Source organism: Anabrus simplex, chromosome 12 (assembly GCF_040414725.1).
Source record: "Anabrus simplex isolate iqAnaSimp1 chromosome 12, ASM4041472v1, whole genome shotgun sequence".
NCBI classification, from domain to species: Eukaryota; Metazoa; Arthropoda; class Insecta; order Orthoptera; family Tettigoniidae; genus Anabrus; species Anabrus simplex.
In genome coordinates, this window is record NC_090276.1 from 8,160,011 (window position 1) to 8,232,099 (window position 72,089).

Below are 72,089 nucleotides of genomic sequence, written 5' to 3' on the forward strand. Positions count from 1 at the left end.
AGAATTGCCGAGTTTACTTGGAAGACAGATTGTCTCGTGGCTTCTGATTTATCTTATCAAGTAATTTTAGGGACGGATTTTATGGGCAAGGTTGGAATGATTTTGAATTTACAAGATAGGAACTTTAGTTTCAAATTTTGTCCTAATAGAATTTTCAAATTTCATGAAGATGTAGTGTTACAAAGGTATTCTGCTTGTGCATTGGATGAGGATGTTGAGGAAGGCGAAGGTAATAAATTAGATCTTGATCACCTGCCTCTCGATCAAGCTCGTAAAATTCGTGATCTTTGTGCTAGGTATCCTGAAGTTTTCACTGATAAATTGGGATTGACTAATGTGCTTAAATACCACATTGATATTACGGACAAGATTCCTGTTAGATCTCCGCCCTATAGGTTATCACCACCTAAGATGGTTGAATTAAAGAAAATCATCGATAAGATGCTTCAGGATGGTGTTATTCGACCTTCTATCTCTCCGTACTCGTCTCCGATGTTTCTGGTGCCCAAGTCATCTGGAGGTTTCAGGCCAGTGACGGATTATAGAGAGTTAAACCGTAAGATCGTCATGCAGTCTGTGCCCCTACCGGATTTGCATACTTGCTTCTCTTGGTTCCATGGTGCTAATTATTTTTCGACCTTTGATTTGAATCAGGCATACAACCAAATACCTCTTGATGAGGAATCTATTCCTCTCACTGCTTTTGCCACTGACTGGAATCTGTATGAATACACGGTTATACCTTTTGGGCTGTCGACGGGAGCGGCTGTGTTAACTCGATTACTGGATTCTGTGTTTGGGGATGTGAAATTTAAGTACGTTATTCATTATCTTGACGATCTTGTTGTATATTCTGCAAATTTCGAAGATCATCTCAAGCATGTACAGAAGGTAGTTGAAAGATTGAAGAAAGCAGGTTTAACTGTCAAGCTTTCCAAGACCAATTTTGCCAAATCTCAAATCTCCTTCTTGGGACATATAGTATCGTCACAGGGTATTTCAATTGATCATGCCCGTACTCAAGCTATTCACGATTTTAAACCACCTAAAGATGTAAAAGGGATTGCCAGATTCATTGGCATGACTAATTTCTTTAGAAAATTCGTTCCGAATTATGCTGAAATTGCTGCCCCTTTGAATTCCTTACGTAGAAAGAATGTCAAATTTGTGTGGGAAGACCCTCAACAAAGAGCCTTTGAAACCTTGAAGAGAGCTCTCAGTAATGCCCCTATACTTGCTATTCCTGATTTTAATAAAAGATTCATTATCCAGACTGATGCCTCAGGGAAGGCTATTGCAGGCGTCTTATTGCAAGAGTCGGAAATGGGTAGACGTCCTATCGCTTACGCATCTAGAGCTCTCTCCCCGCTGGAAAGGAAATATTCTGTCTATGAATTAGAGTGTTTAGCGGTACTATTTTCGTTGGAGAAATTCCGTGTTTATGTGGAGCATGTTAATTTTGATTTAGAGACAGACAATGAAGCTCTTTCCTGGGTTCTGAAAAGACCCAAAAGAACTGGAAGACTAACTAGGTGGGCGCTGAGAATTTCTGCTTTTAAATTTAATGTTCGGCACATTCGTGGAACGGAAAATGTAATCGCCGATGGGCTTAGTCGTATGTTTGATGAGGAGGATGGTTTTGAAAACTTGGAAGCGAAGAGTGTACCTCAAATTGGTTCGGTAAATGTGAATTCTATCTTGACTAATCTTCCAGTGTTGTATCAAGATATTGCTCTGCATCAAAACGATGATCCTCAGTTAAAGGAAATTCTGGAAAAGATTAATTCTGGTAAAATTATCAAACCCTATTCCTTGCTGAAAGGGGTACTCTGTTGTCAATCTCGTTATGATAAAAGGATAAAGATCGTTGTCCCCAAGGTTTTAATTCCTGTCATATTTCAGTATTACCATGATAGTCCTGTTGGTGGACACTTGGGAAACTTCAAAACTAGGTCAAAAATAAGGGAGTTCTTTATTTGGAAAAACATGGATAGGGATATCATATCCATGGTTAAGTCTTGTAAAAGTTGCGCTATTAGTAAACCTAATCTAAACAAACGTGCGGGGTTGTTGTCATCATCTCAAGCTTCCAGAGCTATGGAGCGATTGTTTATCGATCATGTTGGACCCTTTCCACGTTCCAGTCGAGGAAATACTCATGCATTGGTGTGCATTGATGGGTTTACCAGGTTTTGCTGGATCTTCCCGACTAGATCGACCAATTCGCAGTCCACTATTTCTTGTTTAAATTCTATTTTTGCCTCCTTTGGAACTCCTAAGTTTCTTGTATCTGACAATGCTGCTGGGTTTACTAGCCATTTATTCAGGAAGTACTTGTTTGATTTGTGCATCTCCCATGTAACCACTACTCCATATTATCCCAATCCCTCATATTCCGAGAGAATGAATAGAAATTTAAAATCTGCTCTCATAGCTTACCACCACTCGAATCATACCAAGTGGGACACCTGTCTTCATTGGTTGTCATATGCATTTAATACTGCTGTTCATGAGTCTCATGGCAAAACTCCTATGGAATTAATGTTGAGTTTTGTTCCATTTTCTCCTCTATCTAATCTCCTTCGAATTGAGGAACTGCTTCCTGAAGTCTCTACTCCTCGCGATGTGCGAAAGGTGTGGGATGAGGCCAAAACGAGGTTGGCTGTGTCGTATGAAAAGGTACGAAAGAACTATGACAAAGGCCGAAAACCCACCAAGCTAAGTGTTGGAGACCAAGTCTTCGTAAAATGTTATCCTGTCAGCAAGGCTATAAATAAATTTACTTCAAAATTAGCTCCTAGATTTCAGGGACCTTGTACGATATTGCAGTTTTTGAGCCCTGTATCTATGCTTGTCAGTGATCCTGTGGCAAAAAGGATTCGGAGAGTTCATTTATCCCAAGTGAAAGCGACTTGATATATTGTGGGGGGTTGGTTGTGTTCTAAATCTTATTGGTGGTTGGTAATAATGAATCGGGTTATTGTTTGATTAAAATGGGTAATGGAAGTGCGGAAATTGTGCTGTCCATATAAAGGTTGGGAAGTTATGTATTGGGGCGTGTGTATCTTGATAATTTTCATCCTTGGTAAGTATGAATCTTGTTGAAGTGGACAAATGTAAGAAAGACTGTATTTGATGTTTCATCATGTTTAAGTAGGGAATATCTGTGAAATTAATACTCAGTGATCAATAGATGGAAGTTTAAAATAATGTTATTATCATCGTTAAGTATGATCGGTGTGAATTTAATTGGGACCTGTTGTGGTGGGAGATTGAAAATTGAGAATTGAGGTGGTTCCCAGTTTTGGTAATGTGGCCTTGGTAGTATGATTCAGCAGGGTGCAGGATGGATGTCTATAAGAGAACCTTCTGTGTTAAAAAAATTTCTTTTTGGTGATATTGGTATTGATATAGTGTCTATTAGAAAAATTCTATGATTTTAATTACCTATGTTGAGTGTTTGCGTTCCATAACGTAGTACAGTAAAATTTCTGATGTATCTTGTAATCTCGAGATATTTCCTTGTCTGGGTTCTTACTTGCGGTGATAATAAGAAAAGTGTGTTTCTCTGAGCTATGGGTCTTAAAGGTTTTGTTATGAAAACTTGAGGAAAGGTGTTGAGGGTATTGGATACTCTGCCTTTATCCGAGTGAAGTTAATTGGGTGAAATCCTGTCGCCCGGAGCTGGAGAAGAGTTACTGGTTGCTGTGTGCATGAGCCTTGTGCTCTTACTGTATCTTAATTCTTGGTTTCTGGGGAAAAATGGATTTCTTTTTTTTGGGGTAAATGAACTTTACGTTTTTCTTTGAAGTAATTTGGTTCTCTGTATACATCGCGTTTATTTAATGAACCCCTTGTTGCTGTTCTTTAATTTGGTTAGGCATGTGAACTACTAAGGTAGGTGGTCCGTTATATCTTGTAGCGTTATTTCTGAGCCTATGCAAGTTGTAATCGGGTGGCCTTATTTTGAATTGCAGTCGAGTATCTTGCCTGTACATCTGTTTTCTTTCTGCTGTGGGTTTTAGGGAAATTTAAACCTATTTTGCTGTACTGATTTGGTGTAGAGTTGTAGAGTCATGTTAGAGAACTGGCATTCGTCGGCTTCATGGGTTATTGTGAGATTTTGGTTTGGGTAATATAGGATTCATGACCTAAGGAGTGTACATCCTTTTGACCTTATGGTATGGTTTCTGATCCTTGTGTATCGGTGAAGTTTGGAATTATGGGTTTGATTTTGGGAATTATGTTGGGGTGGCATTATGGTTTCGTTGAGAGGTAACTGTGTTCCTCTGAAGTCATGATGGTGGTTATTGCGGTTGTTGTAATGATATTGGGTGGGCACTCTGTGATTTGTGGGATGCTGACGAGGATTTGTATGTCCTTTACCATTGTGGCTGACACATCGGCACTGGTAATCATTAGAGTGGTGTTGGATTGTTGTTGTGGTAATCTAGTTTGGGGGAGTTTTCGATGGACATCAAGAGAAGGTTGGACTTGACCTTTGATGTGATTTCTTGGTGTCGAGTGGGATTTAAATTGAACTAATCTATGCACCTACAACTCTTTTGGAAATGATTATTAGCTAATTGGTATCTTGGTGACTGTCGTCTTGTTTTTGGTTCAACTTCTTATATTCTCTGCCATAATCCGTTCTTCTGAAGTCATCTTGTTAATCCTACGATCTTAATTTTCATTTCGATTAACCTGCCTGTCTAGCGCATTTAAAAAAAAATTGGAGCCTTCCTGGATTAGTGTCATTGGTATCGTAACTTATCGTTCTGTGATGTAGAAGAATAAGTATGGGATTATTCTCCTTGTACAGTCGGTATTGCAGTCACCGATCCTCTACCTGCATATGGGAGCTTGTAGTAGGACTATGTGATTTCAGGCTAGTTAGTCTCCGGTGTTTCTCCTGATCATTTTCTATCCCGGTGTAAGTGTTGATATTGTGTGTTGATTGCCTGGTAATTGCTGATAGTTCGGTTGTTGATGACCCACCTTACGCGTACCCTACATCTGAATTGTACATATGTCTCCAACTGTAATTAACCTTTTACCATTGCTCTAAACATTCATATCTTCTACTCTTGCTTAGCTTTCTGTTCTAAACGTGTTTTTCAGTATCTTTCTATTTATTATTGTTTCTTGTTTTCACCTTCTGCTTGGAATGAGTATATGTGTAGTAGGCCTATGGAAGTTGAAGCTGTGCGAAAGGAATATTAATTTAAGCCAAGAAATGATTTGAAAATTAAAAAAAAAGGGTTAGCATCTATTGATTGGGGAGTTTTGATTTCACAGATATGTCTGTTAAAATTTTAGCTTTATTGATATATTGATTATTTGCTACACTTAACCTTGATGTGATAATTATCGTGAATGATCTGATATTCTGGTTTCGGCTCTTGCTGTGGTATTCTGATCGGATTGGAGGAAACTGATGATAAAGTGATTAGTGTGATAAGTTACTTGAAGAATTATCTAATGTTCGTTGCACTGACTTACTTCTTGTAGAGGCTTATGTTTTCCTATTTATTTTGGTCCTTTTCTTATTCTTCTTCTTCTTCTTCTTCTTGTGTTTTCCTTTTGGGGTATTTATGTGGTAATATGGTTATCACTCTTGAAGTCTTGTCATTCCCTATAATTGAAGCCCTGAATTATGTTCGAATGAGAATTATGCTATGTTTTAAACCTTGTAAGACCTGTTTTCTTGTGTAGGTTATGTGTCTGAAAATTTATTGTGATTAAGCAAACTCCGATTACCTTAGTAATCTTAGTATTATCTGAACATGTTAAAGAAAATTGGCGTGCTGATGATATTGCGCGTGAAAACATGGACTTAATTGAACACTAAACAACTGTGAGTGGTCTGATCACTGTTATATATCACCCTAGTATATCTCTGTTCATATTGAGAAGTGTTTATGTTAAATTATCGAAGATGGAACCTTTATTACACATATTCTTGAGACAACAGATGGTTTTCAACTATGACTGCTTGTGATACGCCACCCCAGGTTGATGGTTTCGGGGGGGAGGCTGTAATGGAGTTGAATAACTACTCGTCATGGTACTATGTTGTCTCTATTACATTCATGCCTTCACATCATTTGTCTGCATCTCCGAGTGTTGAATATCGTAACTGTATGGGCTTTTCATTAAATTGCTGATGGTGAGCCATCTAGTGGTGGATTTAGTACTTACCATTCGAAGTGAGTAGTGGTGCTGCTATCTGGGCGCCAAGAAGATAAGCTTGCTTGGCCATGAACCGTGCTCTAACAATCAGCGTGTGCAGTTGTTCTACTTCTAGCCCTTTAAACTGGAAGACGCGTTGAGCTAATCTCTGCTGGTTGTGTCTTAAAGATACAAATTATCTTACAAGAAGGGAAGATGGTGCGGATATTTGATCCCGGTTGATGGATTCTCCATCTGGCATAAGTGCCAAAGATGTGGTTTGTTTTTTTGAAACGATTTAATTTTTGAAAACACCGACCTCGTAAGTAGCTTCATTGGATGTTATGACTGTTTTAACTGAGGAACTAATCCTGTTATTTTATAGTGCTAAGATGCTGAGCACTTAAGTCTACGATATGTGAGAATTTCTAAAGGTGATGTTCGGATTATTTGTGGGTAAAAAAAAAAAAAATTTAGAGTCGAAAACAGGTCATTGTCGTTAACTTGTAATGTGAAAATATTTGAGGTTTCAATTTAATTTAAGAAGATAATTATATGTTAATTTTTGGGCTTCAGCATTCAGTTATATTAGCTTTCGTGCACGAAAGGAATGATTATGTTCAAGGAGCTCCGACAAGATGATGTACGAATTTATTGTATAACCTTAAAAGCCTGGTTTTATTTCCTTCCTGTTTTCAAACATAATTAAATATTTATTATTTAAAATATTTTTCAAACCATTTCGGGCTGTTAAAAGTAAACTTGTGCTTTAAATGAAAGCTGATCTATTGACTTACTCGGTACATCGTGTTCTCATTTTAATCATGGCGGTTGTCCTGTGTAATAGAATGCAAACGCAATGGGGGGCGTTGCTGTGTTGAAACTGACATTTGAGAATCTGCGGATTATTGTAGTATTGACGTTCATCTGTATTGGAAATAGTTGCGTGCATTGGATCTTTTCTGCTGTATTTGACTTACTCCTTCGATTTTAGTTATCGTCTCTGGGGAATATTGAATTATTTTATCCTACTTCTGTGATTTTTTGCATGTTCCTGAATTATTTCTTCGTTTGGTGATATAGTGTGTTTGGTTGATCCTTACTGTTTTCACGCAACCTCCGAAAACCGAGATAGTCTATTAGATAGGTTTTCATTATCCATTCTATAATGGTGGATTTAATTATTTAATTTTCAATTGAACCTCGTTCATTTATTATTCTAAAGAGGTCTTCTGTTTTAATTCAGCAATTATTGATATAAGGATTTTACCTTCTACTGGGTTATTCTTTTAATTGATCTAAATAGAATTCAGTATTTATCGTATCTTTAAAACAGTTAAAAAAAATTAATTTTGAGGTCGGTAAATTATAAATGTTTTGGTATTATTAAAGTTTTCTTAAATGAATCAAGGAATTATTATTTCAGTCAATTATTTAAGCTAATTTTTAGTTGATTCGCTAGGCCTCTTGTGTCCAGTGCTTCCTCAATCAGCGACGGCCTTTGTTGGGATAATTGTAAGTATTTCCTTTAATTTATTTTTTTATCCCTGGTCGTGCTAACACTCTTGACCTTTACTTACGTTGTGAGAAAATCGACCCAAGAATGAAGAAATTATATTGATGTATGCAGATGCAGGAGCAGAAAGAAGAGATATATAATAATAATAAAATTGCCATAATAATTATGATTAATTAATAGGGTAAGATAGTTATAGATAATAAGATAGAATTTAGATTATAGTATATAATGTAAGGTATATAAGAAAACCATGGACAATTGAAAGGATAGAAGCTTGATTGATATTAAGAACGATTGTCTTTCATAAATAACCTGGATAATATGTTAGTCGGTATGGGGGAATTCGGACCGTCAATCCCAAATGGATTGAAATATTGAAGAGTATATTGATACTATAATTAATATAGAAATGGGAACTTTGACATATTTTGATTAAGTAAAAAGTATAGAAATGTCAAGTCAGTTACGGTCGCTTTGAAGAATATCAAAAAGAACAGGGCGAGAGGTTACAGGAGAAGGATGAAGAAATAGAGAAAATAACCGAAGAAATAGAGAAGGTAAAAGAAGAACAGAGAGGAATAATAGAGATCTTAAAAAATGAATAAAAACAAGAAAAACAGCAAGAAATGATTAGAAGGCAAGAAGGAAAACAGCAACAAATGTTTAGAAGGCAAGAAGAGAAACAGCAACTGGAAGAACTGAGAAACATATAAGAAAGATATTTGCAAAAGCAGGAGGAGACGCAAAGAAAGCAGCTGGAAGAATTATTTGGGAAGTTACAAGAACAAAGAATAATTTCAACAGAAGCAAGAAGAGTGGCAAGGAAACTAGATGGAAGAAGTAAGAAACATGGAGGAAAGGCAAAAATAAATCATGAAAACGGAAATTGGCAAAATAGGAAGTGAAGTTATGGAATTAAGGAATGATATAACGAATCTCCGAACTGAAATGATCGTGACCATGGAAAACAAGAACAAAGAAATATATGAAGAGGTTAACAAGATCAGGGGAGAATTAACAAGGAGTAAAAATTACATTCAAAGTCTTAAAGAAGACGAAATTAAGAAATTGACAGATAATATGGAGTCAATAAAATTGATTCACAGGAGAAATGGAATCAGTATGAAGAGAAAATAGAAAATATAAACGAGGGCGTACAGATAACAAACAGAACTATGGAAGTAAATTTTATTATAGCATGTGACCAAATTGGAGACAAAATGGATGTTATAAAAGAAATCGAAAGAAATAAAAATGAAACAGAAGCGAGGATGAACAAAACTGAAGAAGGATTGGAACAGATGCGAAAGGAAATTCAAAACATTAGAAATGAGGTACAAGTGACAAAATTAGTCATATCAAAACATGCAAATGGACAGAGAGTAATGAAATTGCAGGAGAATGAACACCCACAATATGTGACGAAACGGATCGATGTAACGAAGACATAATAATAAGAAGCAATAATAATGGCAACCGAGCCATTATAAATATTATTAAAACTTATGATGATCGACCTAAGCATTTTAATAACACAGCGAACATGTCACCAAAGAGATTCCTGCGTGAGATGGAGGAATACTTTCGAGAAAACAGGATACCGGATGAGAAAAAGCTTAGTGTGGCGTCGGCGTGGAGAAAGGTCAAATCCGGCAGTAACTGTGGAGCGCCCTACCGCTAGACAACGCGGCATCATGGTTTGGGGCGCTATTGCGTATGATTCCACGTCACCTCTAGTGCGTATTCAAGGCACGTTAAATGCCCACCGCTACGTGCAGCATGTGCTGCGGCCGGTCGCACTCCCGTACCTTCAGGGGCTGCCCAATGCTCTGTTTCAGGAGGATAATGTCCGCCCACACACTGCTCGCATCTCCCAACAGGCTCTACGAGGTGTACAGATGCTTCCGTGGCCAGCGTACACTCCGGACCTCTCACCAATCGAACACGTGTGGGATCTCATTGGACGCCGTTTGCAAACTCTGCCCCAGCCTCGTACGGACGACCAACTGTGGCAAATTGTTGACAGAGAATGGAGAACCATCCCTCAGGACACCATCCGCACTCTTATTGACTCTGTACCTCGACGTGTTTCTGCGTGCATCGCCGCTCGCGGTGGTCCTACATCCTACTGAGTCGATGCCGTGCGCATTGTGTAACCTGCATATCGGTTTGAAATAAACATCAATTATTCGTCCGTGCCGTCTCTGTTTTTTCCCCAACTTTCATCCCTTTCGAACCACTCCTTCTTGGTGTTGCATTTGCTCTGTCAGTCAGTGTATATCCAAGACCTGAGGGAAGAAAAGGAAGAATGGGGAAACACTATTAAAAATCAAAATACAAATGGAGATATGGCAGGAGCTGAAAGTTTAGAGTTGCAATCGTACAAGCGAAAGGAAAGGGAAGAACAAAGAATAAACCCCAATGCTCAATCTTATGATATAGGTTCGCAGAATAATCTCCGATTTTAGTTTAGAAGAAGAAATGTATAATATGATGTATAAATCAAATAACAAAATCGAATGTTTGTTAATGCTACAAATTGAATAATGGGAGATAAATCCAGACGAGTTATTGGAGGAAGTACCAAAGAATAGTAAAGAAAAGCAAGCGAAATTACTTATTATTATCGTACGAGTAAATGGACAGAACATATTGCCGAATCGATTCATGGCCAAGCATAAGTGTTATATCTAAAGTATTATTTGATGAAGTCAGTGACGAAAACGAAAATTCTTGGAATAATACCAGACAAAACGATAGAATGTAAAGTACAAACACATCATAAAATAAAAATTGGGAAGATTTTATTGGAACATCTTTTCATGGTCATAAATAAAATCAAATATAATATCTTATGAATCGATTTCATGGTAGCTACAGAAATGACCATCGACCTAAGGAAGCAAGAAATAAGATTTCCTACTACTGAGAATGATGGCATAGAAAGAAAGCAAAGAATCAAATTGAATGAAGATTCATGCGATGTAGTACACATGAAAATAGAATAATTAAAGCACAGAGACAAGCAAAAGAGTGTACAATTCAAAGAAGAATGAATTGTATTGAAAAATTAGAAAAGAAAATAATACAAAGTATTGAAAAGGTTCTGAATGATGAAGAAGAGAAAGAGGAATATAATATTTGGAAAATATAGCTGAAACTAAATTATCTTCGGAGGAGAAACAGAAATTATATGGGATTTTAAGAAAATATGCTGAGATATTAAAAAATAAACCAGGACCATGGTAATGGATATACGCATGCAGAAGCACAATTGCAAAATCTACTGAGAACAAATAATACATGGGAATGGATTGATAAGGCCGAACAAGAATTTATAACAATGAAAAACCTGTTGGCAAATAGTATTAAGCTTGGATATCCGGAGTATATAAAAGAATTTATCATTCAGACTGATGCTTCAAACATTGGGATAGGTGCGTGCATATACCAGGAAGAAACGGACGAATTGAAGAAGCGAACTTACTTAGCATTCACTAGCCGTAAGTTACGAAAATACGAACTGAATTACACTACTACAGAACAAGAACTGTTGGCTATCGTATATGCATTACAGGAGTGGAGGAGAATTGTATACGGTTACCCGATCATAATAAGGACTGCTCACAAAGCACTAGTATTCCGTCTAAAGGCGGCGATGGCGATCAAAAGAGTCACATGATGGGTACTGTTTACCCAACAGTTTAAAATAAAGCTGGATCATTGCACCGGGAAAACTAATATTCTAGCTGATGCTTTGAGCAGAAATCCAGTGGAGAGAGAAGAGGCAATACAACAAATCGAGCTGTTACAGCAGGACGAAGAACTATTAGAAAAGCTAACGAACATGAACTTATTGCAATGGTCAGATGATAAGTTAGCTCATGAAATAACAAGACTAGGGCAGAATACTTAAGACAGTGACAGAAGAGCAAAGTTAGTATATCCTTATTTACTGAAGGACGGAATGTTAATGAGTTATATCAATAAAGATAGGAATAAATTACGAATAGTGGCACCACAGTAATGATATAAACAGACGATCTGGCATACTCATAGAATAACGGGACATGGTGGAGTCGAAAAAAGGAACGAGAACAATACTAGAGAGATTTACACGGAAAGGGATCAGAAGGATACTCAGGAATATAATCAGAACTTGCGATACTTGTCAGAGAACTAAACATAATACATTCCTAGCAAAGCATAAACCTATCGCGATATTACCAACAACCCCAAAAGAGATTTATACTGTTGATATTTTCGGCAAGTTGCCATCCGCAACGAAAGGGCGGAAATTCATTATCGTTATTATGGACATATTTTCTCGCATTGCCCTTTTGAAGGAATGGGATCGACTGTCACAAAATCCTTTGGACCATCTGATAGAGAGCATGCCACGTCGCTGCGAAGCATGTATGGCCGTCAGGGATAACCATACACCCTATTAACGGCATATTTTCTTGTGGAAGACATTGCCAAGTTTTGTTAGTTGTTGTCAAAGGTGTACCTTAGCTATCAGAACCTTTCCGATACTGCTTTTTTGGACAAGTTGTGTGACATGGTGTGTGATTCAGCTTCTGTTTGTTCAGCAATCCGTCTGACATTCCTAACAGGTGGTATGGCCTCGTTTAGTGATTATGTTTAACTTTTGGACTGTACTGTAACTTTGAGCACATGTAAACATGCACCGTCTGTGCTTGCAAGTTTGGAAGATTTGTTTAAAAATTTTGAATTTTCTGACACCAATAGAATAAACACCGGCCGCAACCGGTTTATGTAGTGGTAAAACATAGGAATCCACGTTCTTCCTCTCATCATATTTATTTATCTCTATGTTCTATTACATTACATTGCTAATACGAGCGCTGTTCGGAATATTACAGACAAAATAGGCCACCGTCCAGGTGTTTAAAACTCTTTTATTTTTTGGAAGTCTTTATCAGTGGAACATTTTTCTCTTCAAGGAATACTGGAGGTTTTGTATCCATCAGAAATATTGGTTACTTCTTTGTAGTATACAATGAATGAACATGTTCTCAGAATATGTCCTCATTTTTGAGTGTGCAAGCGTTTGGTTATTGGGAAGCATAGTTCCCAAAAGTTCTTATTTTCGGTTGCAGCATTTGAAAAGTTACGAAAGAATTAATTCTCCATTCCTTCACCCCCATCCCTACAAAAACACGTTTAGTTTCCAAAAGATGGTGTAAAATTTCCCTATGTGTAAAAGTCAAGTGATCATAAATATGGCTCTCGGTCATGGCCATGCATCAACGGCTGCTAATTTCAGATGACAACCAGCCATAAGACATAGCTTGTATGGTTTCTAGATAACATTGTCTGACCATCCATCCATACCTTAGATCAAAGCCTGCACGGTTGCTAGGTTACACTTCCCTCACACATTTTGTTACGTGACGCTATTTCGTTACAAATATTTTCGGATGATCTCAGCTCTCAGACATATTTATGTCAGATTCATTTCTTAAATAATTTGGCCACGAAATGGTTAAAACAGTAATTACTACCACCATCGCCAAAGTTCCGAGCCCCGGCGCAAAGGCTTGCAAGAACGGATACCTACAGTCCAGTGATAAGTTACCATAACAAGTCGGCGTCCTGTAAAACACTTCTCGTCGTCTTGTGACTGGTCTGTCTCTAAACACAATCAAATTAGTGTCGTACCCTAGTTAATGAAGCTCCAAGTCCGTACATGTTCGAGACAGAGCTTCATTCTAAATTTGTTGGGATAAATATGTCGTATGGTTGGGGTCATCTAAAAATATGCGTCGCGGAAGTGTGTGACGGCAGTGCAACCATAACAATCGTGCAGGTCATGATGTAAGGTATGGACGCTTGGTCAGACAGTGTTACCTAGCAATCGTGTAGGCTGTTTTATGGCACGTGTTCATGTGAAATTAGTAGCCGTGATGCATGACCATGACCAAGAGGCATATTTATGATCATTTGATTGTCGCATGGGGTAAATGGGTTTCTTTTTCGTTATTATTATTAATCCAGGTATATAACATCCGAGTGTCGAACTCTGACTCTGCAGTCGACGAACACTTCGACGAGGAACACGGCGAGGCTCAGTACAACTCCTGACGCCCACAGCAGCAGCAAGATGATGACGTGATGCATCTCCACTTTGAACGTCGGCCGATCCTGCTTACGGGCTGTTAACCTTGTCAAGTCCCGCAGTCTGCGCAACACGCCTGAGAGTTTCATCTGACGCAGCCTGAAAACGAGAGACACTTTTGTTACTTCATATCCTAAGTAATAGGACTGCTTTAATGAACGTAGGTTTTCGTGGCTCATTGTATTAACATAAAAAAATAAATGTGCTAACTGGATTAAGGCCACTATGTATATTCATTTAAGTGGGGACCCTGCTCAACAAAGGGAAAAAACGGTTAATATTCATTCGATTGCTAAATATGCTAAATTGTTGTTGACAATTGCTGCACATATCCCAGTATTGGCATGCTTCCTGGCAACCAGAAGCAACTTCAATAATGTCAGAATTTTAATAATTTTAATATTTTAAAATAAAATGTTCAACATTCCCCGTCTTTTTAACACTACATCACTGTTTCCCTTATAAATTCCAAGTTTATAAGTATTTTCGTTCTTTTCCTATTTTAAAGTGTGTATCAAACCTCGAGCTACAAAATGAACCTCAATCATTAACATAGACTGTGATTTGGATTTTTTGTCGGGTTTTTTATTCCGAGCACCAGAAAATATGAATATTTTTGTAAATAAATATGTTATATAAAATCTAATTTACATCCTATTGATCTGAATGAGGTACAGATTGTAGAACAACACTATGGGAGGAAACTCTGAAAAAACATAATTATCCTGAAACAGTAAGAGAGTTACGAAGGAAACCGTGATATATTGTTGAAAAGGCGGGAAATTTTGAACATTTTATTTTAAAGTGTTATAATTAGAATTTTGACATTATTGAAGTTGCTTCTGATTTTCCCCGTGTTGAGCTAGGTCTCGCCCCTTAATAAAGCCGAGTTTTGCGCCATATTTCATTGGCCTTCATCAGGGTATGTGAAGTACTGCCTCCGACAGTGAGCAAAAAATGAAGGAATGTGGAAGTTATAACCGTAATATCCACGGCCTCCCCTCTAACTGGCTATCTGCTAAGCGAAATATATGGCCTGCTAGACAAATTCGACATTCCACCACATTACTTTGCATTTTCCTTCAGCCATTCTTTCGCAAAAAATTTTATTGGCGAGTTGGTGCTCCAAATATTTTGCACAAATAATACGTTGAGTTTCCTTGCTCGCTGTCGGAGGCAATACTTCACATGCTCTGATGAAAGCCAATGCAATTTGGTGGAAAGCTCGGCTTTATTAAATAAGTCTATATAGTGGATTTAATCCAGTTAGCGCATTTATTTCTTTGTGTTAATAAGACTTCTTTATTTAGTTGCTAAGGACATTAGATCAGAACATTTCTTTTCCACATGGGTATTTACACCGGTGAAAAAATAATAATTACAAAATAATAGGGTTAGGTTATGTTGGGGTAAGGTTAGGTTAGGTTAGGTTAGGTTAAGTTAGGTTATGTTGTGGTAATGTTAGGTTAGGTAATGTCGTGACAAATTAATAAATCACAATTTAATCTTGAGCGAAAGAGAGAAATAATGCGAAGATAATATAAATGTCCGCACATATGCATGGTGGTCCGAAACAACGTAAACAGGGGTTATGATTGATGAATAATTTGAAAAATCGATATCTCGTGCTCTTGTTATTTTATCAGCTGCTGAATTTAGCCGATCAAATCTCTTCGTCGGCCGATTCAAATGGGCTTTGCGAGGCGGTTCCTTGCATGCAAAGGACATTCGGCAACAAGTTTCTGCCAACGAGTCCTGTTTGTAGAGGCGTTCTCGATATCGCTCCACCTTCTATTAATAATTCATACATCATCCTCGAAAGTTTGGCGCCATGTTTCACGAGGTCTGCCGGGCTTCCGCTTGCTTCCTGGTGGCTCATATCGCGTAGCGTTCTTCGAACATCGACTCTCTGGTAAGCGAAGACGCAGTCGACGTTCCACCACACCAACCTGCACTTTCCTGCAGCCATTCTTTCGTAAAATATGTTTTATTGGCGACTCGGTACTCCCAAAATTTTGCGCAAATTATATGTTGAGTTTCCGTGCTGTCTGCGCTGTAATTTTTCATGTTTCACTGGCGTATATCGCTGCTGGCAGGAACGAGTGTATTATAAATGTTGAGTATCGACCGTTGAAGCGGACCAGAATGGTCTCACGGGCTGAAAGACTGTTGAGGCTTCGCCAGTTCTGTAGCACATATCTGCACTGCCACTTTGTGATAAGACTCTACCGAGTTAGGTGAATTGTTTCACTTGCTCAATTGGCTGCTGCCCAACGGTGATCGGTGGGATAGAAGCGTCATTACCAATCAATATGATTTCTGTTTTATGAACAATGATACGTAATACAACTTTTCGAGCCTCGGTGTCTAAGCTGTTAGTCATTCCTTGTACAGAGGTAGTGGTTTCCGGCAGCAGTGCAAAACGGTGGTCAGTGAGTTGCATGGGGTCATACCACGAGATCCCAGCGCTTGGTCTATTTAGTGCTTTCCACAGAACAAAGCGGATGGTGAGGATAAGTTATAAAATACAGCCCTGTCCGATACCTGTCTAACTATACGATGGAACGTATTTAGTATACGCCTATTTGAAAGAAGAATCCGAAAGAAGATTGATTTTCATATCAGTAGCTCTTGCGTTTACAACTGGTTCCGAAAGGAGAATTCTTTCCGTGAGGGCTTGAACAAACCATTGATATAACACAATATTAAGCCTATCATTTTTTCGCCAGTTTCATCGTCTTGTGAGCTTTTAAATTATTTTCGGTGATTTGTATTTTCGAAGCATGATTTTGTCACCATCGTATCATTGTCACATTATAAATTGGCATGGTACTAGTAGCACTTTCCTTTGTACCTTTAGTAATTTCCTTTTTTGGGTTGATATTAACACTACTGGTTCACGTTTTACTGTCATTTTGACAAGTTGAATTCAAACTTGGGACAGTACAGTGCAGAAATAATTTTTTACGTAACAATTACAGGAAGCGATTTTTACGTTATTAGTGAGGTGTTTGCTTCGAAGATGGAATTTTTAAACGAGTAACGTGAAGTAGTTGCTGGGCACAGTCGAACCTCTCTTCTGCAGATACCGTCGGTTCCGTGGAACAATGTCCGTTTCGAGGGGTGTTCATTCATCACTTCGTCACTTGAACACTGACTTGTTTAATTTTTAACCAACATGAATGAACTTTATTTCATCATCATAATCATATGTTTTAATCTTCGTGCCATTCTGTCATATCTTTTAGCTTTTGTATTTTAATAACATCAATGTGTTTTAATTGTCTTGCCATTTTGTCAAATTTTAGCTGAAGATGTTCCATAATCGGAACGAAACATGTACTAGAGATTAAGATGGTTTATATTATGTAATTAATAAACCTATTATACAGAAATTGATAAGTATTGGAAGGTGGGAACCTACTCATAACTTAACCTTAGTTGTGTTGAGCCAATACGGGATAAACATGAGATTTATAAGCTGTAATAATAATATGATATAGTGAAGTGTCATTTCAAGGAATTGTTATTACTCAGTATGGAAATAAGGCAGTTACCCCGTAGAATGAAATAAGTAACATATAAGTGATGATGTGATGAAAAACCAGAGGATTTCTCTTAATTCGTGGACAACTGTAAACTACTAGGATGCAATTTAAGTTGTTGTGTGTTGACCGCACGGAAACGCTGGTCACCTGTGCTGATGTCCACACTGATTCAGTGGAGCTCCTCGACGTTACATCGGAAATTTCGTCAAGTTAGTTTTGTTGGCTCGGTTAAAATTTTAGGCCTACCACTTCTCAGAGTGTTGTGTACAGACCCGGTATCATGAAATGAATTAACTCTTAGCCACAATTAGGATATACCGAATTTGGAAAACGTCTACGAAAGTTAAATTTTATAGTTTCCTAAAACTTGTCAACATCACGTACGCTGAAAACTTACTCCATTAAAAGCATTCTCATTAACATGTTGCACCATTTAACTTTTAACCGTATAAGATCTACAATAATCCATATGTAACGGGTATTGCAGCTAGTCCTATCTTAATTATTTCCTGAATGTTTATACCGAAAATTTAATTAATGTATGTAATTAAAAGTTTACTTGTTATCTCAACTCTCTTTCTCTCTCTTCCTCAGTACATTGCACTGTAATAGGTTTGTTCCAACAGAAATCCAAAACTGGTTCTGAATTTAGGCTGTTCCATCTAAATTCTGAACCAGTTCGGAATTGATTCTAGCAGTTTTCGGTCAATACTAAGGGTATGGTGAGATTAAATTGCACTATTTTTCCGATATACACTGAGTGGTCAAAAGTCACGTTAGAAAATATGCCATGTATGACCCCTTAGCATTGCGGCTAGCTCCAACGTGGCTGAGCAGTTTGTCACAGACACCAGTGTTGTGAAGTGGTTACACGTCGCCAGTTAACATCGGCGTGTGGTGCACGGGTCATAGCATTGCGGAGATTACACACGAACTTTGGTTTCCGAGGTCAACAATGTTGAGGGTGGATCTTCAATATCGCAGAGAGAATGTTACCATCCGCGTAAACCGCCGCACGCGAAGACCACAGGTGTTTAACGAACGGACATCACGTCGCCTCCGTAGAACCATACTGTGAGTCAGATCACCGCCCAGTTGAATGTTGGGAGTCAGGAACCCATTTCTTCTAGGGGTGTAAGGGGACAACTGCACCGCACAGGCTGCACAAGCCTTTGCTGACACCTCGACATTGAGACAGACTTGAATGGGTCAACGAACACCGGCAATGGGTCGTGGAGCAGTGGTGCCGTGTGGTGTGGTCTGATGAATCCCGGTTCCTGTAGTATCGAGCTGATGGACACGTGAGAGTGTGGCGTATGCCCCATGAAGCTATGGATCCTGCGTGTCAACGAAGTTGTGTCCAGGCGAGAGGTGGCTCAATTATCGTCTGGGTGGCGTTCTCATGGTCGCAATCAGGCCCCATTGTCCGGCTGCAGGGAGCGCTGACACGTGCAAGTTATGTGGACATTCTTTAAGACCATCTGCATCCCTTTCTGACCCTAGAATACCCTGATGAAGATACCATGTTTCAACAGGACACTGCACCATGTGACCGCTCTGTGGTGGCACGCAGGTGGTTGGAGGAGCACTCCAGTGAAGTTACAACTGTGGATTGGCCCTCTAGATCACACGATCTTAATCCAGTCGAGCATGTACGGGATGCTGTGGATGCTGGTGTACTCTCCATGAAACCTGCACCAACTACACGAGGCCAGTTGTGGGTAGCAGTGCAAGATGCATGCTTCCAGATCCCTCCAGAACGATTCCAAACCTTGTAGAGTCGATGCCTCGCCGTTTTGAGGAGCAACTCGTTACTAACATCATCTTCTCATGACTTTTAGCCACTCAGTGCATTTCCTTTAGATGATTCAAGTGAGTCGTTTTTGACTAGGTTACATCGGAATGAAAGGATTCTACATCAGTAAGACAAGGGCTGCATATTTCCAGAAAGGCAACGGGAAGGGAAACACTCTGCATACTCACGTGTAGTTTATGATCCTGACGTACGGGCTCTTCTTGGGCAGGATGTAGGCCAAGGATTTAAAGGAAGTCGTGATATAGAAGAGGGACAAGTCACAGCTGATCGCGTTGTAATCCACAAAGATGTCATTGCATAAGAAGGCGTAGTTCTCCTTGCAGGCCCGCTGGAAGCCAGCAATTTTCACCGGTGGTAGCTCATTAAGCGTCGGAGCGAGTTTACTTTCGTAGAGATTCTTCCTGACACCGACGCCTTCCTGCGGGAAGAACAAGTTGAAAAAACTCCAGAAATGGATGTGACCTAACGTCTATCACACTGGGTGGAGAGGAACCCGAGAAAATACATTTTCATTGCAAAAATTCCACACGGAAAAGAATCGTGGATATGGTTTTGGGTTCAAAGGACGAAAGAGTGAGTACAGATTCTTTCGTTGTTCTCCCTCTTAGTAGCCTCTTAGGATATGCACGGGGTACAGGTAATATATTCTTTGATTCCATCCAAAGGAGAGATACAGGGTACCGATAAATTGAAAGAAACATTATTGTATCCTCAAAAGAATGGCAGGTTCACGAATTGTGAGAAAATGAATGACATTCTAGACTTGAAAAATGTTTTTGTTGTTGTTTTGGTTTTTGTTTGAGTAGTCAGTCCATAGACCGCTTTGATCCAGCTCTCCATGCCACCATTTTGTGTGCTAACGTTCTCATTTCTATGTAACTACGACTTACTTGACGCACTACAATCTGGTTTCCGTCCTGCACCCAGCACTACAACGGCACTATTGAAGGTCACAGAAGGCATTCGAGAAGCAATGGCCAACAAGGAATTGACAGTTCTAGACTTGAGCAAACCTGTTGACTCTGTTCACATTGACATTTTGCTCTCGAAATTGTATTACCTCCATTTCTCGGACAGTGTCCTCCTTTGGTTGCATTCCTACCTGCATGGCCGTGGGCAGTGTGTTAGAGATAGGATAAACAAATCAACTCGGCAGTTCGTGCAGTGTGGTGTGCCCCAAGGGTCTGTGTTAGGGCCCCTCATTTTTCTAGTTACATTAATGATGTCTCCCAAAACCTAACGCACTGTAAATACCATATTTACGCTGATGATGTACAAATAAACCTCCACACATCTCCAGATCTAATATTTCCGGCCATAGAGAAAATCAGTCAGGATCTAACATCGTTTTCTTCTTGGTTTTGAGGTGTGGTCTTACGTTAAACCAAACAAAAACGCAAGTCATCATCCTTGGATGCCAGGCATTACTCGCGAAGGTCAATCGACCAGAGATTCCATCTAAAAGGTTATGTAATAGTAACATGCCATTCATGTCATCAGTAGAAGTCCTAGGCGTTATTTTCGATGATGACATGTCATAGAAAATGCATGTTACGAACATCACCCAGAAAACATTTTCTGCATTGTACACGCTGCGCGGCTATAAATACTTATTTCCTGAAAACGAAAAAGAAAGGTTGGTAGAAGCTCTGGTTTTCCCTCATTTCGACTACCATGAAATTCCTTCATACAACCACCTATCTTGGCCCTGACTAGAAATCCGTCGCACTGTGCATACCATATGCCATCTCCATAACATCCTTCATTCTTCACAGCCATTTTACCTTACTTCGTATTTCAAATACCTCTCTTCTCATCACAGTCTTAACACCAGATCTACTAATAATTCCATCGTTGCTTTACCTAAACATAGAACTGCCATTTACGGTCATTCGTGCACAGTAATTTGCCTGCCGTGAGTGGAACCTCCCTCCCGAAAGTATCAGAGGGTTAAGTGCTATTCGCACTTTCAAGGAAGCACTTTGGAGACATTTTATGCATCTGTAAACTTGATGGTACAACTCACAACCATTCTATTGCCATGATTGTACTGGTAAAATATTAGTTTAAAATTCTTAACCGTTTTGTTATCCAAATGTTATTAATTTGATGTACTACCACTTTTTTACATGTAGGGTATTAGTTTTGTGAAATTTTCCTTTTATTATATATAATTTATTTCATCTTAATTTAATCTCATCACTCATCATTCTTCTGTTATTATTAATCTAATTTGTATTTAATCTAATTAGTGTAAAGTAACACATTGTAATATATGCATATTTCAGTGCCTGGTTGGACGGAAGAGAAGGACTGAAGGTCTTAATCTTGCCAGGCGCTGCCAAGGTGCCGGTATTATGTCCCGCAGGAGGTCCTTCACGTACCAGTAAAGGTACCAGGCTGACGTATTTGAGCACCTTCAAATACCGCCGGACTATGCCAGGATCGAACCTGCCACGCTGGTTTTAGAACGTTAGCGCTCTACCGTCCGAGCTAATCAGCCCGGCTAAAATGATTGGAATAGGTCATATTATCTAATCAGAACGTCTCTGACTTATTATACAATTATTTATTAAATATAATTAATTATCTCATTCATTCGTTTCGGTAATGACAAAATCTGCTTTGAGCGGACCTTGATATTATGAGTCACAGTTTTATTTTTTAGGTCCTGTTTACGAAGCGCAGGCAATCACTTTTTACGGAACTGATGGTATGAATATGATTGACTTTGGGTTTTGGATCATTGGAACAGTGCAGTACTCAGGAAAAATAGTTTTCTTGTTTTCTTTTCTGCCATTGCGATATATTAAATTAACTTCTTCAATTAACTAGGCAACTTCCATTAAAAACATATAGGAACAAATGGAGATCGACAAGCGCATACCGTGTATCGGTCGTGAGACATCTATCGGTAGTGTTTCAGTACATCCCTATTCTCCTCGGAAGTCATTCAGAAGGCAGTGATGACTCTAATGAATTCAGGAAACAGTGATATTTTCGACAGTCATGTGTCTCTAATTTATGCAGTTCCCAGCTGTTTACGTTTTCTCTGGAATCGTCAGCTGTCTTGTTATTTCTAAGATGAATATTACTGTATTTAAATTATTGTACACCATTCTGCAATTGTATCTTTGATAGACTTGAAAGCATGGGAATGTCCCCCCCAACTAGTTGTTGGGAAGAGGGAGGTCGCCACCTCAGAAGATGACTTACAGCGTTCAATGTATAACCTCTAAACCTAGTCTCAGAAAAGTACTCAGTGGAAATATCCTCTGAGAAAACTAAGATAATGGCTTTCTGTGGCAAGGAACCATGCTTAAATAACAACATTTTGGAAAGAGTAAATGATTTTAAATACCTCGGCTACAAACTGTCTTTCTTTGAAGAACTGGACATACCTGAGAAAATCTCCAAATTCAACAGATGTATGGAAATCATCAATGAAGTTGTTAAGTTAGACCATCATTAGTTCAAAAACACACCCATACAAGAATCTACAAAACCTTGGCAAGACCTTTACTTTGCTATGGAAGTGAAGCTTGGACTCTGAGGAAATGCGATGAGAGAAAAATAACTACAGCTGTAATGAAATACATACGGCGAACAGCAGGAGTCACTAAGTGGGAATACAAAAGAAATACAGATGTGCTGAATGACCTTAAAAGCAGAACTATATTGGAATACATCTATGAATACCAAAGAAATTGGCTAGTATACCTAAACAGGATGGACAGAAGCAGGATCCCCAAAGCAGTCATAAACTACTGCCCTGGTGGGAAGAGATCTCTGGGACGTCCCAGGAAGAGATGGCGTGAAAATGCAAATCTTTAGTATAGACCATAACAGTTCTTCTATAGGACTAATACATGAAAGGATGATGATGATGATAAAATGATTGTACACTTGCATAAAAATGCTTTGTAATCAATTTTCTCCTTGTCAGAATCATTGCAGTCATTTTTACCTTTTATTACAGCTCATTAGTTCTAAGATTATGCCATTGCTGGCGGGAGCTAGTGATTACAGTGCACTATGTCTTCTGGTATAGGCTAGAGCAATTTTGTTACTTTCGTTTATGTACCTCTGTCTTATCCTTCGCTTTGAAATTATGAAAATGACTGAGGTATGAGCGATGTTAGTAATGCCATTCCTTATGCAGCCAGTCCCTGCTACGAATGGTGTGACAATGTTGCTCATAGGGTCGCTTGGTGCATGCATTTCAGTGGGCTTGGCAGACTGATGTGTAATAGCAACTTCTGGCTCGGTGAGGAAAGCAACGGGAAACTAGCTCACTCCTCATTTCCCTAGTAAGCCTCTTCAGTGATGCCTAGGCCATCTATGACAGCTTATATCGGAACTGTTCAGGATCCAACGAGCCTTCGGGCTGAGGACCAAATATACAGTTCTAAAATTAATTAATTTTGTTTCGTTAGGTTATTAAGGAAGAGCGAACGAGAACGCCAAATTTTAGTGCATTTCTTCTTGCTAGTTGCTTTACGTCGCACCGACACAGATAGGTCTTATGGCGAAGATCGGACGGGAAAGGCCTAGGAGTGGGAAGGGAGCGGCCGTGGCCTTAGTTAAGGTACAGCCCCAGCATTTGCCTGGTGTGAAAATGGGAAACCACGGAAAACCATCTTCAGGGCTGCCGACAGTGGGGTTCGAACCTACTCTCTCCCGAATACTGGATACTGGCCGCGCTCAAGCGACTGCAGCTATCGAGCTCGGTTTAGTGCATTTCAAAATGAAATGCTCACTGACTTAGATTACTTCTTGGAGAAACATGATTATTTCTATCAGTTGGAAACTCGAGTTGTTCATGTATTAATTGTAACAAAGACGCCACAGTCTCTGTTCATCATCCTCATGATATTATAGACATGCGATCCGTGGTGCCAAATCCATTTTATCGATGACATCACGGCACTTAGGATGTACGTAATGTTCAACTTACTCGTGAGTTTATGTAGCGAACGTAGGCCTTAAAGCCTCGGTTAGCTGCTTATCCACTCACTCACGACCGGTTAACTTGCAACCGCGGTAAAACGTCACAAATTTCAAAACCGGGCTTGATACAACAAAAATTCAGCACCATAGTTTAGTCGTAATCGAGGATGCCGCACCCGGGCATCGGACCGCACTGTTCATGCCCACCGCTACCCACACCCCAGCAGCTTCCTTACTGTCACAGCCATGGCTGAGACTGAGATTTGCTCTGACCTGTGCCAATAGGCAGACGCAAAAATAGTACATTCAACGAGAAATGGCAACATGGGGCCCAAAAAACAAATCCTCTATTAAAAGCTCTAACAGGTCGATTAAAGTTGACTCCAGTTGGAAGGCTTTAACATCTCGCAGGAATAGCACCAGCCTGTGTTCTAACAAAAGTAACAGCAATCAAGGAGAGCTCCAAAGTCGAAGATGAACCTCCTGTGCAGACTCTTAAATCTAAGAGGACTTTGTTCAAAAATCTACGCAAGCTCTAGATTAGGGCTGTGCAAGAAGGGGTTCCCTGTCTCTCAGGATGGAAGATAGAAGTCAAATCCTTACCAGCTGACCCGTCATAATGGGAGATAAACGATTAGGAAATCTTTGAACAGGCTGAGGTCAGAAGTGGGTAGGTTGAATTTCGTGAGGTGCTATATCAACGTCGACATGATGATGCAGCTCATGTTAAGAACCAGCCAGGAATCACTGGATGTGGCCATGCATTGGTAGAAAATAATAAACTGTTAAGATTGTTATAACTGTGTGTTATGTACAGTGGGCAGAAAATGAAATCCCAACAGCAAGGAACAGTTGTGCTAAACAAACGAAATTTGGGAGATATGTTCGCACAACTGAAAGATGACACCTATACAGATTTGTGCGCTAGTCGACGAAGACCATGTAATAGGTCTACGAGAAGGTGGGTATACTTTCCGCGATATTGTAGGGATGTATCCACAGTTTATCCGTATTGGAAACAATGGTCACGGGAAGGCACACGGGCTACTACGGAGAGGGAAGACCGCAGTATTAGCCGAAAGTCTGTGATGGATCGTACTGCAACTTCAGCAGCCATTCCAGCTTCAGTTGGCTCCAGAGTGACCGAGATAACTGTAACAAATCGATTACTCGGAGGACAGCTCCGAGCCAGACCTCCTGTAACGTTCATGCCACTAACTCTGAATCACTGCCATCTGCGACTTCAGTGATGTCAAGATAGAGCTCATTGGACGGTGGAGTGGAGAACTGTTGTGTTCTCAGATGAGAGATATTTCTGTCCTGGTGCCAGTAGTTTGGCAAGGAATCAAGCTGTGTTTGGCGTCAACAGACTGGGCAAACATTAGGAGTTATGGTCTGGGAAGGGATTTCCTTTGACAGCAGAAGGACATTGTAACTTAAAAGATTTATTATATTACGTTATAACATACCTTTAAAAACATTTTTATACACTGAATAAAAATACACACTATTAAACAATGAATGGCATGTTTTGTTCTTAAGAGAACATGATCATATTCTATCAATTCACATTCAATATTCGGAAATATTAATGTTTATTTCTGTCCAAACACCCATGAATTTGATGTTTCTAACTTATCACAATGAAGCTCTGCTATGTCAGGACTTCAGCATACTCTTTCATTTGGCTCGAATCCAAACGGCTGCTATTACATACACCGAAAGAAAATCGTTGCAAGTTTTTCGAGTATTACAGGGTGTCCGGCTAAACAGTATTCCATTTTCCCAACAGCACTAGAAAAGTGATGTAAACGGTTTCAAAATAATTAACATCTGTGAATTAACTCAATAAGTTATGATACATATAACCACAATCCTCTGTGTGTGGCTGCTATGTAACTTTTGAGTGCTAGAGCAGCGTGTTTTCCCGTGCTTGAGGCGAGACAAATGTTGAAACGCTAGCGTGAAAACCAGCCGACGAATGGACCTGGGCGTATTCTCCAGCGGGTAACCTTGAAGACGCGCCTCCCTTCCAGTTCTCCGGCGGAATATGACGCTATGTCTGGCCCGCCTCGTCCAAGTTATTGTGATCCATATTTCTGGCGTATTTTCACGCTGAAACTCCAAGTGAAAAAACGCACGTGTGACTGTAGCCTCAGCCTGCTGGTCAGAGACACTGAGACAGTGTTGCCAGGTCTCCCGAAATTTCAGGAGATCTCCCGATTTTTTTGCAATACACCAGGAAACACGAAAAAACAAAAAATCTCCCGAAATTTCTTCCAATCCAAATTTAAGAAAAATGTACAATAATAATAAATGATACATAATAGTGTACATTTGTTGTGGAAAACTCTTTCCACGTCCCACTGTGTGACGTTTTATCGATAACATCATTCGTTAGGTACTTTCCCGCATTCATTTTAGGCTCGAATTACGTAATATCTCCCCTTTTATTGAACTCAAACGTCCAGTCGGTTGATCAGCTGTGTGTTAAACATTTTATTCAGGATCTTGACACTGAGTGGCGAATATTAAGAAACACGGAGGTGAATGTTGACAGTACAGATCCAATATAATTTTGGACTGCAGTATGTAAAGTAGAAAAGGGAGGCGAATCACAAATGTTTCCTAAGCTATTCATCCTGATGTTGTCACTCTTGTGTTTGCCCCATTCTCTGCCAGTGTTGAAAGGTTTTTCTTCTATCAATCGAATGAAAACAAAAACCAGAAATACACTGACCACTCAAACGATATGCGGACTTCTGCATTCAAGAAAGAATACAAAATCTGCACACTGTTTCTACGCCTGATGCATAACGACATCTACAGGAAAAGCGGGGAAAAAGAAGAAGAAGCATAGATTGGCCAGATATTAAGGGTGAGTGAAATGGTATGTTTTTCTCATAATAACTTCACGTGACTATTACATTCTTTAATTTAGTTGTATTATAAAATTTCAGTACTCGAGAAACTACCGACATTTTCATTAAAACTCCCGAATTTTTTTACGTACAATCTCCCGATTTTTTTATTTATAGACCTGGCAACACTGCACCGAGAGGACGCTTTGGCTACGGCCACACGTGCGTGTTTGCACGGCGTGATTTTATTGGTGTGTTGCACATTGCTCTGCACAGGGAAGGAATTCCATTAATTCCGTTGTTGCTTTATGTACTGCGTTGGTTGTTCGTCGCCTTCTTCATCAAAGAAAATGTTGGATCAATCCTATAATAAGTGACAAGTCATCGAGTGGACAATTTGTGTTCCTACAACAACAAACTAAAAGACAACCAAGAGAAATTTTTGAGTATTGCAGAATTTCCGTGAACTCATTTGAGCTGCTTTTCTGTCTGTTGAAAAATGCTATCAGCAAAATAAATACGCCACCCCCCCAACACAGCGCCCGTTACTGATAAACAAGGTCTGTCTAGGGAGGTCAAGTCACGAATGCTACTTATGGAGTCGCCATATTGGGTCTTTAAGCGAGCGTAACCAAAGGCAAGTGTATTCGAATTTAGAGGATTTCGGTACCGTACATTGAAATAAAAACAAAATACCAAGCAATTTTGATAAAGAATTTAATTGGGCATCTCCTGCCCATGTATATATAACTGTATAACAATTAAATGATATGAATACATTCACAGTTATTTGAATAGAAAGATAATTAACAGAGCCTGAAATTCTTTTTTCTTTCTTTCTCTTTTGAGAGACAAGAATCAACAGAAAAGCTCATGTTCTTCTCTTTTACTTCTTTACAACTTGGTCTTACTGTGTTTCTTATTAATATCATCTGTCAAATACGTAATCTTATTGATAGAAACATAGAAATCTGTACAGCACCTGTGTCATGTTATAATTACCGGTACATGAAATACTGAACTTGAAGTACTGTATTTAAAGTACTAACCGACGGTTGTAATAAATTACCTTCAGCGTTTTCTTTATTAAGAGAGTAATTTCCGATACTGCGTTTCTAAAAGGTTACCCCAGTATGTTGACAAACACTGAATGCCTCTTGAGTTGAGTGCATTAAATTATGTATGGTAACTGTTGTTATCCATTCGTGCGGTATTTCTTTCGGTCCTAAGGCAAAAATATTCTGCACATATGCAACAAGAGTGATGTTCTTAGCTACTCTTAACTACTCTAGTTTATTGATAACCCATGCAGCTATATAGTACAAAGTGGTGGTGGTGATTATTGTTTTAAGAGGAAGTACAACTGGACAACCATCCTCTATAAACACTAATCAGAAGAAAACAAATGGAAGGGGACCAAAACTTCGAAAAATGAAGGTATCGGCAAAAGAAAGATGGAGGCCACAAAGTGCGTGGAAATGAAAAAACTTCCTAGGCCTCGAATGCGCTAATGCCGTCGAGGTCGGAAAAGAACAAGTGTTCACCAGGGGAGTTCGGATGGGCTAGAATAGTGAAAGTAATGTCAAGACTCAGCTAAAGGCCTCGTGGTCACAACCCAAAATAGATTTCCCCCCGTGGGTGGGGGCAATAGATCAACCACGGTATCCCCTGCCTGTCATAAGAGGCGACTGAAAGGGGCGTCAGGCTCTCCTAACCAGGGAGCGTGAGTTAGCGACGACGGGGCTCTTAGCTGAGTCCTATTATTCATGCATATAATAATAATAATAATAATAATAATAATAATAATAATAATAATAATAATAATAATGGTTAAGAAAATTAAAGCCATTGGTAGACACGATTTCATAAGAAATGGAAATTTAGTCACTATTAAGTTGAGGCAACCTACGTTAGGCTATTTTAGGGATTACATTAGGATATTATGTTAGGCTACGGTACATTAAATTACAGTAGTTGGTTAGTGCGAGTGAAGCGAGTGTTGTGATCTTTAAGTATTTGTCCAGCCATATAATGTACTCTATAGAACATTTAAGATGAATGAAATTTAGCTGTAAATAATAACTACACTACAGTATAAGACTGCTATTATCAATACAATTGTTGTAATGATGGCCAGCTGGACATAAATTGTTGGTTTGAAGTGATAGACCTATTGTTTGTTGTGAATATAATTGGTAACTGAACAGGAACAAGCATTTCAAATATCTGTGAAACATTTCTACGTTGCATGTAGGGTTAGAATGATACTGTCTGTAGTTTACATGAAAAGGAATGGAATGAAATGGCGTTTTGATTTTAGTACCAGGAGTGGCTGAGGACAAGTTCGGCTTGCCAGATGCAGGTCTTGATCTGACTCCCGTAGGCGACCTGCACGTCGTGATGAGGATAAAAGTAAGATGAAGACGACACATACACCCAGCTCCCGTGCCAGCGAAATTGACCAATTATGGTTAAAATTCCTGAACCTGCCGAGAATCGAACCTGGGATCCCTGTGACCAAAGGCCAGCACACTAACCATTTAGCCATGGAGCCGGACACATGAAAAGGAAATTTTCATAAACATCAGTAGGCCTACTACTATTACACATTTCCTGTTACTTTTCTTGCTTGTTTTGAAAGACAATTCTCTTTCTTTGGGAGGTTTCCTGTTATATGTCAAAGACTTAGGTGGATTAGGGACTTTTAAAATTGTTGGGATGGAATTCCACATGAGTAGTTTTCGTCCATCTGCTCTCTTTAGTTCAAATTGCGATTCTTCAAAATGTTGCTAGAAGAAAATACACCGGGCGAGTTGGCCGTGTGGTTAGAGGCGCGCGGCTGTGAGCTTGCATCCGGGAGATAGTGGGTTCGAACCCCACTGTCGGCAGCCCTGAAGATGGTTTTCCGTGGTTTCCCATTTTCACACCGGGCAAATGCTGGGGCCGTACTTTATTTAAGGCCACGGCCGCTTCCTTCCAACTCCTAGGCCTTTCCTCTCCCATCGTCGCCATAAGACCTATCTGTGTCGGTGGAACGTTTACAACAAGAAACCACTTTCCACGAAGGACAAACTCCGACACTACAACACTGTTGTTCGCCCAGAGGCACGCCACGCAATTGAAACATGATCATTAAACATCAACATTAGAGACATTGAGAAAATGGAACTACAGATACTGAGGAAAATATTCGGACCCAAGTTTGAAGATGGCATTTGGATGCGAAAAAGCTCGGAGGAACTCCATTCATTGACTGAGCAATTCACTTCACTGGCACGCAAAAGACGTATGAAATTCTACGGGCATTTAGCCCGAATGGATGACTCACGATTGACCAAGAAAATCTATTTCGTTACCAATGGAACACGACAAACCAAAGTGCGCTGGCTAGTAGACACCCAAAAAGATCTCGCAGAAGTCGATATTGACCCGCTGGAAACCACAAGGACTTCATGTAGACAAAAGATCAACACACACAAGTTTGCACCCAAGAAACCGACGGCAAGAAATTTGAAAAAAAAAAAAAAAAAAAAAAAGGCGTGGACACAAGAAAGATGACAGCCCCATAGTGAAATGATGAGGAGGTTTTGGGAAGATAAGAAGAACAAGAATACCAATGCTAAATAATGGTTCTACGAGCTCCTTAGAGGGCCAAACGTATAATACCGGGTGATTTGGAGGTGAAGTTAGCATCACGCAGCTGTGAACTTACATCCGGGAGATAGTGAGTTCGAATCCCACTGTCGGCAGCCCTGAAGATGGTTTTTCGTGGTTTCCCATTTTCACACCAGGCAAAGGCTGGGGCTATATCTTTATTAAGACCACGGCAGCTTCCTTCCCACTCCTAGCCCATTCCTATCCCATAGTCGCCATAAGATTTATCTGTGTCGGTGCGACTTAAAGCCAATTGTAAATAATAATAATAATAATAATAATAATAATAATAATAATAATAATAATAATAATAATAATAATAATAATAATAATAATAATAATTGTACCGGCGGTACACCTCCACGTCGCTAATTCAAACTTTGCGCCAGTTGAAACTCCCCTACTGGAGGAAGTCTGAACTTTATCTAAGGCGTTAATTTTCAAGTTTCTCAGAAGATGTCACTACTTGGAAATTTTGAAGTTTCTGAACTGGGTCGTTTTCGATGTATTTTTGTTTTGCCTGTAGTAAGAAGTGTGAACTTTCTCTTCTAGAGGACACTACTGAAGAACTACAATGGTGCACCCTAGTGCGAAGTGAAAGAACTGTTTTTTGGAGAAAATTTGAATTCATAAGTTTGTTCTTTGTTAAATTTCTTGCAGTCATGGTTTAAGTTGGCAATATTAACCCTTTCTTTCCCCTTGTTTTGAATTTAGCCAATCCCGAATTTCTTTAGTTAATTTATGACCAATCAGGGGTATCTTCCCCAAAGGGGATATGTTGCTTAACCCTAGCCAATAAAATGATTGTGGGCGGGTGTTCTCATTCCTGAAACGCCTCGAACTTTCCGCGAGAGTATATAAACTGCTGATTTTCGGGTCTCCGCGCCACTCCAGTAACATCTTTTGGTGTGTAAAGTACATAGCAGGGGGCGGGAAGCGCCTCTTTCTTCGGGCAGCAGTTCAACAACAAGGTAATGGCCGTTTAATAACTTCTTTTCTTGCTAGCTCAGCAGTTTAACTCTCGGGGCAGGTCCGATGCTTTTCCACCATGTAACCTTTCCCTAAAATGTAAAGACTCTTAGTATCTATTCTCTCTTAAGCTGCATATTGGGATAGAGAGTGCTTAACCCTCTCGAGCTCCCACTCATATTGCATTGAGGTGAACTTATTTTTTTCTCAACCGTTTCTTCCTTAACGTAATGTAAATTGTTTCATTCTAAAGTCACCTCTTTAGTATGGGATTAGCCCTTGAATTAGCGGCCTAGAGCCAGATTAGGTTTTAAACAAAATGTATTAGGAGTGCAGATCGCCTCCTCTCAAATTGGTATTTTAGAGGCCATGTAATTAACCTTTTCTCACTTAATAGGCCTCAGTAGGTTGGGTATTTTACCCCTGTGTTTATGTCCTTAGAGGACAACTTGAAGGTGGAGTTTGGTGTGGCCTTTTATAGGCTTGAACGTTGAGAGCGGTTTGCTCTTTTGAAATTTGGTTCTGCGTGCCTCGAGGAGGCTTTACTGTGTAATTTGGAGCAAGTGCTCCTGGGCATGAATGGGGTTTTCTGCCCCTCTGTTGAAACTTGTTTTGGGGTAAAGCTGGGCTAATTGCTCAAGAATTGTGAGTTCGGGGCTCGAAGCCCAAATCCTGTAAATACTGTAATTGTACTTTTGTTGCCTTGCTACTCTGTACCTGCCATGCTTGTTATTTCTTGATTTTGCAAAGAAAATATAGCCTTGTTAAATTTTAAATTAACTTTAATTTCGTAGCCTGAGACCTGTTCACCCCCGCACCTTCTTTCACCTCTGCTGTTCCACAGATACCTCGGAACAATAATAATAATAATAATAATAATAATAATAATAATAATAATAATAATAATAATGATAATAATAATAATAATAATAATGGTGCATGGCATCTTTATAGGCTTGGTGGTGACCTAACGAGGATGAAATGAATGGCAAAGACATCATAAATACCCAGTCCCGAAGCCAGGGGAATTAACAGTATGAGGGGGGTTGATTATGAAAAGTGAAGCGGGGCTATCGGGCCAAAGGCAATCATTGTATCCATTTAGCCACAAAGCCGGACTTTAATTTGCTAAACCTTATGCTACCATCTCCACTGATCAGGTGTTGAGTATTGGCAGAGCAGAGGTCAGGGCAGCAGGCTTCTCGGTTGGCTATTGGCTGCAGCTCAAAACGCTGAAGGCTTGACGTTCACTAAACCAACCACCTAAAAGGGGTAATCTAAGTCTAGTGGTAGCCCACGTCTTGATCCCAGCATACGCCACTGAGGCATGGGTACTTTTGTACCTCCAAAACTATTAATTGGCTGTCTAATTCCATTTTGCAAAGTGGAAGTACAAAACGAACGCAGATAGATCCCGCGCAATATTCAGATAAGAGCACAACACCGTAAGTATGGCCGAACACTGGACGGGAAAACACGCCAACAAAATGGACTTCATCCCATTCTCGAGCGGGCGACCTTGATTGAAGATGCGTCTTGTCTCGTGGCGGGAAATCACGCTGTGTAGCCGTAGTTTTAGAGTGATACTTCACATTGATTGCACCATGTCTTCCAAAATATTGATTAAATTTGTAAAATTAAAAATTCACGATGTATCGCAAAACCAAACCAAACTACATGGTGGCATTGCCAACCAAGCGACCGCTGCTCAACCCAAAGACGTATCGCAAAATGAGGTTCAAATTTATTGGCAATCAATTTCAAGAGCAGATGAACATTTTCTCCGACGCCCGATCTAAAATAATACCTCAAATGTGTCGTAACTCAGTCATTGTAGGATACTTACTCGAAAGATCTGCAGATCACCTGTACCTTTCAGCATGCCAAAGTCGTAGGATTTCTGCTCCAGAAGACCTTGCAGGTCATTGAAGGGCATCTTGGGTTTCCTCAAGGTCAAGAAGGAGATGATTCGCGCGTTGTAGGAGGCGGTCAGCACTACGGCAGTTAGGAATGATACCCATATCACGATCCGTACTGACGATCGGCCAAAAGGGACGGTGAAACCTGTCAAAAAAATATAAAAATACGCAGATGGTAGAGGATCTGTGCTACTGTGCAGCATTCGTTATAGAAAGAGGTCGTTAGTTTATGACGTAAAGAAAAACAAAATATGCAAACAAGAATGCCCAGAAATTAAATAAATATGACCGAAAAGAGGTAACATATGACTTATGTAATTTAGTAATAGGTAGCAAATGTGAGAGTATTACTAACATTAAAGGTCTTAAGTGCTGACAAGTGATTAGTGGAAGCTTGCATCCGGGAGATAGTGGGTTCGAATTCCACTTCCTTCCCACTCCTAGGCCTTCCCTATTCCATCGTCGCCATAACACCTGTCTTTGTCGGCGCGACGTAAAGCAAATAGCAAAAAAAAAAGTGATTAGCGATAATACAGCGGACATATTAAATAATGCAAACTGACACAGCTACAGTGCGTTAAAACATTCAATATTCATTCACATTAAATGGCTTTCATATCGCTACCTTAACTTCCGATGCTTTACAAAAGAGAATTGTTCCGTCAGTAGGCTTACGGAAGCACCGAACTCTTTCACATAATTTCTGCATTTTACACCTTCACTGCCCTTCACTTTGAATATGATACATTTCACTCATTCCACGTTCAGAAAACAGTATTGCTCTTACGGACCTACAAGGAGTGAACACACCCCCTCTGAGGCACCCATAATTCCTCTTTGTAATGTATTACGAAAGACAGATAAAAAGGATGAGGCGTTTCTGTCCGTGAATTATTAAAATAACTACATAACATTTTATTTTTCATAAATATATTCATAGGTAGGAAGCACAATGTGAGGAACAGCCTTCGCTTCGTTGCCTTCATTTTTTTCTGTGTTGTTCTGGTACAAGCATCGTTTAGTTCCTCACTCTGCGAACCACTGGCAGTTCACTTGTGTACAGTGTTTATTTGTTACGTGTCCGTCCCCATGGCTGAATGGTTAGTGTGCTGGCCTTTGATCACAGGGGTCCCGGGTTCGATTCCCAGCAGGGTCGGGAATTTTAACCATAATTGGTTTATTTCACTGCCACGGGGGCTGGGTGTATGGGTCGTATTCATCATCATTTCATCCTCATCACGATGCGCAGGTCGCCTACGGGAGTCAAATCCAAAGACCGGCATCTGGCGAGCAGAACTTCTCCTCGGACACTCCCGGCACTAAAAGCCATACAGCATTTCATTTGTTACGTGTGTTTTTAGGTTTTAATCAGTGCGTACTTGTATTGAGTGAGAGTTGGTTGTATATTGCACAGGATTTATGTGTGTCCTATTATTTTCGTACTGTACAGAAGGTGTTACTGAAGATTTTGGTGTTTTGGTGGGCAGCGATACGTCATGGCATAACTTGTACTGATAAAAACCATATTGCCGTGGCTTTTATTTGTGCTTGGTTTTGTGTAAACTTGCACTCTTCGTTATTGCATAGCTTCTTCTCCGAATGTTATAGACGTTTCTTGTAAGTTCTTGAGCTTATCCCCCGTTGAAATTCTCTTAACTTACATTACATGTGCATATCCTCCTTCCACTATGTGTTCCGTGATGAGTTATCATATCACTGCTTCATACAAACGTTTTAATGTCTGTTTGACATCAGTCTTACTATTCTCCCGAGTTATCAGAAGATGACCATCACGGTATCCTCTTCGTTGAAGCATACAATTGTATGTTGTATACTTCGCCCCTGTCCTGAGAACGTACTTCAACATACTTTACACTTGCGCGGCTTCTTTCCGCAGTGTACGCGAGGATACACCTAGGTCAATAACCCCGAAAGGAACTTTCACCCCATCAACACAGTAACTAAAACTGAGATGACTTTTCCTATTTGTGAAACTCACAACCTAACTATACCATTGCCTGCTTCCATCTCACAACATTATCGAGGTCATTTTGCAGTTGCTCACAATCTTGTAACTTATTTATTACTCTATACAGAATAACATTATCTGGAAAAAGCCTTAACTCTGATTATAATTATTTTCTCGTATCTTTTACATCTATAAGAAAACATAAAGGTCCAACCTTGAACTCTCTCTCGAAATTCTCTCAGAGAGCATAAAAAAACTTACCATTTTGTATCTTGTTTCTTCAATTTTGATTTATATAACCCCCACCTCCACCTGCGTCCGATATATCCCACAAACCCGGGTACTGTCTGTTTTTGTATAATTTTTTGCCCCAACACTTTGCCGCTACCGGTAGTCAGAGCATTGTGGACGCTACGAAACACGCGATGTATTGCTGGACTCGTACCCATGACATGGCCACGGTTTCCTGTGTGCCAGTCAAGTGTTTAAGTAACACTAGCGCTAATTTCGTAACTGCTGATCCTTACCTTGCATGCAGAACATGCCCCACGCGGACAGCGCCATCTCGCTGAAGGTCGCAGTGTATTCTTCACTTCTCCAGAACTGCGTGGCCACTAGACACAAAGTGCTGAGCGCGATGCAGACAGCTACACAAAGCCAGAGATGACCATTAAAAGGGGAAATATATATTTTCCAGCTCGAACCAGTGTCATAATCCCTCCGAACGTAGACGGCTACTCTGAATAGAACACAAGAAACATCATTTTCAGTTCTTTTCAATTCTAACGAACATAACACTTTATTAAAAACGATGACTTCAGGATATACGAAGGTTGGAATATTAATAATGGCAATATTACAAGTGATACATGTTACCAAGTTTTACTGCTCTTCAAAGTAGTCACCTGCATTGTGTACAACTCGTTGCCAGCGATGTGGGAAGTTGTAAGATATCTTTAGCAGCACCTGTTGTGATGATATTTCTACTGCCTGACGAATCTCTGGAACAGTTCTGAAGCGAATGCAATTGAATGTGCCATTGGTCGTACAGCACGACAGTGTCATCAAGGTCTTCAGGAGGATTGCGGGGGATCAGCGTTATCTTACAGAACAGTGGCACAGTGGGTAAAAGTCTTCAACTTTTTTTCTCAAGACCTTGCGTTCCTTTAAAATATGAAGCACAGTCGTATGCGCTAATCCGGTGACTCGGACCAGCTCACGAATCTGTGGAGTCGATCAGTGTCCAGTAACGTGGCAACAGCGTGCGCTTCTTTTCACTGGCAAGGACGACCTAACCGACGCATTTTTGCCATATTTTGGCGTCCCCATTTGAAGGCTTAAGGTGCTGCTGAAGGTATCCTACGACTTCCACATCACTGACAACGGGTTGTACACAATGCTGGAGCCTATAAAACTTGGTAACATGTATCTCTTTTGTATCAGTTGTAATTAAATAGTTGACACTATTAAAGGTACAATCCTCGTGTATTTTATTTTAAACAAGGTAGCAGGCTGGAGTAGTTTCAACTGGTCATATTCTGTCATTTTCAGCAACTGACTCCCAGAACACCTGTTGCCTTGTTGCCGAACAGCTGCAGCACAGATTTAATATCATCAACAATTTGTGAAAAATTATCTCATTCACGCTTCTTAATATGTAAAAAGTTGTAATGACAAATATAATTCAAATTAAATTTTAATTAAATTTCCAAATAAAATCGACTGCTTTAAAATTATAATAAAAATACAATTTCCTAAGTTATTCGTAATTATATCAGTCAGGGTTAGTTTTATAAGCAACGCTGTAATAATACTAAATGTTCAAACTGGAACTCAAAGTAAATATAGCTGACCGTGTTTAAAATATCGGCAAGAATCCATTTCAAGAAGCGTTTAGCCCCCTTTCTCCTTTAAATATCTTAATGTCTATTACCTGAGCATCTAAGTTAATCCAATTTAAAATATTGCGGAGTTTCATTGAAATTTGTTCTGCTATTTTCAGGTGATCCTCGTACAAACATACAAATATACATGCATACGTGCAAAGTGTGTCTATAAAGTACGGTGGATGGACCGATATTTCAGTGGTAATGTGTGAATAGAAACATTTCCAGGAGCGCCACGCAGCGTTAACACACGTAGCTGAAGCTGTTTTGTCTGCTGTGGCCGGTCTAGCGTGAAGTGTCATGTCATAGTGCAATGGAGCAAGGCATAAACAACGTTCTGTTAGGTATAAGGGAAAAATGGCGACTGAAACGCATGCGTGTTGGTGTAAGTAAGGAGGAAAGCTGTTTACGACTGGTTCAAACGCTTTCTGGATGAACACGAAACACTTGAGGATGCTACGTTCGGGTCGATCGTCAACAAGCAAGAATTCAGGAAACATCAAGCAAGTGCGACAGATTCTGACACGAAATCAGCGACTGCCTTTGAGAAGGATGTCAGAGGAGCTTGGGATTATCAAGGGCAGTGTGAACACCGTAATTCATAACAATTTGGGCAAGCTAAAGATCTGTTCTGCATTTGTGCCGCGCATATTGACTGAAGAGCACAAGGCAACACGGATAAAAACTGCTGGAGATTCTATTAACACGGTTAGCGAGATCTATCTTTTCTCAAAACCACCATCACAAGCGATGACATCTAGTGCTACCAGTTCGATCCGGAGACAATCAGTGGCATGGTGGTCACCTGGTTCCCCGCGTCCCAAAAAGAGTAGCCTCCAAAAGTCCAGGATCAAGACGCATGATTCCCTTTCTTCAACAGCAATTGCATGATCTACCAGGAATTCGTACCGGAGTGTCAATTGTGCTGAATTATCAGACATTAAAGACGGTGCTTGGATCAATTTCAAGAAACGTATTTCCTGCCGGTTTCCAGCAGCTGTATACACGTTGCCAAAAGAAAGAACTTCTAAGGCGGTTGAAGTTATTTTTTGTAAGTTCTGTTTTCTTTGTATTATAATATTATTAACTGAACTTTTTGGACGCACCTTATACTAGACTGGCGCCCACATGCATGACTCCACATCGTCCCAGAAAACAGTCACCGTTGGCCACTTTGCAGGTCCGTCAACATTGGTGGAAAACCGAAAAACTTACAAACAGAAGTACCCAAAATAAATGGTCGGATGCCAATGTAACTTCGTACTTGTACAGACCATCGGTGGATATTTAAATGATTAAATCAGCGACATGTTGAACGGCCACCTGAGTGCATTAGTGTTGTTCGTGTCTAGTATTGTTACGAGGCCTGGTAGGGTATGTACGGAGCATGAACAGTGTCAGATGTTGAGTGATCACTGTGAAGCACACGGAGATGGCACGTATTCATCACCTGACAGAGTTTGAAAGGGGCCTTGTTGTGGGTTTCCATTCGGCCGGCTTGTCGAATCGTGTAACATCCAGATTTATGGGGATTCTGAATTGACTGTGGCTCGATGTTAGACAGCATGGGAACGTGAGGGCCGGCATTCTCCTCGTCAAGGTTCTGGTGGACTCCGTCTGACCACCACAATGGAGCATCGCCGTATTTTGCACCAAGCACATGGAAAGCCATTCACATCTACGCCTGCCGTTCGAGAACAAGTAATCGACTCGCTGCAAAATCATGTGTCATCCCACACCATTGGTCGGAGACTAACAACAGCCGGGCTAGGATATTACCGTCCCATGCTTAGGCTGTCCTCAACACTACACACGAACGGCTACATTTAGAGTAGTGCCATGACCGGGAAGCATAGACTATCCTTGTGCAATGCCTCGCATTGTGTTCAGCGATGAATCGCGGTTCTGCATTATCCAGGATGACCATCGTCTGGAAGTATGGCAGCGACCTGGGGAGAGGTCCCATTCTTCCCATGTTTTGGAGAGGTTCAGCGCTGATACTCCTGGCTTCATGGTGTGGGGAGCAACCTGGTATGACTTCAGGTCACTGCTCGTATTGATTGAGGGAACTATGACGACACAACGGTACGTCACGGATATCCTGCGCCCTCATGTGTTACTTCCCATGCAACAGTATGGTGGCGCTATTTCTCAACAGGACAATGCTCTTCCACACGCGGCACGTATCTCTATGAGCTGTCTGCGTGATGTTGAGGTATTCCCGTGGCCAGCAAGATCCCCAGATCTGTCCCTGATAGAACATGTGTGGGGCTAGCTCGGACGTCAACTCCGTGCCAGTGACAGTATCCAGGATATCAAAAACCAGTTACGACAATTGTGGCCGGCTTATCTCAGGAGAGGATTCATCGACTTTATGACACACTACCCAACCGAATCAGTTCATGCATCCAGGACAGAATGTGTGCAATGTCATACTGGTCTCGTACTGCCAAGTTCTTTATAAATTTGACTCAATTTTGAAATAACATCCCATACCCTTTCAGTTCCTTACATCTCCCCTTTTAGGGTGCGTCAATTATTCCTGCCAGGGAGTGTAACTGTTGGTATCACTGCTGAAATATATTGGCAGAAATATTTTATACGACTGATCTTATGGCGATACTGATCTCCTCGGCGGAATGAAACCTACGACAACGTAATTATGCTTTCAAGTGGGGAAAAAGGGAGGAAATTGCATGATGCGAGGTCAGGTGAGTATGGAGGCTGTGGTAAAACAGTGACATGTTGCTTTACCAGTTCCTCTTGGATAACTTTAAGGGCCCATTGGCCACGTGTAGTCATTCTCCTGTGCCATTGTTAGAGCCAGAGTATCTGATTGTTGAAACTTGAGCAGCAATCAGATACTGGATAAGTTAAACACTCGCCCGTTATCTGTTCGCAGGAATGTAGCCGACCTTAGATTCCTATATAACGATGTTAACGGTTTATTTGGTTTTGCTGAACCTGAATCCTTCTTTTCCCTGCATGTCCCAACTCGCAAAACCAGGATAAATCCACCCCTTCTTATTCCGTATTTCTGCCTCTCTCTCGTTCAAAGAACCTCCTTAACTCTTTATCTTCTGACGGGAACTTGGACGTTTTTTCTTCGTATGCTTCCTTTAATCGATTCTTCCTTAACTTAACCTAGCTCATTTTCATCATATTCATTTTTCTTCTTCTCATTGCTCTCCCCTCTATTGTACATAATACAATATTTATTTTTTACTGTACTATACCATTACTTATGTGTCATACCTGTAATCATCTTGCTGTGCAGAGCTGTAAGTTATTCTCTTCGTTTTCTTTTCAATCCTTAATTTTGTTCGTTCTTTTCTTTTGCCTTTGTGTTTTATTGTTAATTGTTGTGTCTCTACAGTTTTGTTAGTTTTTAATTTTGTTCCTCTATTTTTAAAATTAGATGATTTTTCCTCATTTTTCTCTCACTTAATTTTTTTATGTTTGCATTTTGCTACTCCATTGTAAATATATTTTTAATTGCGGAACTCTGTAATTCGGCTTCTCGCTGTTTTGGTTTCTCAAATAAATAAATAAATAAGTAAATAAATAAATAAATAAATAAATAAATAAATAAATAAACAGGATGCAGTTCATTTTTCGATAGGGTCAACCGTTTACCGGTAATTTTACTTGATGTTGGGCAAAAGTTGTCAACATCTGGAATATGTCACTGTAAAATTCTCTACTATTTCGAAACGGCGAAATGTATCAAGATACATGTATAACTTGCGTCAGAAATATTCACAAAGAAACTAAGACCTGTTCAATTCAGAGGAGTAAAATCACGGAAATGAGTTGCAAACCACATGAGGGTAAATGGGACATAAGGGCCGGTTTTATCAACGTGGGTTACAGTTTTAACTCTGAATTTGACTATTCATTCTGTTTCATCAAGGAGGGTTAATTTTAACTCTAGTATAAGGCCAGAGTTAACTTAACCCCTCCTTTCACCTGGGTTAAACTGTTAACTCGAGTTTAAATGCAAAATGGCCGACGTAAATTATACGTTTGATGCACAGTTGCTTTATTTAGATTTGTTAAATGGTGTTCCTAACAGAAATAGGCCTATAATAAAAAGCAACGACTTTCAACATCTACCTGGGGAACAAGTTCTGAAGAGGTATAGATTGTTGTCAGTAAAGTCGTCGATGAAATTCTCGAGAGGTTAGAATACACAACTGACCGAAACAGGCCTCTCTCCTGTACTAAAGGAATTGATTGCATTAAGGTTTTATACCACAAGATCATTTCATATAATGGTCGGAGACAAGAAGGGTTAGTCTTCTGTCAATTGCCAAATAATCAGTGATTCTAACCTCAAAAACCCTTATATAGTTGTAAGATGGCCTGTAACGTGGGCAACGCTATTAAATTCGCCTGTTGCTTTTTCCCATGTGTCCTCTTTTTCTTTTAATTTTACACCGTTTGTCTTCTTACACTCTATAACGCTTTGGTACTTGGTGGCTAAATCAATAAGTAATTTTTTCATGCAGTAAAATCCCTGACCCTATTTCTCTTCTGAACTTCTTCTTCCATTTTTCGATCACTGCAATCATTTCTATCACGACCACGAAAGAATATTATCTACCACGGAAGTGAGGAAGAAAACGAAATACCGCGCAAGAAATAAACAAAAGAATCCCGCAAGAAGTCTCTTCATAATCTCTGATTTTTAGTCACTGCCTCCTTGATCGGTACGGCAGCTGTTTACGACGAGGGTTAATACCGTGTTAGTTAACCCTCTGCCGAAATAGCTTGGTGAAATGCGTGACTTGTAAGAATGAGTTAAAATATTAACCCTAAGTTCACAAACCCAGGGTTAGAGTATATTTAGCCCTCGTTGATGAAACCGGGCCAAAAGGTTACAGAGTTATGAAGGTATGTAAGGATGTAAAGGAGAGGGCGTGTAAGACTCTAATTAAAGTATGGTTCCAGTGTATGGCACCCAGAAGAGGAGAAAAACTGGAAACGACCCAAAGGAAAGCAGCACGATTTGTTCTGACAAAAGAGGAGTGTTAGGAAAATGTTGCAGACTTCGGGCTGGGAAGACTTGGAAGTAAGGAGACGAGCTATTCTACCAGGCGGTATCTTCCGAGACGTCATTGGAGAGATGGCGTGGAATGACATTAGTAGATGAATAAGTTTGAGTGGTGTTTTTAAATGTAGAAATAATAAAGTCGGAATTTAGGAGGACGAAATGGGGCAAATATTTTTATAGGAGGAGAAATAAGGGACTGGAATAAATTTTTAAAGGGAAATGTTTTATAAATTCCGAGTTGTTGAAAGCATTTAATGTAAACGACTGTTAGGTAATCTGCCACCTGCGCGACAGCAGATAATTCATGAATGATTGAACACACTGTAATTTCCTTTTTACTCATTGTGTTGTACTAAAGATTATTTTACCTTAAAGGTACATTTCAGTACACAATTTTGTAGACCGTACATAACATTACACGTACGGACCAAGAGTCGGGGCGAACGAATTATTATTACTTGTTTTGTTGTGAGCTAAAGTTAAAAAGGAATATTGCCAGAAAAATGTATTTTGGAATTTGGAATTTACGCGAGAAAGAGGAAAAGCAAAGGAACTCTGTCTGAATGGAGGAAAGGAGGAGGGAACATTGTGAAATAATGAAGAAATACCGGGAAGAAAGGAAGTCAAGAAGAGGGAAAAAGGGAGGAAGCATAGTAAATGAATGAATATATACTGGAAAATTAGAAAGGCAAGAAGAGGAAGAAGGAGGGAACATATTTAAAGTAATACCGGTAAGAAAGGAAGACAAGAAAAGCAGGAAAAAAGGAACATATTTGAAGAAATGCCGGGAAGAAAGAAAGGCAAGGAGAGCAAGAAGGTTGTAACATATTTAAAGAACGAAGAAATGCCGAGAAGAAACGAAGGCGAGAAAAGCAAGAAGGAGGGAACATGTTGAGAAAACGAAGAAATACTGAGGAGACAGGAAGACAAGAAAAGGAGAGAATGAGGATACATAGAAAATGAATGAAGAAATACAGGAGAACCGGGAAGGAAAGAAGAGGAGGAAGAAGAAGTAGGGAATATATTGAAAGAACGAATAAATACCGGGAAGAAAGGAAGGCAAGAAGAGCAAGAAGGAGGGATCATATTTAAAGAAATGCCGGTAAGAAAGGAAGGCAAGAAAAGCAGGAAAAAAGGAACATATTTGAAGAAATGCCGGGAAGAAAGGAAGGCAAGGGGAGCAAGAAGGAGGGAACATATTTAAAAAATACCGGGAAGACAGGAAGACAAGAAGAGGGAATAAGGGAGGAAGCATAGTAAATGAATGAATATATACTGGAAAATGCGAAAGGCAAGAAGAGGAAGAAGGAGGAATATATTGAGAAAACGAAGAAATACTGAGGAGCCAGAAAGACAAGAAAAGGAGAGAATGAGGATACATAGATAATGAATGAAGAAATACAGGAAAATCGGGAAGGAAAGAAGAAGAGGAGGAAGAAGAAGAAGAAGGGAATATATTGAAAGAACGAAGAAATACCGGGAAGAAAGGAAGGCAAGAAGTGCAAGAAGGAGGGAACATATTTAAAGAAATACTGGGAAGAAAGAAAGGCAAGGAGAGCAAGAAGGATGTAACATATTTAAAGAACGAAGAAATACCGGGAAGAAACGAAGGCGAGAAAAGCAAGAAGGAGGGAACATATTAAAAGAAATACCAGGAAGACAGGAAGGCAAGAAGAGGAAGAAGGAGAGAACATATTTAAAGAAATACTGGGAAGAAAGAAACACAAGAAGAGCAAGAAAAAAGGAACATATTTGAAGAAATGCCGGGAAGAAAGGAAGGTAAGAAGAACAAGAAGGAGGGAGCATATTTAATGAACGAATGTATATCGAAAAGACAGGAAGGCAAGAAGAACAAGAAGGAGGGAAAATATTTAAAGAAATACCGGGAAGAAAGGAGGGAAAAGAGAGCAATTAGGAGGGGAAATACTTAAATTAATACCGGGGAGAAATGAAGGCAAGAAGAGCAAGAAGGAGGGAACATATTTAAAGAAGTACCGGGAAGACAGGAAGGCAAGAAGAGGAAGAAGGAGGGAATATATTGAAATAATGAACAAATACCAAAAAGAGAGGAAGGCAAAAATAGGAAAAAATCATTAATCCCGTAGTCCAGAGCACGATTTGTAACAGTGCTCCGTACGCTTACAGCTAACCATGCTCGCTGCGCTACCTGTCTGCGCATTCTATCGCCGCCCTGGTATCAGCAAAATTGCTGGTAACTTTTCGCCGCCTCCCCTCTTAGTTTCCGCGAAGGTCAAGAATCACTCCCTGTTAATCAATCATGTGCATGTCCTAGAAGAGTTTTACACACCTTGACTTGGAGACTGGATCAGTGTAGCCCACGTCTCGATATCTTGCCGCGTTGATATCGAATATGGCAATAGTCATGTTCACCTTTCCATCGAGCACCATCCCGATCGCTCCGTCCCATCGCCCGTCCACGTGTTTGATGCCGTACCTGTTGTTCTCCGCCTGGACGATCTTCAAACTGCAATCAGTTGGCAGAAACACTGTGAGGGCTACAGGCTCAGGTTTCAACTCTTCGACCACTTGCTGTCCACAATTTACGAATATCTTCGTGTTTTAGGAAAGTGTAAAATTAAATATCTATTTGCTGGACAATTCTTATACGGTTAAGTGCACATAAAACTTTGTGAACATATAATTTCTGAACTCTTTAATACATCTTTACCGCCAGACATATTATTATTATTATTATTATTATTATTATTATTATTATTATTATTATTATTATTATTATTATTATTATTATTATTATTATGTGATGACATTGACGACGTATTTCACACCTTTTTTGTATGCGGCCATTGGACGATTCAGAGAAGATGTGTGGAAACTGAACTAGGAGAATTGACAGCAGATAATATTATTTCGGTGATGCTGCGAAACCAGGAATCCTGGGATCGCGTGGCAGTGTACGTGGAGAATGTCCTTCGTCAGAAGAAGAAGGATTTGGAAGCATACGAACGTTCGTAAAGGAGAAATGAAGAAAGAAGACGTCTGAAAGACAAAGCACGATATCACCCTGAAGTAATGCGAGAGCGGTTCCGGGGTGATGATACACATCGTGGGAAAAGGGTGTGTGGTTTTTAGTGGGTAAGAATCCCACACACTTGTGGAGTGCGGACCCTTCACAAGTGTCTTTTGAAGATTTTCCACAATCCCTCGTAAAAAAAAAAAAAAAAAAAAAATTATGTATAATTCGCTGGGGCCATCAAGGACCACGTTAAGTCTTGTTGCATTTGACACTGAACTTGGCCTTCTTTAGAGCCCAAATTTCCCTCATTCTTTGTGAGTGGGCCTGCTTACGCTCCTCTGTCCAAGGGGGCACCGTGTCTTCTCTTCGGTTGCTCTTCTCGGTTTAGCCCGTTCGTCAATATTTTCTTGCGGAAGAGATCTCTGTTAAGGGCATCTTCAGCTGAGATATGTAGCATTTGCAGGTCTTCTTTGGTATTTCTAAACCAGGGAATTGTGGTTCTGGGGTTTGAATCAAAAAAGTGAAAGATTTCTTTAGTTAACTTTCTTCTGTCCATTCTTTTCAGATGACCGTAAAATCGTGCCCGTCTTTTTCTGATTGTGTCGGTAATTTTCTCTATTTTGCTCTAGACTTCCTTGTTGGATCTCTTCTGATGGATTCCATTTCCGTACTTTGATCCCAAGATTCCTCTCACAATTTTGCGTTCTCTTTTCTCCAGTTCTTCAAGGAGTCCTTTGTTGGCATTTAGAGACAGGGTTTCGGCTGCATATAGAACTACTGGCTTCAGAACTGTTTCATAGTGACGTACCTTGGTGTTTTGAGAAAGGCATTTTTTTGTTGTAGATTGTGCGGGATGTTTGGTAGGCTATTTCCAGTTTGCGTACTCGCTCCTGAAGTGCTTCTTTGTCCAGTCCATTTTTCATGATGATCTCACCCAGGTATTTGAATTTGTCTACTCGGGTGATGTCCCCGTATTTTGTATATTATTATTATTATTATTATTATTATTATTATTATTATTATTATTATTATTATTATTATTATTATTATGTTCGTTTCGGCCAGCTATGGACCACGCTATTTCACCCGTTTTCTGTCTTAAGCTTTATTACTTACCCAGTACACAGACAACCTTCTTCGGTCCACGTCTTGTCTGGCTTCATTTTAGGTTTTCTTTAAAACCCTTTCGTGGCCAAAATATTTAAGAAATTAATTTTTGGGAACTAAACATATGTTTGTAGTGATGGAATGTCAAAGAATGAGAGGCTATATCCCAGTGGCTGTCAGTATGCCTAAGTGAAACAAATGTGGGAACTACACTTCCCAATAAGCAAATGCTAGCACACAAAAATCAGGACATAGAATGTGAATATGAGCATTCATTTTATGCCACACATACGTATAACTAATTTACACTGAATACAGCTGTAACCATAATTTCAGGCAGAATAAGGGGTGTACAAAGTGAAAGCCAAACGAATGATAGATCCACAATTATATATTGGAAAGGTAATCTGAACACATTTATTTGTCATGAAACAAGCTACTAATTCCTTACATTTTACTTTTCATGGAATTTCTGGAACTCAACAACATAGTAAAATGAAATAAAGTAAAATAACAAAATAATTCTGGAGATGAATAATCATGGCAATATGAAGAACTTATGTTCCTGTGTTTCACCTTTACATAAATCCTATTCATTTACCCATACTGAGACAAATATATGCTCAATCTATGTCTGAAGCACTACAGAATAATTTATGATAACGTAAATAGCTTAGAATTACTAATATCCATCTTTCTGGTGCAGAAAATCACTTCATTTCCCAAAAATGCGCTCTCCTGGCAGTCATTACACTACACACATGTAAACAAACACGTCCACCAACCTAGAAACTGCAAATGTACCCGAGCAGAAATTTTCCCTCGATTTTATGATGTTCACACCAGGTATCAGCACAAATCAAATGTGGGAATTATATCACCCACTGGCCACGAAAGGGTTTAGGGTCGCGTTACGAGACGTCATCACGTAAGATCTCCAATTCCTGTAAACCCTTTTCCACCTCGGTGAACCAGGCGCTTTTAGTTTCATTGCTCAGAATGTAGGCAAAGATTTCGAGTCAAACAATCTTTCGGGTCTCATTCGTGTTAAGAGACCAGAGAAAGAAACCCTTCTTTTCCTAACAGTATCTGTTATTTTCACTGCTGTTTGGATAAAGTGAACCATCAAGACCGAGAGCTGTGATCACAATGCAATTTACTCGACAGATAAGGGACATGACAAGACATAAATGTACATACACTGTGACTGTGGAACTTCAGTACGGCGTAGCGCCACCAAGCGCTGCAATCAGAGTCGCTAGATGTCGTGGTATGGAATCAAAGAACGCCCGAATATGCTGCTGGGGGATACTCTACCACGCGGTTTGTAGGCGCGTCTACAAATCATCGGCAGTGGTTGCAGGAGGACCTGAACGAACATGTTGCCCACCGACCATATTCCAGACATATTTGATGGGCGACATGTTAGGCGAACGGGCTGGCCAGGAAAGTCGTTCTTTGAAGAAGGCTTGCACATTCCGCGCCACATGCGGCCGAGCATTATCCTGCTGGAATATGGCGTGTGGAACGGCCTGCAGGAAGTACAGTGCCTCGGGCTGTAAACCCTCCCTGATGTAGCGGTAGCTGTTCAGATTGCCCTCAAGATGTAGGAGGCAAGATCACATGTTATTGGCAGTGGCGGGCCAAACCATCACTCCTGGCGTTTGTTCGCTATGACGCTCACCACGGTGGCGTCGAACCGCCGAGGCAGACATGTCCACACCCGCTGAAGTGTTCCAACACTGTGGACGAAGCTGTTCTGTCCGTTACGGCTAAGGGGACACGATAGCGGTCGTCTCGCGCTGTGGTCACATTGTGTCGTCCAGTATCTTGTCGGCGCTGTGTACGGCCCTCTTTGGTTCCACATACGCCTCACTATCGAAGCAGCGTGACCTGTACGAGCCGCAATGTCATGGAACGACAGACCGAGCTCCCGTAGCCCAATCATTCTGCCCCGTTGGAACGCACTCACCCGCTGATATTCCACCTCGTGATGTCGGCGAGGCGTAATCTGGCACTTGCGTACACGTTTCCACTGAGTATGACGGCTCCGCACCGACTGTGCGTTGCGTTACACATGTGCACGCCACCTCTCTGCAATTTAAATCACTTATTGTGGTTGCACTGTTCTACAAGTCCTCTGATTTTGGCGTGTTTCAGACCATTGCTTGTGACGTAGAGTATTCGATCCCGGGATCCCGACCGCTTTTAAATCCCGTAGTTTTCGGGATTAATTTTTTCGGATCGCGAGATTTTCGGGATTGACATGATTGTTACTTTAGACGATGTTTTAGTGCGAATGGCGACCTTAGATGGCTTTCCTTTTAGTGTCTTTGTAACCTCAAAAGATTTGAGAGCGTTATTATTATCAAAAGGATATTCAGATTTACCGAAAGCTGCTTCAAACGTTCGTAAGCGTGTCGTCAATTAGAGCTACAGAATTAAAAAGCATATAAAAGCTGAATTAACTGTTTTAAAAACTGAAGGCTAGCGCTTTAGTTTGAGCTTTGATGAATGGGCATCGACTTCTAACAAAAGGTACATGAACGTAAATATTCATTCCGAGAAAAGGTTTTGGATTTTTGGAGTATTGTTGCATCTTTGAAAGCGGAAACATGTGTTGATGTTTTAAAAGAGCGCCTTTCTCAGTTTGATATTTCACTGGGCAGCGAAATCGTGGCAATCGTAAACGACGGTCCAAATGTCATGCTCAAAGTCGGAAAACTTGTCAATACAGAGCACCAAGTTTGTTTTGCTCATGACATTCACTTAGCCGTTTCCGATTTACTTTATTAAGAAAGTTTACCCTGTATACCGACTTCAGAAAATGAGTCCACTGAGCTCCACGATGTAGACTGAGATGATGATGATGATGACGAAAATCTTGAATCAGGATTAGACATTGAAGAAAGAGAAAATTGCCAGCGTACATTTTCAATTCGGAGCAAAGTCCTGATAAAAAACAGATTGTTTCTTTAATTGAGAGATTAAATGGTAAAACAATGACAAAGAGGAAGAACAAAATATGCAAGTCGAGCCTACGAATACAGAAAAAAGTGATTTGATGCACAAAGAAAAGCTTCATCTGGAAATAGAAAACAGCATGAAAACTATGTCTCCTGCAGCATTAAATGAAAATGAATTTTCCATATTTGTTAAGAATGAAATGAACCTAATTCTACTCGGAGCTATAACCTAGAGAAGGCTTATAAATATTTACTAACGATTCCTCCAACACTTCCATCGAACCTGAACGCGCTTTCTCAGCAGCTGCATATATGTGCAACAAATTGAGAAGCAGGCTTGGTGATGAGACACTGGACGCGTTGATATTTCTCAGATCCCATTTTCGCAATTCAAAGTAGAATGTTCCTATTAAATTAGTTTTCTTTATATTTACGAGAAATGTGAAATGTGACTGATTAATGTTATTTTTAAATACCTTTTGCTAAGAAACTTTCTACCTACTTATTATGTTGTTACATGAAAGTCGTCTATTTAGTCTATGTTCAAAGAGATTGTTGTTAATTTCCAAAGTTTATTTGCATAGTTTTGTTACTTAAGGTTTTTTAATTTATGTAAGTTTTAAGAGATCTCACTGATTCTTGGAACAGAATAATTTTAACGTAGAGACTGAGTGATTTTAAATCTAGTTAGTCTGACTCTAAGTCTGATTAGTTAGAGTGATTAGATTAGCTAGGTATTTACCGTAAAATATGTTGATTTTGTGAAAATTTCGATTTGCTGAATAAACAGCTGATTTCTGTAAGATTTTCTTATTTTTTATTTGTAACATTCAATCCCGGGATAATCCCATGATCTCGGGACTGACCAAGTGTAATCCCGAAATTCCGGGATTAGAAATAAGGGCCTGGATCAAATTCCCTACTCGTGAGTGTTTCACTTTCTCCAAACAGCAGTGTAGTTCATGATTGTGCCTTCTCCTTTACTCTCCATTTTCCTTTACTGGACCCAAGATCTTCCTAAGAATCTTCCTTTCTTTGGCTTCTAGTTGTTCTGCCAAACCTTTCCTATTCATGCAGAGGCATTCTGCTGCAATATAGAGCTTCAGATAAAATTACTGTACCCTATAGCAATGTCTGAGATTGGATTTGAAAGGTACTGACCGTTGTTGATTCTTGATTTGAATGCGTCTTTCTCAGAAATATTACGCTCTACCCACTCACCTACATTAGGTATTTAAATTTTTCTGCCCGTTTTACTTTGCCCTAACTGACCTGTAGATTTCTGAGAGCTGTCTTGATGTTTGTTATGAACTCTGGTATGCCTGCCTTAGCCCCTTGTACCTGAAGTTGGTTTATTTGGTGTTTGGCTGTGTCAAGTAAACCAGAAAATATCGCCAGATCGTCCGCGAAGGCTAAACAATCATTTGTTAGGTTCTTGCTCTTACGACCTACTCTGATCCCATTCTCAACACCTTCATTGCTCATATTTTTGCGCCATTCTCGAATAACTTGTTATTAATATCATTCATTCATTCATTATGGCCACCTTGGGACCATATGAAGCAGTCTTCTTTTCCTCGTCGTTCCAAAACATTTTCATCCTTTGTCAGTGTTGTTGTTTTCTTTCTTCCGTCCATTTACTGCCTACTTTCTTCTTGGCTTTCTCTGAAAATTTTCCTCTCCTAGATTATTTTCTATTTGCGATTGTTCTTTTTTAATGTTGAGTAGTTCCAAATCTTTCTTCGGCTTGTTTGAAACATGCTGGTTTAGATCTTATATTGCAGAGTGTTCAAAAAATTGTTCTGCTGATCTGATATAGAGAACGAAGAATTATCTACAATCTGTATAAAAATCAGTCTGCAGTGATAAGAATCGAGGGCTTCGAAAAAGAAGCAGCAATCCACAAAGGAGTGAGGCAAGGCTGCAATCTGTCCACTCCCCCCTCCTCTTCAATATTTACATAGCGCATGCAGTAAAGGTAATCAAAGTGCAATTTGGAAAGGGAATCACAATCCAAGGAGAGGAAATCAAAACCTTCAGATTCGTCGATGATATTATTTTATTTGAGACTGCAGAAGATCTGGAGAAGTTGCTGAATGGTATGGACGAAGTCTTGGGTAAAGAGTACAAGATGAAAATAATAATGTCCAAAACAAAAGTAATGGAGTGCAGTTGAACGAAGCCAGATGATGCAGGAAATATTAAATTAGGAAATAGAATCTTGAAGGAAGTAGATGAATACTGTAAAACTGTAAAACTAGGTGCTTGAAGCCCAAAATTATTAAAGTTCTGAATCTTGGATTTTCCAACTCTGGTTTCAAGATTGGCATTGAACCTGGTTGTTACTTCACTTAATGGAAATTTGTTTTTTGATATCGAAAGAAATATATACATACATACATACATACATACATACATTATCATTATAGACTGTTATGCCTTTCAGCGTTCAGTCTGCAAGCCTCTGTGAATTTACTAAACGTCGCCACAATCCTCGATTTGCAACTAGTGTTGTGGCCTCATTTAGTTCTATACCTCTTATCTTTAAATCGTTAGAAACCGAGTCTAACCATCGTCGTCTTGGTCTACCTCTACTTCTCTTACCCTCCATAGCAGAGTCCATTATTCTCCTAGGTAACCTATCCTCCTCCATTCGCCTCACATGACCCACCACCGAAGCCGGTTTATGCGTACAGCTTCATCCATCGAGTTCATTCCTAAATTAGCCTTTATTTCTTCATTCCGAGTGCCCGCCTGCCTTTGTTCCCACCTGTTTGTACCAGCAATCATTCTTGCTACTTTCATGTCTGTTACTTCTAACTTATGAATAAGATATCCTGAGTCCACCCAGCTTTCGCTCCCGTAAAGCAAAGTTGGTCTGAAAACAGAACGATGTAAAGATAGTTTCGTCTGGGAGCTGACTTCCTTCTTACAGAATACAGTCGATCGCAGCTGCGAACTCACTGCATTAGCTTTACGGCACCTTGATTCAATCTCACTTACTATATTACCATCCTGGGAGAACACACAACCTAAATACTTGAAATTATTGACCTGTTCTAGCTTTGTATCACCAATCTGACATTCAATTCTGTTGAATTTCTTACCTACTGACATCAATTTAGTCTTCGAGGGGCTAATTTTCATACCATACTCATTGCACCTATTTTCAAGTTCCAAGATATTAGACTGTAGGCTTTCGGCACAATCTGCCATTAAGACCAAGTCGTCAGCATAGGCCAGACTGCTTACTACATTTCCACCTAATTGAATCCCTCCCTGCCATTTTATACCTTTCAGCAGATGATCCATGTAAACTACAAACAGCAAAGGTGAAAGATTACAGCCTTGTCTAACCCCTGTAAGTACCCTGAACCAAGAACTCATTCTGCCATCAATTCTCACTGAAGCCCAATTGTCAACATAAATGCCTTTGATTGCTTTTAATAATCTGCCTTTAATTCCATAGTCCCCCAGTATGGCGAACATCTTTTCCCTTGGTACCCTGTCATATGCTTTCTCTAGATCTACGAAACATAAACACAACTGCCTATTCCTCTCGTAGCATTTTTCAATTACCTGGCGCATACTGAAAATCTGATCCTGACAGCCTCTCTGTGGTCTGAAACCACACTGGTTTTCATCCAACTTCCTTTCAACGACTGATCGCACCCTCCCTTCCAAGATGCCAGTGAATACTTTGCCTGGTATACTAATCAGTGAGATACCTCGATAGTTGTTGCAATCCTTCCTGTTCCCTTGCTTATAGATAGGGGCAATTACTGCTTTTGCCCAATCTGAAGGTACCTTACCAACACTCCACGCTAATTTTACTACTCTATGAAGCCATTTCATCCCTGCCTTCCCACTATACTTCACCATTTCAGGTCTAATTTCATCTATTCCTGCTGCTTTATGACAATGGGGTTTATTTACCATCCTTTCCACTTCCTCAAGCATAATTTCACCAACATCATTTTCCTCCTCCCCTTGAGCTTCGCTGTTCACAACACCACCAGGATGATTTCCTTTTACATTGAGAAGATGTTCAAAATATTCCCTCCACCTCTCCAGTGATTCCCTGGGATCTATTATGAGTTCACCAGAATTACTCAAAACACTGTTCATTTCCTTTTTCCCTCCCTTCCTAAGATTCATTATTACTGTCCAGAAAGGTTTCCCTGCTGCTTGACCTAGCCTTTCCAGGTTGTTACCAAAATCTTCCCATGACTTCTTTTTGGATTCAACAATTATTTGTTTTGCTCTGTTTCTTTCATCTACATACAACTCCCTATCTGCCTCGGCCCTTGTTTGGAGCCATTTCTTATAAGCCTTCTTTTTACGTTTACAAGCTGCTCTCACTTCATCATTCCACCAAGATGTTCGCCTTTTCCCGTCTATACACACAGTTGTTCCAAGGCATTCCCTGGCTGTTTCTACTACAGCATCCCTATATGCCACCCATTCACTTTCTATATCCTGAACCTGCTTACTGTCTACTGTTCGAAACTTCTCACTAATCATATCCATGTACTTCCGTCTAATTTCCTCGTCCTGGAGATTTTCTACCCTTATTCGTTTGCAGACAGATTTCACTTTCTCTACCTTAGGCCCAGAGATACTTAGTTCACTACAAATCAGATAGTGGTCTTTATCATCGAAAAATCCCCGGAAAACTCGTACATTCCTAACAGATTTCCTGAATTCGAATTCTGTTAGCCTCCCACGTGTAGCGGTGAATAGCCTTGTGCTTGAAGATTGTATTTGTAACAGCTAAACCCATACTAGCACAGAAGTCCAGCAAACGCTTCCCATTCCCATTAGCTTCCATATCTTCCCCACATTTACCAATCACCCTTTCGTATCCTTCAGTTCTATTCCCAACTCTCACATTGAAATCGCCCATTAGCACTATTCTATCCTTGCTGTTTACCCTGACTACGACGTCACTCAATGCTTCATATAACTTGTCAACTTCATCCTCATCTGCACCCTCACATGGTGAATACACGGACACAATTCTAGTCCTAATTCCTCCAACTGACAAATCTACCCACATCATTCGCTCATTTACGTGCCTAACCGAAACTATGTTCCGTGCAATGGTATTCCTGATAAAAAGCCCTACCCCAGACTCTGCCCTTCCTTTTCTAACACCCGGCAAGTACACTTTATAATCTCATATCTCTTCCTCGTTATCTCCCCTTACCCGAATATCACTTACTCCTAGAACATCCAGATGCATCCTCTTTGCTGACTCAGCCAGTTCTACTTTCTTCCTTCCATAAGCCCCATTAATATTGATAGCTCCCCATCGAATTCCATTTCGTTCGCCAAGTTGTTTCCAAGGAGTCCCTCGCCTGTCAAATGGGAGTGGGACTCTGTTACTCCCATAGGTCCGAGGCTTGCTTAAAATGTTCTGAGGTCGGTCGATTCATGAAGCAGGATGCTGCCCTACTTGCACATAGTCCAAGTGAGGATCTCTCCTCTAACGGGTTATGGACCACCGGTGGATTGTATAGTCCTAGCCGCCTGAGCACAAGGATAACCACGACTCAGAATATGTCCGAGATGCCCACTCCCATTCCATAGCAACTTGTATCCCGACTCTCAGGACCACTTACTAGGCCACTCAGCCGTTGCCCATGGTTCACGAACTAGGACGTGACTACAGTAACCCACAAACATGAACCATCTTTGTTAAAATTTTAATTCACCTCGTGATATTGTAGTTAGACCCATTCAAGCCCGCACCTTCTTTCACCATCTCTGCGTTCCACACGTACCCCGGAACAATAATAATAATAACTTATTTACTGAGGTTCTGAAAACTGCGGTTTCTCATGAAGTTTTCCCCGATGTTCAGTTCATACAAGTTATTATTATTAATCAAATTAACCAACTAAGGGTGGCGATGTTCAACAAATCTGTTTGGAGTCTTGATATTTAACCAGTAATTTCACATTACCTGGCTTCGTTATTGCTTTCTCTCCTTCCTCCAGAGGGCGCCTGTTTTATTTCATGGCGGTTTGTCCGGAAACCCTCTTTTTTGCTTTTACATTCTTCTGAGAAGTAATCGGTCTCTCATGTCAGATTACTGCCTAGTGTCACAAACCCACGTGATGCCATGAGCTTTCAGGAGAAGGAAGGTTGTGGAGGGGTACCTACTGCTGTGCTGCTCCCTTGAGATTTTAACCCGCAATGACGAGGAGCTGACGTGAACACTTCCGTAAACAAGTGAACATTCCTCTCATTTCCCTCAAGCACATGGACTCAAACTTATGTTGTGCGCGAGATGTGCCGGAACTGCATTAGAGGTTCCCAAGGCCGACAATAGCGCCTTGCGTTAACGGCAAGTATGGCTGTGGCAGCCGAGGTCCTGGGTAGATCCTCGAACTCCCAAACTACCCTGAGATGCATGCCCCGTGGTACACCGAGGCTTGAAGCAGTAGTGATGAGGAGTTCACACCCCACGTCTATAGTATGTGAGTAGAGGAGTTGATTCAGGGTCCGAGTCGGTTTCTCCAAGCGCTGGGTTCGGGTGGGCATCCGATAGGAGTTAAAGTTGGAATAGTTGGGCCCTGCCCCGCCCCAAGTCTTTCTCAGGCAGGTTTCAACTTCACTTCGGGCGTAGATGTAGCAACGGAAACATATATTACACGAGGTCAGAAACAAAGCCCACCGTCCCGGCATTTGCCTGGAGGAGAAGTGGGAAACTACGGAAAACCAATTCGAGGATGGCTGAGGTAGGAATCGAATCCCTCCTCTACTCACTTGTTGATCTGCCGAGGCTGAGTAGATCCCTTTCCAGCCTTCGTACCACTTTTCAAATTTCCTGGCAGAACCGGGAATCGAACCGGGGCCTCCGAGGGTGGCAGCTAATCACACTAACCGCTATAGCACAGGGGCGGACTGTTGTACTGTAGTTATAATAATTCAAATTAAGTCTGACAAAATATTAAGTTCGAGTAACATACAATACCATGGGCTCGTTCCTTTTTTTTTGACGACTGTACATTGTAACACAAAAATTGTAATGCGTCAGTTTTTTGAATGTGTAAATATATCAAAATAAAACAATGTCTGCTAATTTCGAGCGCAGTATAAATCAAAAACAACAATTGGAAAAAAGGAACGTTTTATTACTTGCGATTATAAGGTATATTTATGCTGTACTCTAGCGGTGCGAAGAGAGCTTCGTAGTCACAATGGAACGTCACTGCTCGTGTCATGTCCCGAGTGTATTCGCTCTCTCGCTTGACTCTGACGTAAGCTGCCCGGTCACATTGGGCTGGTCTGAACGTGCACCCAGCTGTGCAAATCTGTTCTAGACCCTTCATGTTTGAATGTATATAAACGTGAGAAAGATCATATTTAACATATAGAAACTTTTCTGTTTTATCTCCCATTAACTGTCTATATTTACCTGAAGTTGAGCTTCCTTGACATTTCTCGCATGACGTCTGATGTAAATCCCTTCACTTGCAGTTCTCCGTGACGAATTCCCTCGAGCTTTTGTATCGGCGGATCCTTGACAATTAAATCACAATGTTAGGGTAAATCAAATGATGTGGCAGTAAAAGTATTCATGATTTCACTTTATTTTACTAAATGTTGGCAGTAAATCAGACGATTTTACATTTCCTTACTAAATGTCGAATGATTTCTCATTACTTTTGACTTTAACACGGGTGAAGTTACGTCCCTCACTTACAGTTAACCAAGTAATATATGTACGTAATACATATATTAGGAGAAATATACCATCTATATATATGAAAATGGATGTATGAATGTGTTTATGTATATTCCACATCTCCTCCTGAACCACTGAAGCAGTTTCAACCAAACTTGGAACACCCGTGGCTTACTATTTGGACACAAACACTGTGGGAGCATGACATCCCTAATACCCACAGGGGAGCTATTGCTGCTACAGGCCACTAGTTCTGTTATATAATAATCAAAGATAACCAAGCTGAATAACAGATTTGGAGAATATATAATTCAGAAATAAAGCAAAGCTCAACAAACAAAACGAGGGAAAAGAAATCCGGAGCATAAAAGTCAAAAGAAATAGAAATCATAAAGAACACTAAGTAAAATACAAACTGAAAAATATAAGCCAATCCAACTGCGGAACACAATAAAGTAAAGGAAAAACAAGTATGGCAATAAACAGTGATATATGTACATGAGTTGAATATCGACAATAAGCCCTCATTGTGGTTTTTCTTCTGTAAAGCTGTTTATGTGCTGCATGATTCGGAGGAATTCAGCGAAGTCGTTTGGAGGTTTCTTAGGGTCGTTGCTCAGGTTCTTGATCAGTTTCCACGCTCTCAAGACATGTGAATGGTGTTGGTAGGAGAGGTAGAGAGGTAACAACTTGAGGAGGACCGCAAGCAGCCTGCCTTTGATCTAGGAGAAGCTTTTTTCAGAGTATAGTGCCACTACTGCAGACCAAAGCAGAGATCAGAGATCTGGTCTCTGTCTTGATGCAAGTTAGATTAAGTGTATATAACAAACATCAATTTTTAATATATTATAGGCTAGGTTATGTTTCTCACTTTTAAATAATCTTCGATATGCTCCAAGTGGTTGAAGAAATTTCTAGTTGTATGTGTGTTGAGTTAAGTGAGCTCTAGAATCTTGCCGTACCAAGGATGTATATAGCAAATCTAGGTCATTTTAGATATCGTAAAGTAATGTGCCATAATGAATTGTTTCAAGATTATTCTAGAATAAGAACTTACCAAGGACTACTGGATGTTAATTGTAGAACCTTCCAAGTATATTGTATTAATACTGTGTTGTGAATAACCAGAATTATCCAGAATAATAGCCAATATAAATGTGATATTATAATGTACGTGTGTTTAGTGAAATATCGACGGTTGTCAAGTAAAAGGCCGTAACCCTCATTTATGAAATTTTGCAATAGAAACAAAAAACATAATTACACACGAAACGTATACACGGATTGAAACTTTTTAGGGTGTTTAGTTACGGTCCTGCCACGTATACACAGCCTGTTGTTCGGTACAAAGAACGCGACTGAAGCATCAAAAATTGCTAACAAACACAAAAAATGATGACTGCGTTTTACCGATCAGGCGTAGTCCACTACACAATATTTTCACTTAACACATATAGCACAAACTTAACCACATTCTCATGCACTGATGTTGTCGATAATCGATATTATTGGTGGGGAGTATAGCTGCGAGTTTCAGTGAAGAGGTGCTTCCAATTAGGCAAGAGTTTTAATGAAATAACGGTTACCGAACTTTACTAATGAATTTGGACGTTAAACAAACTTCTACATCACAGCAACATAAGTTCTATAATGTTGTTGCACTGTACGTAGATTTCAAAAAGAGGTTGTAAAAAAGGCCTCACAAGCACATAAGAATCATCACTTCTCTACTTCACCATCTTCGTCCGTTTCCATTCAAGTAGTCGGGCACATTATTCTTCCTCCGAATCTCCCGCCATTCATGATGATAGCTGGAAGGAATCACACACTTAGTGCACAGAGCCATTAGATCATTATATTCCACAGCTGGGATCGCCATCCGTTCTGTGTACGCAAGCTGAACGTTTATCTGGTTGTTCGACCGACTTTTGTATCGTGCAGCTTAATTTCTGTACCCTGTGCATCACTCGCAAATGAGTACTTTACCTTTAAACGCGGTCCGTGCTTATTAATCTGAACTCGACTAATGCTGCGGTATAAAACTCCGTTTCCATCATCGGGAAATGTAATACTATTTAGCAGCACAGAAGCTTGTACTGAATACAGTAGAGACAATACGCGACACTTCCGGATTTTGCCTTGTTAAAATGGGAGACAAGTCGCAAGTGGCGCTCCTAGTGGCTTGGCCTGAAAATTCCCGCTAAATTCAAATATCAATGGAAATGTATATACGGAAATGGATAAATAAATTACGTCTAGAAAAAACTGTTACTAAGATATTAACTTCAATGTTGCTAAAGCAATTCTGGATGAATGAATGAAGAATTATTTAACAGGTTATTATTTAAACACTGAAATTAGACATATAATCAAGATGTGAAATGGACTGCTGTGAAAGGGCTTGATCTTTCATTTATGCATAACTTTTTAGCTTAAAATTCCTGCCTGAACGTTCACGGCTAGATTTTTCTTTTTTCTCATTCAAAAGCATTGTATCATCATATTAAAAAACTTGTCAACAAAAATATCGGCACATTCCTTACACACATGATTCAATTATTTTACATTTAAGAGCTGGACAATTTTCCTTTCAACTTGAAGCCTACTACCAGAAAGAAAATCTATAAATTTATCCTCAAAAACGTTCAAACTTTCCCTATAAGCAATAATTGCCATAATGCCATTACATTAGGATAAAGCAAATTTGCATCATCATATTGTTTCAACAAAATGTGTACATTTCTTAAATCACCCATATTTTCTTCAGTGCTTGACAACACATTACGGCATTCCTAAATGCATAAATAACACCAAAAACTTCACACACATATACACGTGTTCTTATGACAGAATCAGTAGTTCTCAGGTCAATCCGCTAGAGAGAGCTCTGATAGCTGTCCCTCGATATCTCGCTGAGTGTCGCGTATTGTCTCTACTGTATTTGCTTGTACTTCCTTCCAGTCACGCAACGGCTTGAAAGCGAGAACACAGGCAAAGTATGGCCGTGGCTTTGTGCGGCTGTTAGTGATAATTAGAACAACAACTTACCAAGGGTTTCTCGGTGTTAATTGTACAATCTTCCAGGTATCTTGTATTAATATTGTGTTGTAACAAACTAGAATTATCCAGAATCATAGTCGATAGATGTTCGTGTATACATAGCCCTTTTTTCATTGTATCCGTTATTCTCGCAGTCTTTCTGCATAGTTCCTCATTACGTGTCTTAATGTCTTTCTTACATGCATCAAAGACTTTTCTCAGTTCTGTTTCTCTTTCTTTCTTTCTTTCTTTCTTTGTTTCAAGAAGGGTGACAAACAACAGTTTACGTGATTAGAATGCCAGAAAACTGTGGCTTACAGCATACAAGCAACAGGATTACAGCACTTTACCTGTTTTGTGTTCGGTATCATTCGAGGGTTATGCCAAACAAAAATCCCTATTTACGGACATACTAACGAGATAATGGTAACGACATTTTGCCAGAAATTGTAGGAACTCATGATGCTTCCAACGGTGTAAAAATCTGCAAAAAGGACGGTTACAGCCTTTTACCTGACAACCGTCGATGTATGCGAATAGCCTTCGATAGTAGTTGTTTCTAATTACTACACCGTTACATGTAGGTTAGTCGCTATGGAAGGGAACAGCACCGATTTAATTACAGAAGGCCAGCGCTCTAACATCTGGGCCAGTCAGTTAAGCCTCATAATAATAATAATAATAATAATAATAATAATAATAATAATAATAATAATAATAATAATAATAATAATAATAATGATCTAAGGACCAGTTAAACAACTATATTAGCTTTCTTCTTCCACCAAAATTCCTCCATTCTTTCCCTTCCTAGTCTCTTTCTCTCCGTATCCCATTGTTTCCACATCCGTAGACTCCTAGAAACCGTTTCACTTTTCGAGTTGTTGCCTGAATCTTGGAGTGTTCTGTACGTCTGTCTTTCGAATGTTGGCTTAACACATGTTCTATGTATCCAGTGTCCAGGTGCATTTTGTCTCGGGATTGTTGGTGAAGTGGTTGAATAGTTTCTTGGTTAGCCTATTGTCGTTCATTCTCACAGTGTCTGTAAAACATCTCTCAGTCTTTCTATATAATTCTTCATTACTTCTCTGTACATATCATCTTTCTTACGTGCACCTAAGACTTTTCTCAATTCTTTCCTTCTTTCTGTTATCTTTTAATTCTTTTTCCCTAAACATCTTCAAACATTCCACTGCACTGGTTTGACCACCTTGTTGTTGTGTCTGATTTTTGCATTGTTGGATAGAGATTAATTGTTGTAAACATCTTTGGTCAGTTGGTGTGTCAATTACATTGTTTTAGCTCTCATTTCGTTTGCATCTTTGTCGAGTCCATTTGGCTATACGTTCTCTCGCAGATACTTATACTTGTCCACTCTTCTAATTTTCCCACAGTGTGTGTTGGCATGGTCAGGTGCGGTTTTGCAGTTTGTTATGAATATAGTCTTTTCGAAGGAGACCTGCAGTCTGTTTTCTCAGCTATCTCTTTCAGTGTGTTTATCTGTGTTGTGGCTGTTTGTATGTCACCTGTCAATATCGCAAGGCCAACTGAGAAATTATTCGTGAATGCTTGGATGGTAAAAGAGGTGTCAATGCTGGGGGTAAGAAAATTGAATGTATAAGATTTGCTGATGATATGGCAGTGTTAGCTGAAAATGTGAAGGACCTCTGCTAAATGGTGAGAGAATTAAACAAAAAGTGTGAAGAGTATCGAATGAGTATAAACAAAAAGAAAACCAAATTCATGATACTTGGAGGTAAAGGTGAAAAAGCGACAATCAAGATAGGGGGAATTATTGAACATGTGAATAAGTTTAAGTATCTTGGAAGTATTGTGACTGAAGACCTTCACTCTATAACAGACATAAAGGCTCGAATTGCCTTAGCGAAGGAAAGCTTCAACAAGGAGAAAAAACTGTTTTGTGGCCCGCTAGAGAAAGATCTGAGGAAGAGGCTTGCAAGGTGTTACATATGGAGTATAGCTCTAAATGGCGCTGAAATATGGACATTAAGGAAGGAAGAACAGAGAAGAATAGAGGTATTTGAGATGTGAATTTGGCGAAGAATTGAAGGAGTAAAGTGGAAAGATAAAATATCAAATGAGGAAGTTCTGAAAAGAGTGGGAGAAGTGAGGAGCATGCTGACCGTAATCCAAAATAGGAAGAAAAACTGGATAGGGCATAATCTAAGACACAACACTTTACTACGAGTAGCAGTTGAAGGGATGATAAAAGGAAAACGGGGAAGAGGAAGGAGACGATATCAGTTATTAGACAGCATTGGAAAAAGAAAGGAAGATTATGAAGAAGTGAAGAAAAGGGCACAAGATCGAGAGAGATGTAGGTCACAGCCATGATTGGACCTGCGAATGGCAGAACAACCTATGATGATAATGAACTGAGAAAGCAAGGCAATCGATCACCAAGTTGTGTTTTGCGTAACCTATCAGCATCCAAGTCTTGATTTTCTGCCTTTCTAGTGCCCTACAACATTCACGTATTACTTTCTCTAGCATACAGTTAAACAATATCGGGGACATAATAATATCATCTATATATAAAACGCTAACGTGTATGTTTCACAAAACTCAGGCTCTCAAACCAGACGGAGTTCAAAGCTGCGGCTTGTACCACAATCTTCCAAACTGTCGCAATACCACAGAAAAAAGCTTGCATATCTTGAAAAGTCAACCGAACTATATTTATTTTCAAGATCAAATCATTAAATGATAACTTCAATAATTGCAGGCGAAGGCTTACCCTAACCCGCAATACATTCTGTACTTAGCAGGTTGCTAAGCAACTAACACTTTCATTAACATTCTGATGTATGTGATTTTCATCATTAGTAATGTCATTGCATGCAGCCATGTCTGATTACTACTTGTGAAGTCAGAGAGTATACACTTTCTCTGATGATGGAAGAATGCTATTCTCCGCTAAATACTCTTTGAATCTCTGACCTTCCCCAGCCTCTGAATATACTCAACAGATGGCAGGACGTTACTAAAAACTTACATTCTGCTAAGAGGAAACAGTCTACGTACGTACAGACGGGAAAGTATCAAGTCGACTAGCCTTCTGTATGACCATTAATAAAACGCAGGTATAAGCGCTTGAAAAAGTGGGTAGTCTACCTACTCGAACCAGTATTCATCCACGGCCAACTGTATGTTGCACTATCTCGGGAAAAATCGATTGAAAATGTTAAGACAGCCGAATGGTCGAAGCACAGAGAATGTTGTGTGGAAAGAAAACAAAATTACGAATGAATCAGTTTTTTTGCTAGTTGTTTTACGTCGCTCCGACACAGATAGGTCTTACGGCGACGATTTTACAGGAAAGGGCTGGGAGCGGAAGGAAGCGGCCGTGGCCTTAATTAAGGGACAGCCCCAGCATTTGCCTGGTGTGAAAATGGGAAACCACGGAAAATCATTTTCCGTGCTGCCGACAGTGGGGTTCGAACCTACTATCTCCCGAATACTGGATATTGGCCGCACTTAAGGAATCAGTTATTAAGTACCGGTATTAAATGTTCATAAAAACTATTGAAAAGGGCAGGCAAAACAATTTAACTGCGACAGGCATATCAAGACGAGTTATCTGACCTACGTAATGCTGCGGCACGGATCCACTAGTTATCATTATTACGTTATTATTCACTGTAGACTCTATAGTAGAAAACATGGTTATATACATTAACAGGATTACATCGTCACAATACACACTTACATTTAGTGTCAACTTACATGAATTGCAGCCACGTTGAATGTAAGACCACGTAGATCATTTCTCCGAGGAACAAGACGGAAATGCGGAGGTCTTAATCCGTCCCGATAGCTCCAGGTGCCCCAGTGTGACGTCACGAGTGGAAATGTCTGATGCACGCGATAAACCTCAGTCAGCTCCACGGTCCCCTGAGATCCAGCAGCCGCCAGGAACTCGCAGTGAAACGGAATGTAGAGGCTCTGGAATAAGTCCTTAATACTGGCGTTGGGGCTGTCCAGAAGTAAAATCCAGACAGCTTGGGCTGGATCCAATCTAGAAAATAACTGAACAAAATATTAATAGTATACCGCAATTTTTACATAATTATAGCGCAAAGAATTAGATTAAAAATTAGATGGCAGGTATGGTGGATGAGTGATATACGCGCTTGATTGAAGCTTTCCAAGAAAGGGCGTATCAATTGCAAAGTTTGCATAATAACAGCGTACATGTTTTCTATGATTCCTAAACTCAGACCACTTCATTAGTTATGCCGGTGTTCCCCAAGGATACAATTTGGGTCCCCTTTTAATTTTAATCTCGTATCAATGACTTGCTGAATACATTTCATCATGGCAGTTGTTTTCTGTTTGCTGATTATATACAACTATATAAAAATGTAAAGAGCAAAAAGGATGACGATTAGGACATTGATCGTGTTGTATTGTGGTGTAACGTGAATCACACGGCTCATCGAGTAAAGAAATGTAAATCTGTAACATTTAACAGGAAGAGAAGAAATGTACGATTGAGTCTAACTATATAATATACACTAAATTAGAAAGAGTTTTGACAATAAGTGACTCAGGAGGGAATATTTGATGAAAAAGTAAATATCAACGCCCAAATTACAAAAATAACTAACGATGCCAACCGGAAAGAGCTCTAAATTATTTACACAATCATCGATATTTGTTCAGTTATTCACTTGGCCTGTTAGGAGTAAACTAGAATATGAGTCTGAAATTTGGGACACTCGCTCAAAGGAACAAATGCGTGCCATAGAAGTTGTTCAAAACGAGTTCTTACGGCATCTGCATTGTAAGAAAGTAACATATTTTGTACCATCAAAACGGTATTTAAGAAATAATTTTAACTACGCATCTCTGCGTAACAGAAGACGCTAAACAAAATTGTAAACAATTAATTTAATTCCGTAGGATTGTTGAATTGTATCTTCTTTCATGTTTTAAAAGTTACAGCTCTCCAGAAGACAATTCCTCACATTCAGAGATCCAGAACGTCTCATTATTGAATTCACCATTAACTAAAATGCTACGTTTTTGCAGCACACTTGCTGCAGGAATAGTTTTATTTTCAGAATCACACGCTGACATTAATTTTAAAGGTCTGTGTTTCTGATTTATAAATTGAAACGTTACGCTTTTTAATGCGATTCTAATTTATAAATTCGGTTGTTATTTTCTCTTTTTATTAATCGGTGGTCATTAAGGTATTTATTATTGTAATCACCTATTACTTAGCGCAAGGAAGTTAAGAGAAATAGAGGGAAAAAGAGTATAGCAAATGGTGTGCATTAAGAACTCACGGTAAAGGAGCTATCCTGTATCAGGATTACACACCGGTAAACCAGTGGATCGACACCCTAAATGGATTCACCGGATGAGAGTGGAAAAACTCGCAGTGGTTCCTGCTGTACGGACCCTCCCTGGACGTAGCCCGGATGAAGGACCACTGCGGACGCTGCAGTGAGCCAGAAACCCTAGCTCATGTCCTTCGTTCATGTCCACAGGATACTTGCTTAGGAATGCTAGGCATCTCAGAATAAGATTTAGAATTGCAGCAGCATTCCTCCAAACAGGTTACGAGTTCATGAAGAAGTGGCATGTGTTGCTGAGGGTGGAAGCAACCGGAGAATAGATATAATCGCAATTGACCAAGAAAGAGACTCTGCATATATTTTGGAGCCCACCATTAGATGTGAGGTCGACTCAAGTCAGCCAGCAGAGGTAGACGCGGAGAAGCGAGCCATTAACCATCAGCTACTTCAAAGAATCATACAACATCTCCTGTATAAGGGTCGTAGGACTTTTCATCGGAGCAAGAGGAACCATATCAAAAATTCTTAGTTGAGTTTTGAAAAGCGTGGGTATTCCCAAGCATCTATAATGTGATTTAGCCGTATTGACCATTAAAGGCTCCGTCCACATTATTAAAATCACCTCTATAGTGCTGCATACAGTAAGGATTAACTCCAGAAAACACTTCATGGTCAAGCATACGTTCAGTATTCAAGTATTATGGTATACTTTTTCAGTTTTAGGCAGCCTATCATTGTCAGAAGTACAAATAAATCTCTTTGTTTTAATTCCTGTATTTTCATAGTATGGAAAAATACTTTTCTCTGTATGTCTATTGTTCTTTTCTTATTCTTCCTTTTATTTAGTTTCATTGCTTTTACTTTGCATTTGTTATTACTGTCATGCGTATTACAAGTACTGATGTGATAAGAAGGTGCTGTATGGGGCATATTGGCTGTGTACTTTCGAAGCTATAAATAAATAAAATAAATATATAAATAAATAAATAAATATTAGATTTTCGTATGCGATTGCCTACCTGTCGCAAGTGTCGTTCTTGGGTGTCATCACTACACCAGAGGACGTAAAGAGGCCTGTTCCGCTGACAAGGGAGTGTGTTGTTGAGACGTTTTGCATCGACAACAGTTGAAAAAACTTCTGACTTTGATAGGAATCTCTGCAGTTGGGTAATGTTCTGATTTCTCTGCAGGAGATCTGTCAATGAAGAAAACGGTATCATCATCTAGAGGCAGGCACAATATGAAGGATATTTCGCCAAAGTTTAATTTCCAAGATATGAAAACTTTTTCAAAATATGAAATACCGGTACATGTTGTAGCAGGTAAATAAATACATGACTGGTAGTGTTTAGTTTGAGATGTATTAACTAACACAAATTGACAAATAATTACACAGGCCAGTTCGCGCCTTCCCTGTTCTCACCGTTCGATCACACTAGTTCTACACTTACAGGCTAAAGAAAGACATTATTGCATTGCACACACTTCTCCAAAATGTCACTTGCATCCTGCGGCAGTTCACGATTAAACTCGCAGTATAGTACCAGCCATGTAAGTTTATACACTAAGAGTGTAACCTTACTATTTTTCCCCTGTTAATAATAATTAATAGTTATATTCTAACTGTTGGGTTCGAGTCAGTGTCCTTAACCATACACTTTAGGGCTTACACTTACTTTTAATCTTGAAGGTTGGCACTATGTAGTCATGATTTATTCGTGACTTGCACCCGGGTGAAAGTCTAATGGGGCTTATGGTTCCAATCTGTAGCTAGCTTCAGGTAGTTTTAGTCTCTCATTTTAGATTGCGCTGGAGGTCATTCATAATGTGTTCTGTAGATGGCACGCAAGTAAGCATGAAATGAGCGATGTTAATAATTAAAGGCAGTTTGTCTCGAAGTGAAGTATTTCAAGTCTAACCTCAATTAGTGGGCCCTCCTAACAAATTAATTAGTCATATAACGTCAAGCATTGTGGAGATAATATTGCTGGATTGCATCGAATTCGACTTTACTCAATCGATTAACCTTGTTCGAACTTTTATCGATTTTAAGCGATAGTTCCCATGATGCTACAGTATTTGTGTTGTTTGAATTCCAAGTGCTCATGTGCTTTGGTTCCTTGTGCTAGTTTATTTGAAATATATCTTCGCCAGTCCTCCTGAAATCCTGTATTTCCTGTTTGAGTACACCTCAGGGGCTGAAAGCTGAATGGTTCTATTAATGTAGTTCTATATACTGTATTTCCTGTCTCAGTGCATTTAATTCTGTTTTATTTTCATGTGGTCCTTGGATATTGATGTGATACCCCATTCTCTTGCATATGGTGTGCTCTGCTGTCTTGCTTTCGAAGGGATTTCTTACTTGTTATAATATCAGCTTTGTGTTTCCCCTTGTTTTTAATGTAGCCTATCCCGAATTTCTTAAATTAATTTTCCACCAATTATGTGTTTCTTCTTAGTATTGTGTAGGGGGTTTATTGATGAACCAATAAAATCCTCGTGGGAGGGTGTTCTCATTCCCCTAACGCCTAGAACCTTCCGCGATAGTATTTAAACTGCTGATTTTAGGGTCTCCGGGCCACTTCTGTTCCATCTTTCAGTGTATAAAGTACATAGCAGGAGGCGGGAAGCGCCTCTTTCCTCGGCAGCGGTCAACAACAAGGTAATGGCCAATTAATAATTCTTTTTTCTTGGCTAGCTCAGCAGTTTAACTCTCGGGGCGGGTTCTAAGCGTTCCACCATGTAACCTTTTCCTAAATGTAACTACTCTTTTCATATATTCTCTTTTAAATCTACATACTGGGATAGAGAGTGCTAACCCTCTCGAGCTCCCACTCATATTGTTTTGAGGTGAACTTATTTTTTCTCAACCTATTCTTCGTTAACGTAAAACAAATTGTTCTCTTCTTAAGTCACCTCTTTAGTATGGGATTAGCCCTTGTATTAACGGCCTAGTGCCAAGTAGGTCTTAATCAAAGTGTATTAGGAGTGCAAGTTCGCCTCCTCTCAAATTGTTACCTTAGAGGTCATTTAATTAACCTTCTTTTCATTTTATAGACCTCAGTAGATTGGGTATTCTACCCCTGTGTTTAGGTCCGTTGAGGACAACTTGAAGGTGGAGTTTGGTGTGGCCTGGGAGAGGCTTAAATTTGAGAGCGAGTGGCTCTTTTGAAAATTGAGTGTTGTACGCCTCGTGGAGGCTTTTCTGTGTAATTTGGAGCAAGGGCTCCTAGGCATGAATGGGGTTTTCTGCCCCTCTGTTGAAACTTGTGTTTGGGGTAAAACTGGGCTGATTGCCCTAGCATTGTGGAGTCAGGGCGCGAAGCCCAAATCTTGTAAATATTGTAACTACCCTTTGGACTTGCTACTTTGTACCTGCCATGCTTGTTATTTCTTTGTTTTTAAAAAAGAAAATATAAGCTTGTTAAATTTTAAATTAATTTTACTTTAGTAGCTTGAGACCTGTTCACCACCCCGCACCTTCTTTCACGCATAACTACCACAAAAACACGGTAACAATAATAATAATAATAATAATAATAATAATAATAGTAATAATAATAATAATAATAATAATAATAATAATAATAATAATAATAATAATAATAATAATAAGTGGATGTAACACTTCACAGCTATACATACACTAATGATAATCGTAAAATAATAATAATAATAATATTAATAATAATAATAATAATAATAATAATAATAATAATAATAATAATAATAATAATAGTAAAATAATAATTATTCGAGCTCGATATCTGCATTAGTTACCCATGGGTGAGAGAATATCGTTCTCAAGTTATGTCTGTTGATTGCACTTGCGTCATACGTACATTGGTTTCGGTAACACCAGGTAAGTAGAATTGTGGCATGTTTCTTATAATGTACTTAATGACGTAGTTGGTGTTGAATGACGAACGCAGCGTTTTAATAATACGGTCTTACTTCGTCCAGTCCATATATGAAGCGTCTATTTCCAAAACGGGACAAGTCCGCTCTTCATAGGAATTGGGATAAATGTCGAATATTAAACTTTGAAAGCTGCTTGCGTACACACTTTTTATTGGTATCATTTTTCAACACAGTCACCCTGCTTTTCAATGCACATGGTCCAGCGTTTCACAACCCTTCTGATGACCTCTCCATTAAAGGTTTCGGTCGCGCAGCAAGCCACGTATGCACCGCTTCCTTCACTTGTTGATCGGAGCTGAAAGGACGGCCTCTTTGAGCATTTTTAAGTGGACCAAACAGATGGCAATCCGACGGGGCGAGATTGGGACTGTATACAGGATGCTCCAACACCTCGAAACGCAGCATCCCAAGAGTCTGAGCGGTGTCGGCTGCGGTGTCTGGACGCGCATTGTCGTGTAACAAAAGAACTACTTCGACAATCGACCTCTGCGTTCGTTACGAATTGCACGTTTCAGCTTATTTACCAGCATATTACTGTAACGTCTACCGTTTTCCCCTTTCCCTGCAGAAGGTTGACTCTTGAATTTATTTTTGACTGGGGATCCGGAATGCTTCCATTCCATGCTCGGAAGTTCGCTCTCTGGTTCGAAGTGATGATCCATTTCAGAAACGTTCACCTTCGTTAGCATGACGGTCCAGTAAGTGCTGACAGATTCTCACACGATTGCGCTTCTGCTCTTCTTTAAGTTGTTCTGGAACCCATCTCGAACACACACTGTGGAAGTTAAGCCTGTTATGCATGATTTCATATGCAGAACCATGGCTAATATGCATATGGTTTGGCACATCATCAACAGCAACTCGACCGGGCGAATTGGCCGTGCAGCTGTGAACTTGCATCCGGGAGATAGTGCGTTCGAACCCCACTGTCGGCAGCCCTGAATATGGTTTTCCGTGGTTTCCCATTTTCGCACCAGGTAAATGCTGGGGCAGTACCTTAATTAAGACAACGGCAGCTCTCTTCCCACTCCTAGCCTTATCCTTTCCCATCGCCGCCATAAGTCCTATCTGTGTCGATGCGACTTAAAGCAAATTGTAAAAAAAAACAGTAACGCGTCTGTTATTCAGGCTCGTATCACGCAATTGTTCGATTTTGGCATCAGCTACGGCTGTAGATGGACGCCCGGATCTTCCCTCACCCTTCACGCTCGTGCGACCCCTTTTGAATTGTTCAATCCACTAGTAAACACTTTCCTGTGGCAAAACGTTGTTCCCGTATTGTGCTTAAAGTCTTCTATGAATTTCCGCTCCTGGTACACCCTCAGACCACAAAAAAAAAAAAGAGAACTTGGTGCAAACAGTGGGTGACGCGGCCATCTTTACGTCGCAACAGCGCAAGCTGTACTGATGTGTTAACTCAGAAACCTATCACAGAAGTAGACAACGCTGCCATCTAGCGGCTAGTGAGCACATAACGCCATAGAGCGTACCTAAACGCAATGAGAGCAAAATTGCAGATACTTATTGACTTGCCAACGTAACATTAAATTGAGTGAGGGTGTTTATTTCCTTAATTCGTCACTGAGTTTGAAAGTCGACTTAATTATGAATATCTTGATTGATCATTTGCTTGGACAAGGGGGCCTCTATTATTGATTCTTACACTGAGGTCAGTTTGTTGAAGGTTATGTCTGTAGATTTCATTATGTGACTAGTCAAGTTGGCAACAGTGATGATACAATAAAAAAAGAGAATCGGGCGGTGTATTGTGTATAGCTTTTTGTGCGGAGTAGCATGCAAGTATGAATGGCCGTGCAATTCACGTGCGCACGTCCCTCGTCACTCAGCTGCACTGTTCTGCATTCATCGTCACTTTACACACACTGTCACTGTCACTGTCACTCACATAACTTCTCATAATGAGCGTTGTATTTCTGCACGCGCAGCCTAACGCGTGTATTGTTGCGGTGCTTCCGGTGGGATATTTCGGTCCACTGTCTGAAATTTAGTCTCATTAATTTTCAAAAAACTAATTGTATTTTTCACATCTACGGTTTGGAGTTTTCTTCTATACTGTCTGGGTTTCAAACTACCCCATAAATCCTAGTCATCAGGCGTAAAATACGTAAAATGCCAGAACATATATCTTACAGCACGGATTGGATTATGATCGGTAAGAACTGGGAGTACCGCGTAACATATCCTGTTCAGTCAGTTGAGGAAAAATCTCGTTCAGTATTAATTCTATATTATATCGGTCAGAGTAAATGGTGCCTCAAGAAAGCTCAACAATCCTTTTAGCACAAATAGCGCACCAAACTCGAATTTTAAGGTCATGTAGTCCAGTTTCATTAAATTTTCTTCGATTCCCACGTGGCTAATATCGGTTATTTTGTGAATTTACGCATCCACTTATATACCGGGTATCCAAAAATGTTCATGATGCATTTTCGGTAAGAAATAACGACTTGCAAATGCATTTTATTCAACAAAATAATTTTCTTCAGCTTCAGTTACATGTTCCCAGCGAGATACGAACTTATAAATTCTGCGTTATCTTTTGCATGGGTACAAAAAC

At 39.9% G+C, this 72,089-nt stretch overlaps 1 protein-coding gene across 1 annotated transcript; it reads right to left on the bottom strand.

Annotated features, from left to right (window-relative positions):
• Positions 1-13,594: 13,594 nt before the first annotated feature.
• On the bottom strand, positions 13,595-51,013 carry LOC136884391 (probable glutamate receptor). Its single transcript, XM_067156528.2, has 6 exons — positions 50,801-51,013; positions 44,769-45,010; positions 36,046-36,257; positions 33,477-33,694; positions 19,364-19,614; positions 13,595-13,931 (listed from the first exon to the last, which is right to left on the bottom strand). The coding sequence occupies exons 1-6, from the start codon at positions 51,011-51,013 to the stop codon at positions 13,703-13,705; spliced, it is 1,365 nt and encodes a 454-aa protein (XP_067012629.1). The 3' UTR covers positions 13,595-13,702.
• Between the last annotated feature and the right edge of the window lie 21,076 nt (positions 51,014-72,089).

Excerpts from the sequence above, each read along its gene's own strand:
- LOC136884391 (XM_067156528.2), bottom strand. The coding sequence starts at position 51,013 with ATGAGCAATGAAGGTGTTGAGAATGGGATCAGAGTAGGTCGTAAGAGC. Across the intron at positions 33,695-36,045 it reads GGGCATGTTCTGCATGCAAG|GTTTCACCGTCCCTTTTGGC; the intron begins GTAAGGATCAGC and ends TTTTTTTGACAG. Across the intron at positions 19,615-33,476 it reads GTGATCTGCAGATCTTTCGA|GAAGGCGTCGGTGTCAGGAA; the intron begins GTAAGTATCCTA and ends TTCTTCCCGCAG.